Source organism: Lathamus discolor, chromosome 5, assembly GCF_037157495.1.
Source record: "Lathamus discolor isolate bLatDis1 chromosome 5, bLatDis1.hap1, whole genome shotgun sequence".
NCBI lineage: Eukaryota > Metazoa > Chordata > Aves > Psittaciformes > Psittacidae > Lathamus > Lathamus discolor.
Genome location: NC_088888.1, coordinates 52,296,767 through 52,368,855, shown reverse-complemented (window position 1 = coordinate 52,368,855; position 72,089 = coordinate 52,296,767). Strand labels below are relative to the sequence as shown.

The 72,089-nt window shown below is 38.9% G+C and overlaps 1 protein-coding gene and 1 long non-coding RNA gene across 4 annotated transcripts in view; one reads left to right on the top strand and one right to left on the bottom strand.

Annotated features, from left to right (window-relative positions):
• The window catches only part of LOC136014327 (uncharacterized), a 6,838-nt gene extending 6,062 nt beyond the window's left edge, over nt 1-776 (top strand). Inside the window, exons 2-3 of the long non-coding RNA XR_010612639.1 lie at nt 28-147; nt 553-776. This is a non-coding gene — a long non-coding RNA (uncharacterized LOC136014327). The remainder of the gene's footprint in view (nt 1-27; nt 148-552) is intronic.
• A 31,237-nt stretch (nt 777-32,013) lies between these two features.
• On the bottom strand, nt 32,014-70,746 carry MED23 (mediator complex subunit 23). Of its 3 annotated transcripts, XM_065680861.1 has the most exons (30): nt 70,575-70,741; nt 67,218-67,249; nt 67,015-67,102; nt 66,136-66,260; nt 65,876-65,987; nt 65,040-65,138; nt 64,377-64,478; nt 63,306-63,375; nt 61,387-61,499; nt 60,050-60,145; nt 59,460-59,477; nt 53,129-53,329; nt 51,450-51,593; nt 50,173-50,318; nt 49,357-49,602; nt 49,019-49,161; nt 48,297-48,471; nt 46,413-46,576; nt 45,191-45,315; nt 44,491-44,696; nt 43,360-43,540; nt 42,526-42,696; nt 41,045-41,261; nt 40,001-40,237; nt 38,698-38,863; nt 37,588-37,660; nt 36,324-36,538; nt 35,363-35,483; nt 33,822-33,953; nt 32,014-33,099 (listed from the first exon to the last, which is right to left on the bottom strand). In XM_065680861.1, exons 1-30 carry the CDS (start codon nt 70,632-70,634, stop codon nt 32,926-32,928), a joined length of 4,152 nt encoding a protein of 1,383 aa, XP_065536933.1. In that variant the 5' UTR covers nt 70,635-70,741; the 3' UTR covers nt 32,014-32,925. The 3 variants fall into 3 exon arrangements, with proteins under 3 accessions (XP_065536933.1, XP_065536934.1, XP_065536936.1); XM_065680862.1 differs by lacking the exon at nt 59,460-59,477; XM_065680864.1 differs by lacking the exon at nt 32,014-33,099 and having other exon boundaries at nt 33,841-33,953; nt 35,363-35,454; nt 70,575-70,746.
• Nucleotides 70,747-72,089: the final 1,343 nt, after the last annotated feature.

Sequence of the window (72,089 nt, the reverse complement as noted above, 5' to 3'; positions counted from 1 at the left end):
GAGGTTTTCTATTTATATGTTGTTCAGGGTGTGCCTGTGGAGGTCTTGGTAGCAGATGTGAAGTAAAGGAGGACACTCACTTCCAGATGTCCAGGAGCCCTTCCTATTGCCAAGGTCCTCAGAACATCAACCCCTTCAGAGTGCATGGTAAGTGTGTTGGACACACACATGCCTACCCACACAGTGACAGGACAGCTTGGTAGACACATGCACATCCTTCAGCCTTCCATCCTTCATTCAGCCTTCTGTACATCAGCCTTCACCGTTCTGGGGCAAGGAGAGAAATAGGAGATGAAAGTCAGGGTCCTGTGGGCAAGATGCATGCTCCTGTTTTGCTGCAGGAACTGTAGGTGGTCTTGGTCCAGCCCACAGCAAAGGCTCTGCCTGAAGGTGCACCCAGCTGGCAGTATACACACTAAGAAAACACTTTCAATGGTCAGTCTTCTGAGATGGTTTATGGTGTCTCGTTTGTGACCATCTACACAAAAAGACAAGGGAGGGGAAGGGAAAAAGGGGGAAACATTTTAATGCTGCTGCTTTTTGTCCATACAGATGAACATCAGCCTTTACTGGGCTTTGAGATTAGGATCAAAAAAAGTATTACTGGTTGCTTGAGTTGTCCTGCTGGAAAGACCAGAACCTCGAAGTGCACAGGAAGCCCTCCCCCAGCTGCTGGCTTGGCAGGAGACAGGAAGAACAACAACCACACAACAGCATAAATACATTTTTGAAAAGGCTCTCTATTAAAAAGAAAGAGATTGTATATTTCAACCCCATGACACCAACACATTCAGATTTGTATTATATGACACATACTTTGAATATGTACAAGACTGATAAGCATATTAATGAGCTAAGCTTTGACAGGAAAATATATTTCAAAGCTTGGATTTCTTTGACATAGAGCTCTTCTGTGCTGGAGATAATTAGTGCTGCCTGCTTTCCCCTTGTTCACAGAAGAATTTTTTCCCATAGTATAAAGATTAGTCAGAGCTCTTAAAAATCCTGTTGAGTTAAATCCAACTGGTAAAGAATGGCACAGCAAATGTCAAATAAGAGACACAGAGAAAATCAAAATAAAAAGTGATTAATTTAAGGAATTTGAAAATCAGCTCTGCATTTTGTTTTGAGTATGAAATAACTCATAATGAATACTGATTTTGATAACTGTTTTTACTATTTTTGCTAGACTCAGAACTGTATCCAACATTCACCTCTGAATAAGGATGAGCAAACCTGCTTAGAAAAATACGTGTTTGCTGCTTCAAGCATTCTCTGAATCCTTTCTCATTTACTGGATGAAACCCAGACTGACAGTCTGAATTTCAGCATCTATGTGAGTTTCTGGTTTGGAACCCATATAAACTAGATCCACATCTCTTCTTGCGTGGTGGCCTTTTCACTAAGAGCGTGTTATGCTACAATAAAGGTGGGCCCACTGTTTGTAATCTAGTTGGTACTGCAGGGCGTGATAAGTGTGTAATGAGTGTCTATATCTTTAGAGATTAAGATATGATTGTTCCAGCATCAACTATCTCATCTGTAATGGTGATGGAGGCATCCCACCTTCAGCATGATTTTTCTCTTTTGCTTTATTGTTGTGCAGCACATCAAAGACAGAAGAGTTCAAATATATCATTCTACCATTACTTTTGCAAAGCAATCACTCCTAAATTATCATCATAGGCTTTCTGGCTTGTCTCCTTCAGTGCAGACTCAGGGGAGCACACACTTGCATTGTGCAAACTTCAGACAGGTTGTGACAGAAGACAAGCACACATTAGAAACATTCCTGCAGGTCCAGCTGGGATTAGGTGATGCTGGAAGAAATTCTGTAGCAGAAATCAGCAGTAAACTGGGGAATCCCTTCTTTCAAACCTCCTTTCCTGCCAAGGGCTTGCTGCTGGCTTGTGTTGAGCTCACTGCCACCAGGACACTAGGGCCTTCCTCATAGAACTGCTTCCCAGCCAGCCTGTCCCTAGCCTACACCATTGTCAAGGGTTCTTCCTTTCTAGGTGCAGAACTTCGCATTTTTCCTTGATGAATTTCTTGAAGGTTCCTATCAGCTCAGCTATTCCTTCTGCCTGTCTATGTGTCTCTGAGTGACAGTCCTCCCCTTGTGGGTGTTGGTGGTGCCCGCAGTCTGAGTTCATTTGCAAATTTCATGACAGTGCACTCCATTACATCTTCCAGCTGTTAAACAGGACAGGTCCCAGGATAGATTTCTGCAATTTCTCCAGGTATATCTTACCTGCCTCCAGATAAAATATAACCTGGTACCTCCTGTTGCTTAAGCACAGTCATCCAACTATGTTTTTACTCAGTTAGTTGCCTGCTCATCCAGACATTCATAGACTTGGATGCAAGGCCACTGTGGGAGACAGTGGAAAGTCTTGCTAAAGTCAGTGTAAATGACATTCATGGCTGTTGTCTTATATGCAAAGCAATCAGGTTGCTCAGGCATGATTTATCACTCAAAGCTCAGCAAGCTGGCTTTTCCCAGTTATCTTCTCCTTCATGTGCCCATAAATGTGTACCAAACTTAAATAAGCTTACAATATAACAAGTAACATTTCTTTCCACAACAAGCAAATGCCTCTTTGTCTCTTCAATAAAGAGAATCCACCCTAGGAATCCACCCTGTCCTTCGGGTGCTATTAGGTAGCCCTTCTAGCAGCTGGAGCCACATTCTGACCATTGAGCTTAATCTTCCATCTTGGTGTTAAGTTGCAACTTTTCTGACTCTTTGAATCTCACCCCTCCGATTGTCTCCAGACAGAGCAAGAGATGCATACTTTAACGTGCCTTCAGCGTTTCTGCAAAATCCAAATCAAGGACTTGGCAGGAACAGCTGCTGTCAGGTTTACTTCTGGTGGGAACCAAGGTTCGGTTATGCCAGGTGGAGGCTGGAGCATGTCCAGTTCTTGCTTCAGGACAGGTCAGGAATAAGGATAGTCAAACTGAGTGCCAGGACATGGGCACTCGCCCTTTGGACCCTTTGAAGTCCACCAGCTTAGATGTAGGTCCTGTAAAGCCAGATAGTTGAGATAAGTCTGTACTGGTGCCTGAGTGGGAGGGACATATCAGAACAGCACTGCACCCCAAAAGAAAACCAGCAGCTCCACATCTGTGGAGATATCAAGTCCATGCACAATGCATATACAGTTTGTTTCCTGAGGACTGACTGTAAAATGTTGGAAGACCCAATCGTCATATGTTCTTACATAGTCCTTTTCAGGTAAGAAAGTAGGAAGTTTTAGCTAAATGAAGTAAACAAAATCTGACTTGGCTTAGGCACAGGGGTTAATATTCAAATCTTGACAAAACTTGGAGCAAGCAGTGTTGGCACAAGGAGTAGAAGAGCTGTAGACTTTAATCATCTCTGAAGTATGGCACCTAAAGCATCAGAAGCATGAGCTGTAGCTTCGGGAGAAGGGAAGAGCACCATCTACTGAATGATGAAGGTAGGTTTTGCTTTCTTAATCTTTCAGGAAAGGTTGTTCATTCACAGACAAACCAGCAGTTCCTGGGCACTTATGGGTCACTGGGGAAGTTGCTTAACCTGCAGTAAGAATTAAGAATCAGGGAGAGGAAAAGATTATATCCCTCTCAAACCTTTAAGACCTTCCTGGAACATTGATAGTCACAGTAGCCATAAACAATGTCAGGACCCTTTCTTCACACTACTGCTTATTTAAGTACATGTTTATCTGGCTAATGTAAACCATTAAACTTTAAAAATAGTTTAAAATAAAAACAAAGGCAAAAGAAGATTTAGGTAAAGATTAATAAATGATCCTATTAATGTAACAGACTCTGAGTCAACCAGGAAATCACTCATTTGGGTTGACCTTCTTTCCTACTATTGTAATAACGTGTTCTTCCTCCATCCCCAGTCTTTGTCTCTCCACTTAGGCATGCTCTTAGAATAAAATAAGCCTCAGATTTATATTTCTAGACTTTTTTTGGTCATGATTTTATTGATGTTATTTCTTATGTTGGCTTTTTAAAGCACTTGCTAAATTTGCTTGTAATATGAAGCTGCAGTGATCCACCATCCTCCTACACTGCAGTCTGTTCTAGCCTACACCACATAAAGACTCCTTTGCTGTCACAGGGTGGGAACTGTGCACTGAAGCTCCTAAAATAGATTTAAAGGGGAAAAAAAAGACCTGCCTAGAAAAATGGGAAGACACGGAGAGCTTGTTTCTGCTCTCAGGACACACTGCATGTTCACATCACCGTGTCTTTTGACAAAATTGCCTCTTTTGAAGGAAAGTTGAGGTCATCTCACCATTTTGATTCAATTTTTGAAAGATCAAACCTTCTTGACAATTAATTTCTAGACCCTACCCAGCTCACCAAATGCAGCTTTATCAGCTCTGGGAAAAGGAATAACAGCTCTTGAACCAGAGATGTGGTCATTCTATTTAAAAAATCTGGCCTGTATGTATTACTTGCACGGTGGGAAGTGCCAATGTCCACAACAAAACCATTACCAAAGACAGTATAATCAAAATGAAAGCTCCACCTCCATGCTTCTTTAGCTCATGGTACTTCACTAAATATTTTACCAAATTACATCATGACTTCTGATTCGCTCATGCTGTTGTCCAAAAGAAATCAATACATGCCGTGAAAACTTCATTTTTCTTCTTTTAGTTGGAAGTAATTTTTAAATGACACTAAAGAATCCCCAAATGGGTGGTTTTGTTATCACTGCAAACACAAAACATACCAGGAAGAAGCAGTAGGATTTCATTAAAGTTCTACCTTTTAGAAGTAAAATTGATGCAATTTTTAAAAAGTACAGGAACACAACAGGGTAAGTTTTACAGACAAACCAGGAACAAAGCCTGGGCAGCTGCTCAGTTCAAGGGTGGTTAGTAAATGGAGCTCCCATTTCACAAAGATTGCCATGAAATCAGAAGACAAGTCTGACCAGATATAGAACAAACTTGAAGCAATCAAAATTTCCCAATAAACTGATTTTAAAACCTCCTAAGGTTATCAGCGATTTTGTTTTTAACAAATATTCCATTTTTATTTTGTCTAACAAGTACACAACATTTTAAAACCTGTAACAAAAACTAATTTTGAACATTAAAAACAAACTGATGGTGAATCATTTCTCTATTTTATTTTTGTTTGTATGTTTGTTTGTTTGTTGAAATCAATGCAGTGCAAAATACTTTTGAGAAATTATTGACTTCTGACAGAGAAGCAACCGTCTTCAGAGCTTTCTGATTGCAACTGGCTGTGGTATCCCTGCTTATGTCCTGCTTACCATGTGTTTCCACAGCCCATCTCATACACAGCAACTCTACTTTCAAGGTGATGGCAAATGTGCACTATGAGAGAAAGTCGCTGCATGGACAGGCTCTCTGGGGTGATAAACAAAACCCATCCTTACTTACAAAGTGCTGCTGACGGTTGTAGTGTCATGTTTTTCTCCAGACCAGATTGACATAACTAATTTCTACAGCATGGCACATTGTCTGCAGGACCTCTGGACACAGAGAGCACCTGCAGTTGTAGGTGACTTTGGGCACTGGTACCATCTGGTGTCTCTGGCTTTCAGCTTAACACACACTATTTTATTTTTGAAAGACTGAAAAATCAGGTCATGCCTCCGAGCTCACTGGAGGGAAATGGACTGATCTTTACAGGTTGTGATCTGCAGAAAGTCATGATGCAGATGTAGACACATCCCCCCCAACATCACTTTCTGTAAAACTGATGAACTACACTAAGAGCAGTTCCCCACAGAAATATCTAATGTGACAGTGGAGAGTTTGGTTGGTTGTTTTGGGTTTTTTTCTGTGGTAGGGGGAAGTTCAGAAAGCAAATATGGAGGCAGAAGAATGTATAACTTATACAACTCTTGACGCTCTGTGCTCAGGTTTCATGGCAGTAGATATGCAGACTTTGGTAGAAAGAGTGGATATCAGCCTGCATTTGCTTGCATGTTAATCTCCAGGGAACAGTAGCATGCACAAGCCACTGAACTCACAAATGGTGGGTGTCAGATTGGCAATTTTATAGTATTTTTGTCTGAATCTACTTGTGGTTCTGTTTTCTTCCCTAATTTTGCACCATTGCATGTCTGAATGCCTTGAACTGGGTCCACAGGAGCTGCAATAAACATGGAGAAGAACAACAAGGAAATTGTGTCTCAGATTAATGCTTCAAAGGTGTTAAAATAACAGTAGGTGGCTCTAGCAAGGCTAGGACAGAATACACTACCCAAGGATTAAAGGAGACCTAAAACTTCTCAAAGCTGAGGGGTCAGCAAGGATGAATCAATAAAAACACTGACAGATGGAGGAAGATCAGCACAGGGGAAAGGGAGCACCCTGTAGCAGTGGAGTCTGTTCCTTGCAGATGAGCAGGAGCACCTGAGCTGTTGTGAAGTTACACTTAAGGAGATATAGCTAACTTTATATGAGGCCCCTATATGTCTTGGACTCCTGGAAGAGCATTGTATTCTGTTAGAAAGACCTCTGACCATTTCCTTAGCCATGCTGAACTCTTGTTGGTATTACTGGTTAAGCTTGTGGCTAGAAATGACATCCAGCTCGTGACTTGGGACTTGGGAAGTAGCTCCGTTCCACCTCAGAGAAGGTAAAGGCCAAGGCCTTGGTGGTTTGACTCAGAGAAAAGGAATAGACACTTGTGATATTCTGGTTTCCACAGTATGGGAAAGGAGGATTATTAACTTTGTCCTGTTGAAGCTGACCTTTCTGTGTTTCCATCTGCACCAACTTTCTTCACTTATGGAAAGCTAAGAAGACCTTCCCATGCAAATTCAGTTGTTTCATAGTCTTACAGATACTTGCAAGGTGCCCCCACGCTCTCCACCGTCACAGGAAACTTTGGGTGAGTAAAACTGCTGATTACATAATGGGATAGAGGTAGCAACTCCAGCACAGGGAGACTGAAACACAGTGGAGTACAAAAGGAGAATAGAAATGAACTCTAAAAGTTGGAATGCTTTTCAGAAACCCAAAGCCAAGTGCAATTTAACAAATGACAAATTCTACGCAATGAAGCAGTTGCCCAAGTACAAAGGAGAGGACATTTGTTAGCAACCGCCCTGCAGAAAACACATCATAGAGGTGACCACAGCCTGAAGGCAAGTTAAAAAGTAATCATCATACTTAGAAAAAAAAGAACATTATCCCAGAGTGCAAAAGCAGGAGTGTTGATTATACTATGGTGATACATAATTCCTTTGGTACACTCAGTACTGGTGAAACCCAACTGAAGAACAAAGTCCAGTTTTGGTACTTCAGGAGAGCCACTGTGCAGTAGAAGAAAGTGCACCAAGGAGCAACATGAGTTACCAATGGTGTAGAAGGCACAACCTACGAAGAAAGTTGGAAGGAACCAAATTTGTTTGGCTTGGATAACAAAACAAGCAGAAAGGGTATGACACAAATCCTCATGTGCACAGAAGTGTAGGTGCTAGGAGAAAGACAATAATTTGCTCGCAGCATTCACTGCAGAGAAAGCAAGTAGTAAATTGTGTCAAGGAGACAAAACATCAATTTTCAACCAAAATGAGGGCGCAAAATCCTCAAATGAGGATTGTGAAGCTCTGAAATTGATATGGTAATATTTCTTACTCATACCTCTATCTATATACTCTTATTTACAGGCACAGCTGCTTTCTGTTGGAATTTCTTCTGCAAGATTACTTCCCATGCGTTCCACTGACAGATGCACTGAAGGGTTGATCATAAAGCCAAAGGAAATGGTCATTTGTTTCTGAGGAGTTAGTGCTTCCCTTCGCTATGTAGAAAAGATCTCTGCTGATATATAGTGTGGAACACACATGAACCCTGAAGATACAGAGAAAAAGAAATCGTGATTCTATTCCTGCTCTCTGCACAAATCCCTGTTAATGTTTCTCAGGTGTTTTTACAGACCAAAAGCCTTTTGTATTACACAGGGGTGTGACAGAGCTGTAACTTGAGTTAGTTCTCACAAATATGCCTTTTAAAAGTGCTTTCTTGTAAAATTGAAATAACTTATTGAATTGAATTATATATTTCAAAACAAGATTGTGTACAACTGAAGTTGGTAGCACAGTTACCCAGGGACCTGACCTTAATCTGTTTTCTTATGCCATCAATACAGCGTTTTGCAGATCTATGAATATTTATGAAACATTATTATGGGTGAGCTGAATGTTATTATTCAATGTAGAGTAGAATCATAGAGTCGTACTTGGCTGAAGTTTTGATTTCTTCTTCTTGTGCTTGCATTGAGCATAAAACTCAAGCTGTTTCTCAAGAACAAAAGTCCTGAAGAAACTGAAGGATTTGCTGCTTTGTATTTCCACTGACATCAGCAAAATTCCACCTTTTTTCAGCAAAACCATCACCTTCCAGGATATGGCTCTTAGCAGGTCTTCATTTCCCTTTCCTTTAATCCCTGTAACAAAGGCACTGAATCCTAAATTATAGGTGCAAAAATCCATTGCAGAACAGTTTTCGAACACCAGCTCTTTCACACAAACCATTAACAGACAAGAGCGATCTGATAAGAATTTTCACTGAGCAGCGGAAATAGCAGAGCTGCAACTGAACTCATGACCTCTGAACAAGCTTCCACAGTTAAGCCATCACCAAATCATTAGCCAAACATTCCCACTTTCCCTCCACATCAGGAACATGATGTGTTTCTTCCACATCAGGAGCTCCTGATGGAGCAATGATCATAATTTTGGTAGCAGCTGTGACAATTACAGAAAATGGAGGCATCATTGTTAATTCCACTGCAGTGCCTGCACTCTCAGCCAAAGATTTCCCTTCATTTAGGAAGCTGAGCATCACCCAGTAGCTAACGAATAATTACAGCCTCACTGCTATTCCCTACCTGGTGAAATGATTTAAACTGAAATCCCTGTGATCACTGTTTCATATAAGGCTTTTGACCAAATGTCATCTGAAAGGGCTAGGCAAAAAGCCAGGTTTCTGAAGGTAGCATTTGGAGGAAGCAATATGTCATTGTGTACACAGAGAACTTCATTCAGATTGTCAGCGAAATGCGTTTTTAATAATGTCCTCAGAGCACTTAGAGTCAAGTTGCTTTTTGAAAACTCCCATTGCCATTCTACCAAATGAATTTTTTTGTCTTGGAAATGAGTCACATTTCTATTTATCTGGAAAAAAAAAATGTATCGGAGGCCAACATACTTGAATTAATGTGAGAGATTTCCACGTATTGACTCTGACCTCTAAAGTCCTTTTCATTCCTTTTGGTGCACCTGCCTAATCAGATTATTTTCAGTCACTGGCTTTTTGTCCAAACATCAGCTTGGCTGGATCTGGGTTGCTCCTACAGGTATCTCCATGGGCTTCTCGGAAAGCTCAGGTCACTTGTTCCTTTCAGAGCAGCACAAGTTAATGCAAAACATGTGCCTCTGGTTCATACAGCCTGTCTTGAGAGCTTTTCAACCACACTCTGCATCTCTGAGATTTCTTCTGAGAAATAAATGTTCCCCCTCTTCCATTCTCAGTGATCGTCATATTTTTGGAAAAAGCTCTGGAAAAGAAAACTCAGATCTCCATGCTATTTGCTGTGGCAGGAAAACGTGGCCCACATAATATAGTACCACTTCTGGGGAAAAGAAGTATCTGCATCCAGAATGGACCATTTTGAACCACTATCTCATCAGATATATTCTCAGCCAAAGAGCACTGGACCTGAAAACTCTGGAAAACCTTGAGGACTGTAGCTCTTTCTTTGAAAACTATTTAGACATTTACTACTAGTGCTTCAGCTAAATCCCTCTGGTCTTGACTCCACTCTTTCTCACCACTACACAGATGCCCATCCATACATAAGCTCCGATTTTGGCAAAAAAACCGCACTCTGTTTATACAACCAACCATGTGGAAATGCTCATGTCACATCCAGGGACTCATCTCTTGGGCAGGGCAAGAATACCCCAGTGAAATCTCAGCAGATTGGAGATCAGAAGCCCAGCTCATACTAACATGACTCCACGTGTTCCTCTCATTTCCTGTAAGATGCCTATGAATGGTGTCCATGCTGCACTGAGAATAGCCCAAAAACCCAACCATACTTGAGGCTATGCTGCCCAGAATTGTCTGGGTTTTGGTTTTGGTTTTTGTACCTAGAAAACAACATCCAAGAGTCATAAAAGGTGCTGCAGAATCTGAGGAAGCTTGTGGTGGCTGCAGTCGACATTAGAGGTAGGAGATGTTTCAGCTGATGCCAAGGGATATGAATGTAGTGTCCGAGCAGGGAGAATAGGCTGCAGGGTGGGGAAGACTGACACCCTCACTTAAGTAGCATTGCAGTAATGTACCATGTAGGTAGATCTGCTGCTGGTCTTGGAGCTGTGAACACTCTTGCCAAAAGACCTGTAGGCAAAGAGTGGTGGTGGAGGCCTTGAGAGGCCTGGGATGTGTCATAGCAGAGGGCCCCAGGATGTAAATATAAATCAATAAAATAAGTACATGTCATGGAAGGGATACAGCCTTGAGAGCCGAAAAGTATCAAAAGGGTGTATGAAAGCATCTCTCTGTGGTGTGAGCACAAAGGAAATAACAAAGAGGGACTAAAAAATGTGAACAAAGAACAGAAAGAGAGGAATGACTTCAGTATTGTCATCCTTGTTACGGACTCCATTCCTCACCAATGCCACTACATACCTGAAGCCAGTCACCTTCTCCTTCAGTAGAGTCAATGCTGGTTTTTAAATTGCCACTCACCATATTTTGTACTCTATATCGGCAATTCATATGTGAAATTATATTTGTACTCTGCACTTAGGTTGAGTAAATAAGAATTTTAATTCTAATTTAATTCTAAAGTACCCTTCAGATAACAGCAAACTTTACAAGAGTAACACCCCATTTAGCACCATATATCAAACACAACCATCTAAAAATAAATCTCATTAAGTTTTCATGTACTTCAGGCAGCTGTAGGGCCTCAGTCTGTAGGAGGGATTTGTCTCTGCGCAAAGAGGAAACTGATGTATTTGTCTCACGTCAGTACCTTCCTAATGGCCAAGTCCACAGTCCACTGAATCCAACAGCCTGAGGGTTACTGCATCTGGTGGTCCCTGGATTTGGCCTCTAACTGCTGAAGTCTGAGTAATCTGTTGGAAGAAAGAATATCCAAGCCACCTAAAAGCTGCTTTAATAGAATCTTTTTCAAATCAAACCATCATACATACCACTTTCTACTTTGCGTTTGACATCTGCACTTCTCATCACCATGACAACATAGTGGTGTGACCCATCATAGATTCTTATAAAATTTATAAGCCAAGTTTCTCATAAAGAAGGCAAAAGATTCTTATAAAATTTATAGCAAAGTATTTTATCAGCTTGTTAATTCTGAACTATGCCTTTCTGAAGAAAGAGAACAGCAAGGTTCCTGTTTGCCAAACTGAAGCGCAAATGCACAGGGTTCCCAGGGTTCCCGGCAACCAGAAGTCTGCAGCACTTCCAGAAAAAATGATAATCATTTTGAACTACTTTCCTGTTCAGAGAGAGAAGTGTTGAGATGTTTTTATGCTCTCTTTCTCTTTCACACTCTAAAATCATCGCTTTTTGTACTTAAGGATTTTTCCTTGTATCAAAAATCTAAAGAAGTACTACCTGACAACATGTTGTAAAATATCCATCAGTTTAAATACAAACATGTAATTAAATGATTAATGGATTTTAAATATGATTTAACTAAATTCACACAAGTTTTAAAGACTGAGAAACCTATTATTGTTTTCTCCCCTGAAGCCTTTCTGTGCACAGGAGCAAACCACCATCACACAGTGGAATATAGGATGAGAATAGCTGGAAGAGCTTTTCTGTGCTTGTCTCAATATGCCAGCAACTAGATTACAAGTCATGATTCCCTTAAAATAGTATTTCTGAAAGAGACAGGGTACCTGGTACAAACAGAGGAGAAAAGTGGGTAGAAATGAGTAATGTCGCAGTCTGGGTACCAACAACATACTAGGGAGCAGTGCAGAGCCAGAAGCTATAGAAGCTGAAAGCACTGTGCTTTTGTTTATATGCCTGTGAATAACAGAAGGCTCAAAGGAGATGTTATGACTGTCTGCAGCTCCTTGATTGGAGGATCTGAGAAGACAGAAGACATGAGAAATTACAGTTAAATATTAGTGAAACCCTTTTTGCATGAAGGTGGTCCAGTACTAGGACAGGCCCAGGAAGGATGGGGAACCTCCATCCTTAGACATCTGATTGGACACAGCCCTGTGTGTCCAGGCCTGCTCTGAGCAGGAGGTCTGAGTAGATGGGTCCTCAGGAGGTCTCTTCCCATCTAACTTATTCTGTGATGTCCTAAATCAATGATTCAGACACACAGACCATGGCAGTGATGGGCCTTCAATCTTCGCTCATTGTTATGATCCCTCTCTAGATATGTTGTGTGGGATGGTTTAGTGAGAGGTGTCCCTGTCCATGGCAGGGGGGTTGGAACTAGATGATCTTGAGGTCCTTTCCAACCCTAACCATTCTATGATTCTATGAATGTGAAAGTCACACGTACAAATGTACAATCTAGACAAACTCATCCTTTTATTTCTTTCAAACATGTGCAGTGGAATTAACCAGGAAAATCTGTATTTCTGAAATTCCGTACAGTGCTGCTGCACAGAATCTCAGGATTTCAGTGCAGACTTTTTTGAGGGCGGGAAATTCCCTTTGCCAGACGCAGACTTGGAGCCTGATACAGATTCCCATCCTTAATTTCAGTGGCGCCTTGCCTGAGGACCTTCTGGAGGTATTTGCAACACAGATGTACTCAAAATGGTGGTGAGAGGTCATTACATTATGAATGAACTCCTGGTTATACTCCAACGTCCACTCCCATTTACATGCAGAGGTGTAGGCTTTTGCCTCTTTTCTGTTACTTGTAGGGTTTTATTAGGAGCCCATCGAACATAAATTATTCTGAACATGATTAGACAGTCAGACTGCTGAGGTCTGCTGATTGTCTGTATGTGCATGCTGCAAAAAGCTGATACAGAATTAGTCAGCAATACAGAGAAGGCTGATACTCACTTCTCCCACTGCCTGTACCATGAAGGAACCTCTGCCCCTGAAAGTGGCCAGGTCCTTGTTCACTGGGGTCTCTCTTCAGGGTTATGAACTACACCTGAGCTGACGCAGACACACAAAGATTCATGTTCTTATCTGTTCCAATCCAAAATTAATAAAACCTTAATTATAGGAGCAGGAGATGTAACTATTTTTGAACAAATTAAAATACTCTTATCATGTGCGTTGTGATTTTTTTCTAAGCAATTGGTTTTTTTCCCTTCCTCATTAATGCTTTTCTCTGAGGATGCTAATGACTCACTCAGTAATGATGCCACTTCTTTTAGTTAATCAGTGCGTTAGCTGTCACTGTTGGTGTCAAAATGAAACCAACCTCTTTTCTCCCATTGAGTATAATTCACACAGTGAATGTTAAGCAGTGAAAGCATTCACAAAAAAAGGTATGTCATAAGGTAGCTTTTACCCAGAAACCTTTCTGTTGCAACCATCACACCAAATTAATCATGAACTATTAATATTTGTTCTCCATAAATAATAAATTCCTCTGCATTTTCTACTCATCTGCAGAGGGGAACAGTTGCACAATTAGAAAGATGTCTAGCCCTCTATAAAATGGAAAGAAAAAGGTCTCAGTTGAATAATTTATCTGAAGATTATATAGGGCATGCAAGAAAATAGGCTACAGCAGAAACTTTTGAGGAATTATCAATGTCACATATCAGTATGGTCAAACTTCGACAGCTGGAACTAGAGATCCTGATCTTCATACTCTTAGGTTTTTAGTACAGTTTAGGTATCCGTTTTTGGAATAATTTATCTTTTGTAAAGATACGTAGAATATTGGTTTCAGATTGCAGGAGGCCTGGACAGCCCTCCTGTCAATTTTGAAGTTTTCTTCCTCTGGCAGAATGCTGGGGGGACAACTGGCAGGTATTGACACCTTGTCTTACTGTCAAGGTAGACAAAGGATGTGAAAAAAATACATGAATCAGTGAAGAGCTGACTGAAATTTTACCATTTGGTTGGTTTGTTCTTATTTCTATAGGCAGATTGACAAGAAATTACTGATATCAGGGGATATGTGAGGGGACTTATATTCAACACTGAAAGCACAAAGACTCCATGCATCAAGGAGAGCATGAAAAGAAGTGGTAGTCATAGCACTGGTGTTCCTCAGGCTCTGTGCTGTGCCCTTCAAGGAAAAGGAGTAGCTGGAGGAGAAGGAATAGGGAGGCTTGGGAGGCTCAGGAGGTTCAGGGAAGGAATCATTGCATTTGCAACCCCAGATCTGATATGTGTCTAGGAGGAAGGACTTTAAGTTGCTGTTCCTATGGAAGAAGGGCATAAACACAATAAATACGCTCATCTTTTTTTTTGTTGTAAGGCATGCACGAGCATTTCAAGAGAAGTGCATTTCATTCACGAAGCACACCAGGTACAGATGACAACTATTGTTGTGCTTTCCTTTTCTTGTGTTTTCCGAGTAATTTTAAATCAAACCTAAAGTAAGAAAAGTAATTCTAGATTGAAAAGTAAATCCTGCATTTTATAACAGGCTGGATTAGTTTCACACTCTTTACTTTGTCCCCATAAATTTTCCACTCTGACTTCTGCTCTTTCCTGTTTCCTTATTTCAGATTGTATTTTTGGCTTTACCCTCTGCTGCTGTATTTTGGACACTTTGTGCTGGACTTCTCAGACCTGCCTTCTCCCATTGTAATCTCCTTCTTTTGACGCCAGGCTGAGGCAGCAAGACATACTGCCCATGAGTAAGGACATTAGGATGGAGGATACAGAAACTTTTGAGGATGTTGTTCTTAATTTCTATCAATCTCCTGTCAGAGTTAGTGGAAAGACTCCCATGAACTTTATTAGTTGTCAGACTGGGCCTTTACTGAGCATTGACCATGACAATGATAAAGACAAAAACTCTCTATTTAGCTAACACAAGGGTAAAAGAAATGTAGTGGAAATAGATCAAGTTCAGCACTGCTGGATGTTACTCCTGCAGGGAATGAAAAAAGTAGTTAAGCCTCTTAGCTGAGGAAGAATGTCCGGACATCAACTAGGATTCCTGCTTTCATTATTTTTGGTTGGCTTGGAGTAGAAGGTGCAAGGAAAGATTTTAGGAAGGCCCCCTTCAATTCGCTAGCACAATTAGCTAAAGTTAGAATTTTTGCTCAGTTTAACTTATAGTCCTTATGCAGTATCTGATCAAACATGCAAAGCACCCCCTCTGAAAACACCCTTGTATGACACAAGACCACAGCTTCAGAGTAAACAATGCAAGCTCTCTCTTCTGAGTTTTGATCTAGTACCTTAAAGAGGATTCACATCCTGCAATTGGTAGCACAAAAGCTTTCACAGAGAAGCTGTTGTCTTCCTGTTGGACTTGATGCCGTTTAGACAAACATCACTGACAAAGCATGTAATAGTCTTACCACCCAGTTATTGAAGGAGAACCTTAGCATTTTATGCGTGCAAGGTTAATGCAATAGAAGTTCTCAATTTCAGTAATATTTTCAAGAGAAGGCAGTAGAAAATTAAAGTTCTTCAGGAAAGAAGACAATTTACACCTGGTCTCACAGATCTCAAGGGCAGTGAGTAAATAAATAAATGTAGCTATTGTTTGTAGGAAGGTGTAAATCACTTTTTATCACTCAGTTCTACCTCATTTTTCCATAGAAAATGTTTTTCATAACTAGCTTTCAATCTTACTGAATCTTTCAAAATAAGAACAAAAAACAACACTGAGAGGCTCGTTGACAGAGCAGCCTCAACAGTCTTTAAAAATACCTATGTATACCTCCTGCAGCAAAGCGAGTTTTATATGTTATTGGGTCACTTTAGAATAGTTAAAAATATCTATTTAGAAAGAAGATCCATTATGAGGATTGTAGGGAATACATTCCTCATCAATTCATTTTTCTTATTCAGATGCAGTATTTATGGGAGAATCTGGGTCACTAAGGATTTATTTGCACAGCATGTTGCTTTCATGCTCACAGCTCCAGCATCATCTGCCTTTGCTGGACCTGATGAACAAATAGGTAGAATTCTGCCCCTTTGCACCCATGTTCATGAAATGATTGGGTTTTCCAGCTCAATAAAGGACATTTGCTGTCAATTCCCAAGCAGTGATAAAAGACTCATAGCTTTTCTTCACCACCAGACTGTGGAACAGTCAGTCATTCAACCTCTCTCTCTCATTTAAGGCAAAAGCTGTTGAGTATTAGGACAATAACATAAAAGGCTTATTCTTTGGCTTATAGTGATATGAGCGCCGATGAATTCAAACTAGGAAATTCATAGCAAATTAACTCACTAGGTAGCTGCTTGTTGACATAATTTGCTCTGTTTGTAATCTAAATTATTCAAGCATAAAAATAAGGCAGTTTCCTCCTTACATTTTTTTGGAGCTGAATTGGTACCAGTGCTTTTGTTGTCCTAATCCTCCTTGCCAAAAGCCAAACAAAGGCCCCTAATGTTGTGTCACAGAGAACATTGTGTGGTAAAATGACCTCCGCACACAGGTTTAAGAGGGGTTGACCTTGCTCAGATGAGGGAAATACACAGAAACCATCACTAAAGAATGAGTTTTGTGCAAAGAAACTTGTTAAAATAAACTCTTGAATGTGCTCTCAAGCTGCCAGCTAGTAACTGCTGGTTAGCCCAAGGATACTTACCATGTTTGTAATTGCCACTAGCCAAAGGTGAGGGCTGTGGGAGCACACAGTGAGACCCAGGACTCATGGGAAGCATAGCAGAGTCAAAGTGAAGGGAGGGACCACAGGAAGGTATTGGGATCCATAGGGCCAGGAAACAAAAATTAGGCATTTTTAAAGAGTTTCAGGAGGGGCACAGAGTGAAAGTGGTTCAGGTGTATAGAGGCAGAGGTTTAGGTCCACAGGTGAACAGTAGGAACTAACTACCTACTTCTCCATCCTTGGAAACAGCTTTAATTAAGCCAAAACAAATACTATCCTCTCAGATGAAAACAGCGTAAACAATCTGAGGATTCATCCAGCTAAAACAAAATAAGTTGTGTGTAATTAAACTCCTTTCAATTTTGTTTTCTAACTTTGCTTCCTTTCTATACCAAAACCTGTTGTTTTGAGTGCAACATAATGTTGGATATTCTGGTCCATCAGCATTGACATGGAGCACTTCGACATTTTCAAACCAAAACTTTGTTTCCATGTCCCTTTGTTTTTTACTGTTTGGGCATTTTACAGATCTAAATTTATATTTAAATTTAACATTTAATACTTAAATAGGATTTCGGTTCTACCAGGATTATAATTTTTCCTCCCCCTGATAGAAGCCTATATTAAAAACTCTTACTTTGCTCCATCTGTTAGTGGGGGATAAACAACCATTCTGGAGATGGCTTTTGCTATTCTGGTACTGTCTTGTGGCCTGCTATATCACCACAAGATCTTAAAAAAAACCCAGAAATTTCTCTTGCTCTCCAAAAGCTTTTGTGTAATCTGCCTTCCACAGGTTTTCTGTTGGCAGGGAATTGAAGTTCCAGAAATGGGAAACGTAGCAGTGGGCTGTAGCAGAAAAGGCTCCTGGTCAAGCCATATTGCATTTGTCAGAGCAAAAGTTTCTGATTCATACAGGGGATATTGCAGTGGAGATGTGCTAGGTTAACCTCATACGGTATAGGCTGAGCACAGCACTATGGCTACACTGCTTGGCAGGATGAGGCACACCGAAGCGTATTTAGTCACAGGGACATTAATATCACTCACTGCCTCTGCATTTGCTGCGGTGCAGCCTTGCCTGTCCTGCACTACCATGCATGACACCATGTTTCAGCCTGGCTCTCCGAGGCAGTTGGATTTGCAAGGCAGGTTGGAACAGCAACAAACTCAGCTCTTTTTAACCCTTCCTGGGATGGCCCCTCACCCTAGGTCCCCTGTTGCCATCTCACTGTGCCTGCCTTAGGCTGGGAGACCGGTATGCACTGCCTATCCCTCTGCCTGCGTCACCTGAAAACGTTTTCTGCAAACCAACCGCCCATTGGGCCTGAGAAATCAGGCTGTGCAGACCAGACGTTGTTCGGGTGAGCTTCAGACTAATCCACAGCATCTCTGCAACTCACCTTGCTCTCCTCACTCCCAGCCTGTGCAGGGAAGGTCTCTGCACAGCAGGAGAACACTGGAGTGCCTCTTACCTTCTTCCTTCCTGATCCATTTTAAACCACACTTACAAAAAGCCACTTTCTGCCTGGGTTTGATTTTTTTTTTAATTTCCTTGCTATTTTATGTCCTAATCAAAGTGCTTGTGAATCCCCCACTGTGCTATCGCAGCATTTTAGGAGTTGGAAAAATTATAACAGTCTTTCCCTAGCTAACAAATAATGAGGGAACATCACAGATCTTTATTGCTAAAATAAACCCAAGAAAAACAACTGATGGGTATAAAATCTTGCATGTGATACACTTTCTTATCTTTAATGTAGGATTTCTATTTGTGTCACAATTTGGTATACAACATATGCGTCTGACTTACTTTCCGACTTTGTAATCTGGGCGCTTGAGCAAACTCCAGGTTTGCATTTGTTACTCTTGTGGGAGTTTTTTATTCTCTCATTTACTCTAATACACAAAATTACTATTCTGCATATTATTGAATACCTTACAACAGTTCTGCTTTGCTAAAACCAATGGAACACTATCACATCAAGGTTTATTATGGCTACAGCACTACTTGGTGTAAAGGTGAACACCCAAGCTTGGATGAGTCCCATCTATAATCTGCAGGGAATTTATATGACAAGGGTACAACGCTTTGAAAGAGCATGCATTCTGAAATGGAGCATGTACCCAGTTTCAGTCTTTTAAGATAACCTTAGCAAGGCAAAATCCAGTTCACCTGGAAGTCAGAAATCTTTACTGAAGTAGTGACATTGTGTTACGATGAAAGCTGTAATACTGCATTTAGTCCCCCCTCCTCAGAAAGATATTCTTCTAAAATGCAATTTATTGATCTGGTTTCAAGCATCTCAGCCAAAACTATGAACAGCAGAGGACTATTTCACAGCATTCCCAGCAGGACAAGCAAAGCTCTTGAGAGGTGCTGTGTAGAAATCTTAAGGAAAAGCAAATGTCAGAATCTGCAGATTTCTGCATCTTTGGGGAACTGGGGCTTCAGAGCACCTGATGCAGCATAGCTGTGCCTGAAAGCCCTGCTGAGGGGAGTTAAAGCTTTGTTTTTTAAGTTACTGAGAACAGATGCAATAAGAGAGTTTCTGTCCCAGGGAACTTCAGACCTCGTATGTGATGAGCCACAATAGACAAACATGCCAAATACGGAGGGAATCGGGCCAATATAAGATGATCACATTTAGTATGAGCCAACGTAAAATGATCATGTTTAGTATGAGTTGAAGTTGAAACATAGTTTAATATCTCACTTGAAAACTGAGGGGAATAGCGAAGCCGAGTGCAATTTTTCTGTGTGGCTACTGGGATTTCTAAAGCCTTAATACATTATTTGTCTTCCTTCACGCACTCCTGAACCTCCGCACAAAGTTTGCATGACACCACTCAAACCTTTTTTCCCTTCACTGCCCGCAGGTACAAGCAGCTGCTGGTTTGGAAGCAGTAACTTTTGCAAGGCTCTGCTGCACTCAGCAAATGAGCTCTTCTTCTGAATGTTCAGAAAAATAATGGAAACGTCTTTGTTATGAGAGGAGGACAAGAGCTAACACGATAGAAGAGAAAGTTTCTCTGTACCAGAGTTTCTCACAACAAATTCCCATCGATACCCATTTCTGAACAACGGGTAGCAATAAGATGAGAAGGCAATTTGCAAACACTGGAGAAATCAAGTCCCAGCTCTTCATCTGATCAGAAGAGAAGTTTTTCAGGTCATTGTGGTCTTGCCTATTTGCATGTGGAAAAAACACAAGCTCCAGCTGCCTGAAGGGTTGGAAATTTGCTGTCAGTGGTATGACTGTTGCTTCTGGTTCTTGCCTTTGGTTGCATAAACTCAATATATCTGAAGTGCTGAAGGCAATGAGATTAGCTGTAGTGCATTGATAGGCACACTATTGCAAGCTTAGAGCCTGTGTGTATAAATCCATGGTAATTGGATTTACATACACTTGTGAGTGAAAGCTCAGGTTCTGCACTTCTCAGTAGGGCTCTGTTTTCAGCACTTTTGGGACCTAGCAGGGCTTGAGAAACATCTCAGCTTTCATTCATTTTATTCCACAAAACCCTTCTTGTGACCATAAAAGTGAGGGCTGTATTCCTGCTGTCACCTATTCAGCTGGGTTGCCTTGTCCTCAGAACATCAGGCTCCTGAAAGAAGAGCTGAGGGCACTCCCATTGTGGGGGCAGTGGACATGGTGGCCCTGTCCTACCCTGCTCCTTGCACACTATTGGACTTGCTGGAGCCATGATGGCAACATGGAGGGGTGTCCCAAAATTCAGTGCATCGAGTGCAAGCAGCACTGCAGCAGCCGTCCTTGGCTGTACTGCAACCAGGATGGAGTGATCGGTGCACAGCCGACACACCATATAGGCAGTGAGGAGGGGGAAGAAGAAGAGGAAGGGAAGAGTTCCCATTCCACACATCACTTGGAGGTGTAACCAAATGCCCAAGTTTGCCTTCTGTACTTCCAGGGCTCAACTGGGAAATACTTGTTGGGGAAAAAAACACTGGTTTGAGAAACAGGGATAGTGCAACCCGAAGAGTGACCTCCTCCACCTCTTCGGGTGGAAGAATCCTCCCCTGCATAGCTTCTTCCACATCATACATTTAAGATGAGAAAGCAAGATAGACTATTATTATCCATAAAAGTGTATTTTCATGTTGAAAGAAAATTAGATGTCCACATTGCCCAGTTGTGCATGGAGCAGCCAGAGCCATCATACCATCCCCACACCTAATGCCAGGCAGGGCTTATGGAGCGGTGCTGAGTCACAGACTGCCAGAGATCACTGTTCATATCTGCTTACTTGTCTAACCTATTCACTGGATTCCTGGTAGTAACACAAGGGTGCTGTTTACAGGAAAACCAGCTTGATATACAGCTGAGAAAATGAGAGTCGATTTTTTCCTGATTTACAGCTGTGATGTTGTTTCACCCCTTTGTAAACAAGGAGGTGAAAGAAGCTTAAGAATGCCTTAGCACAATACATGGAAGGATAAGCACAGAAACCTCACAGTGAGGTGGAAGAGCTTAATGAGGGGCACCACATGTCAGCCACTATAAACACTATGGAGCTGCACCACTACCACTCAAGCCTAGCTGAAAAATACAAGCTCTGCTACAAACAAGGTCTTAGCTCTCTTCTGAACTGATACCTGCTGACAGCTTCAAATTGAGCGGCTCAGGTACAGGGATAAATTTAATTGTTTGGTTGCAGGGGCTTGTCAACAGTCTCCCCACACCTTCACTAATGTTTGTTTTGTCCTCTCTCTGTCACCTGTCTGCAGGATGAAGAAGTCCAAAGAAAAAGAGCTACTCCTCTTGCTGAGGGATGCTCCTTGTCATGACCTGAGTCCAGAGAGGGTGGCAAGTATCCTGGGGTGATAACTAGGATTGTGGACAGTGATTTCGGCAGGAAATGTCACCCACACAGGCAAACAAGGGGTGTGCAGAACAGCTCATGAAACGAAAATCTATAGGGTAAACATGAACCTGTCCCTGAATGCTTATGCCTCTGTCTGAAACTTCCTTTTGTACTCTCCTCTCTCTGGGGAAAAAAGATGCCTTTTATATTAAGATATACCTCTATCTTGACAATAATTCTATATTTTGACCTGGGATTCCTAAATTGTGCTAGATTTGGTATGGTGTGCAGAAGCTATTAATTCGAATCCTACAGATGCTGACCAAATAACTGAAGATTTTCTGTGACACACAGAAACTGGGGGAGCAGGTGACAACAGTGACAGCACAGGAGCACAAGTTTGGGGACCTCTGCAAAAGGCAAAGCAGAGACTACCACATTCAAGGGAAAGGATGCTTTTAGTACTTCAGTTCATGATTTTTCCTCTTATTTCCCTACGGCCACCACATGGTCCTGATTATCACTGTGTATATATGAGTACTCTACAGTCTCCATGGCTCAACGGGGAGGCAGGGAAGCCATTTGCCATAGTTCACTGATAGACAATAAAGGCACAGTGAATCTCAAAGCTTTGACTAAGGTGTCGTAGTTTAAGCCCAGCAACTCAGCCACGCAGCTGCTTGCTCCCCAACCCCCCGTTCCTCCCCCTTCTCCCGGAGGGATGAGGGGAGAATCAAAAGAATGTAACTTCCATGGATTGAGATAAGAGCAGTCCAGTAACTAAGGTATAACACAAACCACTGCTGCTACCACCAGTGATAATAATAAGGGAAATAACAAGGGAAGAGAATACAACTGCTCACCACCCGCTGACTGACACCCAGCCCGACTAAGCAGTGATCTACCCCTTCTGGGAAACTGCCCCCAGTTCTACATCCTGGGCATGACGTGCAGTGCTATGGAATACCTCTTTGGTCAGTTTGGGTCAGGTGTTCTGTTCCTGCTTCCCCTCCTCCCTGGCAGAGCACGAGGCTCACAAAGTCCTTGGTCAGAGTAAACATTACTGAGCAGCAACTAAAACCATCGGTGTTATCAGTGCTGTTCCCAGGCTGAAAGTCAAAACCACAGCACTGCACCAGCTACTAAGAAGGAGAAAAATGGCTGCTACTGCTGAACCCAGGGCACTAAGGTCACTTGGGAAGACTGTGTCAGAGAAGAAATTAATCTACATTCTGGCAGTCCCTTCCTGCACCTTAACCATGAGCCCATCATTCCTTAGCGGTTTGTCAGCATTTTATACTTTAATTTTCAAATACTCCCACTTTGCAATGTTTCATTCTAATGCCTTTTTAACGATGTCCTACTTTTCTGTCTTTTAGCTTGTCTAATTTTAGGGAGAAAGACAGAGAACTGATGCCAAGGAAACGTATAAATCACTTTATATAATTTGTAACACTACTGAAAAATCTGTTTGGGATTTATGTCACTGCAAATGAAATATGCCATTTGCAAGCTGTGTTTTATAATTTATTAAGCAAGTTGAAAATGTTCTTTAAAACAAGATTTGTCAGCTTGTCATCTAGTGGGGCAGAAGAAATAGTTTGCTTATGGATCACAGAAATTGGATTTTCATGGTGCTCCATCCATTTCAAAGGGCTTTATTTTCTCCGACGGTTGACACAAGATGGCACTTCAGAAGCATTGCATGTGCTCCAGAGGGCCATCTCTGTTTTTAATTCATTTGACTATCCGTCCTGCATTTTCCTCAGCTGAACACCATATATTCCAACATCTCAATTGGAAAGAACAGTTATATACACACAAGTTAAATGTTTAGGGCTGATGCGATGTCCATTTGAAAAGCTTTAAATGGAGCATTTGTAACATAACCTGCTTTGGACCATCACTTGCTACAGAACAAGCCCACTGGTGGAACCTGGTGGCTGGGGTGTGTGTGCCAGTCCCAGATCCAAATCCCAGTGAAGTGATGACAAGATTTCCCCGAGGTTCACTGAGATTTGAAAGAGGACCTGAAGGAACATGTCTAGCAATCTCTGTTTTATAAAGCTTTCTTACATGAATCAAAAAACTGCAAAAGTGCCTAGAGCAGGGACTATCATAAGGGCTGTACCGGTATTTTGGGATAAAACACTAGGAAAACCTCCAGTGCATGACAGCTTGAATATACTACATTCAGTTTCTAACGTAAATAAGGCCCAGACAAGGCATGTGTATATAAAAATCTGTTTCACAGCTTGCAGTACTGCAGGATCTGCTTGCACACTGACTGGCTGGAAATGTTACCAAGCCAGCATCTTCTTAGTGTTGATTTCATGCACCAAGAGAAAAAGAGAATACAATTATAGCACCCTGTTATTTTCATTTAGGCTAGAGTGTTCATTTTGAAGAGAAGAAAGCAGTGGCCCCAACTGCCTCCGAGAGGTAAGAGCACCATCAACAAGCTCAATAAAACTCTTTGCAGGCTGGGAGGCTGGAGAATTGCCACAGCTGATGTGATAGCCTTTCTCTCAGAATGCTATGGAAAAGAAAATTACATAGTGACATTCCTTTGCAGGTGGCAAATGTTTAATCATACTCACATGTTAGGGTGACTGAGAGAAAAAACACCAAAGCCCTAAATGAGTATTTTTCTATCAACACTGAGTGGCAAATACGGTTCATTGCATTTTCCAGAATGCTCAAAGGCATTTTTAGATTTCCTCTGAAAATAATAATGAGAAATCACAGCGAATCACAGTGTTTCTTAGTTTCTTGATTATTATAGTTTCTCTTGCTCTTTTAAAGACAAAAAGACCTGTGCCTTCACCAAATGGCTACTTCTGCTTGTGATATGCATGCTCAGCTCTTGGCTGCTTCATAAGCTCATAGGGGTGAGGAGCTCAGAACAGCAGAAGGTTGAATCCCGTGGAAGCTGTGGCCAGTGAGGTTCTGCAGAGGAAAGCTCTGATGACAGCAGTGAGAGTTGGAGCATGGAATGGCGATAGAAATGGCGTAATGCCAGCATGGAGACTGTGGAAAACCAAGATTTTGCAGTGGTTCCTGGTCTGGTCTGTCATCTCTCCATCTGCTCTCTGGGTGAGAGAGGAGAAAGCTCAGGGGTGCAGAAGCTGAATGCAGTGGAACCCAGGAAGGCACAGCCCTCCCCTCATGTGCCTGCCCAGTTGTACCCTGCATCTGCAGTAGACTTTCTCTCAAGCACTGAAGCATGGGAACTTTTCTCTGAAATGTGGCGATGCCATGTGGGGAATCACACAAAACCTCTGGCCTCCATTTGTCCGCCTTTTCCTGCAGAAAATGCTGAGTAAAAACATGGATGGCAGAAAAAAATCCAAAGAAATCTCACAGGGAATTTGAAATGGTTGCCAGAGTGCAAAGGTGACAGTTATTATTGGTCAAGGGTTATTCATCCTTTTAAAGCAAATGCCTTTGTCTACAGTAAAATGAAATAAAAAGAATTGACCTAAATTATAAATAGCAACATGAGACAGAATGTATTCTGTGAAAGCTTTGTCCTTCAAAGATACTCAAGAGGTGCTGCCCAGCATTGTACATCATGGAAACACATCCTTAAAAACTGCTAAGGTGGCATTTCAGTCAGAGGAAAGACTGCAACTTATCAGTCTAAGAAAACAGTAAACAATTGCAGCTTTGCAAGAGGTTTAAGGACAGGAAAGCAGTAACTGCTGTTGCTGGGTTTGTACAGTTTTTTTTCCCCTGTGCATGGAAAGAAAACCAGATTCCTCCAACTCCTCCCTACAGGAACTTCACTTCTGTTGCAGGTGTCATGAGTGTCAAGTTGAAGCCATAAGCCGGAATAATTGGAGCTCCTCTTTCAAAAGGGTAGGTAAACAGCATCTCTGGCTTTTGTCGCACCAATCTAGAAACACTTTTGGTTGGAGCGTGTGAGCCTGCAAATGATGAAGTTGCCACTGACTGTGACCTTTCTTCAAGGCTGTTCATTCCTTTTGTGTGAAAAAAGGAGCTTTGTAGAAAATATGGAAAACTCTTAGCCATGTTTTTTCTCCTGGGAAGGAAGTTTTCACAAACATTGCTTGCAGGACTGACATTTGTCATCTTTGTTTTGACCTTAACACAGAATTTGTTTGGGGAAAATCAGAAGTTACTTTTGCCCAGCGTTCACAGCAATTGGGTTCCTCAGCAGTGTCTCACCTCACCCCTCTCTTTTGGCCTATTTCTTCAAACAGAGCTCAAAACCAGCTATTCAACTGTGTAAAACTGACTCTGAATATTAAAAGCAGAGCATCATAGCTCTTCACCTGAGATCACAGGAAGGAAAGAGACTGCAAGGGCAAGGGCCCTGCTTCCAGCTGCTCTAAGCATTTGCACTCAGTGCCTCCAAAAAAGGCATTTCTCTGGAAAAAAATGATTCTCCAGATGACCTCTCATAAGGACAGTGGACACAAAGCCACCAAAGAGGTGACATGGCTGCTGTGTGACCCGCACTTCCACAGTGTGGGCACATCCAGGCCTAGGGACCAATTATGGGCATGGGCATCCAGCAACAACAGTCTGTGCTACGGTTTAGTTAGATGAGCGCTGCACCCCAAATCTTTCTTTCTAACCTCTCAGCGCTTCCCCCATCATTGACCTACTTCTAAAGCTACTCACTAGTCCAAACATACCCGTTCAACACTTATGACTTCATTTCATGCTGACAGTCCTGTATTAGCATGTTCACACAAGCTGCATCAGCTACCTGCAGCATGGAGGCTGGGAGATATTCACGATGCCAAACTTTCCCCAGGCCCTGGTGCCCGCTCAGCCTCTCCCATACCAGCTCCCAGTGAGGATCCCATCCCGCAGGAGAAAAGTCATTGTTATTTTCACAGTTCTACAGTTAGGTAGGAGGGGAGTCAGTGGGGGCAGGAAAGAACAGAATAGGTGAGAAAGGAGAAGTGGAAGCCAGTATTGCTGCTGAACTCTTATGTATTTTTAACATGGCTTTTGCTCCAGGAGCAATGCTGATTCTGAAGTGGTAGATGGGATATATGCTCTCTGTCTTTCCCCTTTTTATCCATAGTCAGAGCACTGCTCTTGATAAAAAGAGGTGACGTGCCAGCTGAAGGCAGATGCCTCCACTCCTTTAACTATACCATCTATCTTTTTAAAGAAAGCAAGTATAAAAAGAAGGGATTTACTCCTGTGAGGGCTGGGGCTTGACAATACAAAAAAAAAGGCAACAGAAAAGATACTGATGTGATAAGCTACGGCCAGATCTTCTGCTAGGTTATGTCTTAGCAGTAACAGCATCAAGGAAGGAAGGAGCCTACGGGGATTTTAAGAGAATTCAACTTCACAACCCTTCCGAGAACATTAACGCTTTCCATTCCCATCTGTTTATCTCATCCTCACCTCTTGAGGCCCTTCTCCATTTGCCAAATACCACCATAAAGTAACCCAAAGATATCACACACACCCCCTGATTTTGCAGCACTTGCAGGAAAACTGGTATGCTAACAAGAAAACGCAAGAAGTTGTTTTTTTTCTCAACAGTACAATTATTCTGTTTCTGCACACCCTCATTTATAGGTTGTAAGTTCTTTAGTGCAAGACGCTGGCTCATTAAGGACCTCTGTTTTGTGCTCTTTACTTTGACAGTAGTTAATAAATAATGGCATGCCTGAGTTATAGCTGCAATGGGAATCAACACTGAATTTCTAAACTCCAGTGCAATCACACAGATAATGCCATGCTGTCATTTCACACTGAACATGCTAATTGTATTTTATGCAGCTTTCAGTATAACTTTGCTAAATTTAAATGTACCTGCCATTTCGAGAGTAGCATTGGGGAAATGTGCTTCATAAAAAAGGAAATAAGGAAATGCCATGACAGATATATTCATCATGTTAGCCTGGAACAGGCCCCTTCAAGTCCGGTATCTCAGAACAAGTGTTACACAGGACTGTCAGACTGTTCTCTCTCTACTCTTCACTCTTTGTAGCCATCAGTTATCCATTTGTAATGATGTGAATCATGAAACTCACTGACACTTGTACGTCCTTTTCTTGCTTGTTTTGCTTTATTCAACGTGTTCTAGAGATTACTAGGTGTTGCATCCTAGCAGCACTAGATTGGATGGTATCCAGCCAATCTCCCTTGACTTGATGAGCAGTAAATGGAAAGTGGCAGGAACCTTCCCTGAGGCCAGTTCAGAGCAAGAACCAAACTGCAGAGGCTCGCAGTCATCTCTCCTCAGGCTCTAGCTAGCCCTCAACATAACCTTCCTGATTGTCTCTTTAGTCAAATGCAGCTCAGTCTTTTGCTTCAAAAATTTGCTATGCAGCACTGAGCTGGGGGCAATTAGGTGTAGAGGCATTTCAGCTTTTTAAATTAAAAGTTAAACTATGAAGCAGCCTGGACCTGCTCAGTATCAAAACAGGGTTAGGGCAGAACTATTGACCCTCTGCCTTCAATGGCTGATAGGGAACCACTGTGTTCCTCTCACCAGACACAGGCAGGATCCCCTCACATTTTAGGAGAAAAACATTAGAAGGCACCTACTTGTCTTTACAACAGCTCACTCCTATTAAATCTGACATCAGACACACCACAAAGTCACACAGCAATCTGTGTGAAACACGAGGTGAAAGACCAGACCCAAACAGCATTTTAGCTCATAAGAGCTTATACAGAACATACAGAGGAGTGAAGGAAAAAAAAAACCACCCAGAAACCAAACCACCAAAACCCAAAAAACAACCCCAAAACAAAGACCTTTCTTTCTATTGAAATTACTACGTTTAGGATTGCTCAAAGAATCACCATCAAAAGTATTAGCAAGAATAGTTTTAATATGAATTTATAAAAGGGTGACTAAAAGTTTGATGGCAAGGTTGACTCACTATATGAATGTAATGTACAAACGAAAATAGAATTGAGCTAAAATGATTCAGGCTGAAGATGCAGAAGAGTAAGGGAAACCCTCCCACTGAGTAACAAGGTTGAGAGTGGACCCGCTTGCTTTCCAGACTACTGACAGAGCTTGTATGTGGCTAGGTCCAATCTTAGCCTCAGACTTGGGCATTGGTTAAAAGTTCCCCTCCCCGTTCACTTCAAATTTCCCCATCGGTGAGGGCTGAGTGTTAAGGAATGGGGAGTCTTCAGCCCACACAGCATCACCAGCTTTCAGCATCTGTCCTCTGAACCTTGCAAACTTGAGAGTTCATGAGCTCTGAGAGACTCAGAGCTCAGAAACGAGCTCTGTCCACTTGGAGGGACATGCTTGGTCACAGGCCAGCATGGTCCAGGAGAGCTCAAAGGGCCTCACTTATGATCACTGTATACAAGACTGCAAGATGGTTGGCTTTAGCCTTCAGTCAGTTTCAATCCTCAACACAATCTGAGTTTGTACTTATTAGAATTTTCAAAATTCCAGTAACAATGGTATTGTTCTGCTCAGGCCACGACCAAGGTGAGGAATGTTCCAAAGTTGTCAGGGAGTGACTGATTATTCCAGCTCTCACTTCCCACCTTGGCCAGGCAATGGGAGTTCATGGTATGGTCACTGCTGCTCCCACCTTAGCCATGCAAGAGTTCCTGGTACAGTCAAGGGACGCTTCACCACCCAACTCATTATACACAGGCAAATGCCCAACAGAACTCTTCAGATGGAAGAGCAGCCCAGAGGGTGGATATGCACCACAGGCTAACAGCAGACGCATAAATGAAGAAACAGGGGGGCTGGGTGGGAACATCTCTATGTTGGGTTTCTGGATCACAAACCAGGAAAAGAAGCTTGTACCTTAGAGAACTGATTTGCTGAAGGAAAAAAGGCACAATGGAAACCAAAACCACTCACCACCTCTTGGAGCTGCAGAGGGTACCACAAGTTAAATATTGTGTGATCGTTTTATTCAACTGCTCATTCACTATTGTAAAATTATTTCAGCAGTAGGCATGGTGGGAGTACATTCATTCTGTGGAGAGTCACAGGAATGTGAAATCAACAGTCAAAGCAGCCATTTAAAATGATACTATCCTCATTTTGTACACCTTCAGAAAAGACTGCATGACTTCAGGTATAGTCTGCCTAGCCACAAGTATTCATTTACGTCCTAAAATAGTCTTAGCGCTAAAAATCAAAGTGAAATACACTGTTCTTATCTATTGCTTATTTTTTGTTGCGATTAAATACAAAAATCTCTCATCAACTCTGGTAACTGTTGCATGCGTCAAGTGACTGGCTGCTCTTAAAAAAAGGTAAAAATTTGTGATAATTTTGAAATATTAAAAATCTTGATATTCGTTTGGAAGATTTTGTAAATCCCATAGTTCTAGGGAGTCCTCCAGCAAACTTGTTTATGAGGAAGAGAAATATCAAAGCACATTTTAAACATCGAGTATCAAGCATATCAGTGTAAGCTGCTAAATCTTGCATCAAAATGTTGGTAGATCCAAGGAAGATCTAAGTGTTCAAAACGTTGCATTATACATGCGATCAGCTGAAGAGCAGATTAGATCTTTTGAAGAACTCTCCCTCTGGTGGTTAAAGAGGGAATTCAAGCTTTTTCTAGCCATCTGTTGACTCTCCCAGCCATGAAATAATAGACTGTTCAAGTCTTACTAAATAAATATTCTCTATAGAAGTCAGATGAGGTGGAAAAAGCCTCGTACTATTGTGAGCTCCACATGCTGCCTACCTGTAATCTGGAATATAAAAAACCCCAACCAAATCCAAAAGCCAAAGCCAAACCCTCAGATATCAGTCTCTCCTCACTACTCACAACTAGTGTGAGCTCCCACAGACAGCCAAACACAGTATTTTGGATTTTAAAAACCAGCCATATCACAGCCATAATCAGCTACAAACGTAGGGCTGAAATTACCCTGGAATTTTGTCTTGCTGTGCTAGTACTTTAGAAAGTGAATTTGGTTAGCTGAGTTTTAAAGTGCAGTTTATTTAATTCAAACCATCATTAAAAATTGATTTTTAGATCAATACTGCTGAAGAGACAAGTGCAGATTTTAGCTGAAGAGATACCATATTCCAACTAGTGAGAGCTTAACACTTTCAGAAACCTGGTGAGTTCTGCAGGGCATAAGAGTGCACACTCAGGGGAAGACAGTCTTCCCTTTGCATTTTGTAATACATAAACCACGTAAATCACTAATACTACTAGGTAAGCAAGAGCTCAGGGTCCTGATTTGTAGCACTGTTAGTGGGATACACAGCTTTAAGTTCTAAGTAAAAAGTTTGAATACAGTCCAGTACTGATGAAACTGCAAGTTTTTTAACGATTTGCTCATGCCAGCCCAGCTGTGGCAAATCACGTCCTCATGTGCAAGGCCAACATATTGCAATCAACCTCTTAACATAACTGCATGTCTCGTAGACACAAATCTGAGCGAGGAAGCTGTTTCTGTATACCACTGCTGCCTGCCACAGCACTAAGAATTCAATTTTTCAGATGTACAAAAAATGAAAAACCCAAACCAAAACTAGAAACACCCAAAGTTTTAAAGAATTCCAACAGCTCTCATGATTTGTTTCTGAAGACAGTTATGCAACTTCCTCAATACAATCTCTGAAACCCCAGTGACTGAAAACAGGTGCTACTTTAAATACTAAAAGGGACACTCTGGGTACCACATCAAGCACCAAAACTACTTTAGTATGAAATAAGACAATTCAGAGTGATGCCTGAGATGTTAGCATCAGCTCAGTTAGAACACATATGCAGAATAGCCATGAAACATGCTGTTTCTACCAACTATTCTCTTTCTTTATCCCAAAAACTGTTTAGGAAGAGAAGTCTTAACACAGTTTCACTGCTGACAGAATTTTGCAAACTCATGACCAGAATTTTGCTTCTCAGGTCTGCCCCAGAAAGCCTATGGGAATGCCTGTACAGAATGGTCCACTGGATTCTTGGAGACCAACTATGTTCATCTTGTTATCAAATCCAGCCCGATGGCATTAAGTCATGTGACCCTGGAATGGAATACAAGACCTTTTAAACCAAACACACAGTATATATGCCAGACAGTCTATTTTCTATCAGACTACAAATTCATTGAAGAGGACTCACAGTCCCCTGTTACTCAGATTACACTTGACAGAATTTAGGATCCAAGTACAACACAAATGACAGCAGTTTCCAGCAATCCAGGTTTGCTGTCCTTCAAAAACAAACAGACCAAAAAGCCTTCCATCCACTGAATCAAGAAGTCCTTTTCATACCTGTTACATTTTTAAAGAAATATAAATCAGACCTGACCTTACTAATTTGGGCCCTACTTGTAACAGGTTAAAACTGTCACCATTGTAAGACGACAGACTTGGGACATGGAGATATACTTGCTGTGGTCAATCCTTAATGTAAAAGTAATGGGTACAGAAAATAAATAAGCTTAACAATACTGAATACAGTCTTTTTAAAGTGGGTTTTTTAATTAAAAAAAATTGTCAAACATGATGAGTATTTACAAAGTATTGAGCCTTTCAATTCTGTTATCAAAACCTGCTGAACACAGTACACAAAACTTGAAGTAGGATATTATATAAATCTGAAATATAATAAAATTTATGTGATTGACTTAATAAAAAACTACACCATCTCCAAAACAGGAAAGATAAAATATAAACCAGCACAGCTTGAACTGAATATGCAAAATTCTAATAGATTCATTAGAGACAGCCTTTCGGTAGTAATCTAACAATCTAGTAACTGATGCTAGGTCAAATCCATTGCTCACCTGTTGAATGTAAACTGTACATACAAGATTTACAAGTATTTTCAAAGGCTCATTCTTAGTCTTTGGAAAGATGTTATAATTAGCTCAATGCAACTGGTACAATCTCTCTGTCTAGGAATGTTTCTGCATCAGGACTTTAACAGCCTGCCCAAAAGAAATATAACTCTCCTGCAACATTAACAGAAATTTTTAACAAGGCAGAACCCAAATTCAAAAAGGCCATTTTCTACCAGGCTACATTGAATGCTCTTTTGCATCACAGACAGATGGAAAGTAAAAATCTAGAGGACTCAAACCGGAATAGGGAGCAGAATATTGTAAACGCTTCAGAAATCCATGCATTTGCTTGCAGAGAACCTTTACTCAGTGCTCTCAAAGACAAAATACACCTCATCTAGCATCTGATATCAATAGCTAAGACAACTGGCATGCACAGAGTAAAGACAGCTTCATTATGCAAAAGAAAATGAAGCAGAAGTCTGCATGTGTACACAGCATACCAGATTTCAGATCAGATAATGTTTCACCTTGATCAGTAACAGAAAGAAGCCTTCATCTCAAGGCCAGAACAATGCTTCATTTCACTGTGTTACTGGCAAAGCAACATTAACAGGCACTTGGCTAGGCTGCTGTGCGGGTGACCCATTATTGAGAGGTTGTTGTGCAACAGCAGCTGATTCCATTTTGCTGATGTGTGTTATGAAGCGTAACCGAAGTTTCAAAGCTGGTCTTAAATTACAAATTATTTTCTCAACCTGTTAACAAAAAAAAAAAAAAAAAGGAAAAAAAGACAGACATGCATTGAGTAAAACAGGAGTATTTTGACATAATGTCAGTACTATACACAAACGTCACATTAGCACAATGCAAAAAGGAAAAAGATATAGTAAATAGCGGTATTTGTGTTAATATTTTATTTATCACATTAACTTTTTTGGTTAACTAACCTTAAAAATCTTTCCCTAGTGTAACAGTTGGAACCAAACCTTTGCAAAACAACTCACACAACTGGCACTTATAAAAGTGCATACTCTTATAAACTGAACTTAAATCATGTGAATGATTTTTCACTGAACACAGATACATTCTTGCTTTTGTCACATGTTAAGTTATATGAATGAATCAGAAATCAGGTAAAAACTTGAAAGATATATAGATTGGTATAAGGAAAAGGTATGAAATATCCAGTAGCTTTACTTCTAGTGACTGCTTTAATAATACTTCTTAAGGGACTATCAAACTGTAGCTTAAATCTCAGGCTACAGAAATCAACCTTGAAATCTGAGATACTCAGTCCACTGCATCTAAAGCTTTCTTTTAAATGTGCAGAAGTGCAGAAATTTCCTAATTTGTATAGAGACTAGTCAACTGTTAAGCATTTTGTTGTAATGCTATCTATGAATATAATTCATAAAAAGATTAAATTTCTATATGGGAAGCAAGATAATTAAAGTATTGATAGCTACTGCTCACTTACTTGGTCTTTCACACTGTCACCTGTAAACATATACTTCATATGATACAAGAAGTCACATATAGGATCCATGTAGTTCAGGTGGGAGCTGTACCGATCTGCATTCAGAAGCATTTCATAGAACGCCACTCCAATCTGTTTCCACAGACACAAAAAGCACCCCAAATGAAAACAGGTTTTAAAATGCTTTAGAGTAGAAATACACCTAAGCAGTGTTAATAAAAATATGTACTGCTTTTTAAGTATCTGTGATTCCTAACCATTTACTTTCTTACACGGACAAATGGGCAAGTCTAACTCAACCCACTGTGTTTAACTAAATGATCTCATTTTCCCAATTTAACTTCCAGCAAGTGCAGTGATGGTGTTTTGGTACATGGTGCATAATTAAGTGCTTAAACACCACTGACTGCAATATGGTTTGAGTAAGTGCCAGAAAATTTGCAAAAGCATTGCATTAATCTATAAAATGATACTGATCCATGTATGAACTGTACTTTCTGTTGCTCTCCAGTACTTTTGTTTAGGCACTGCTTTATGAAACAACTTTTTAGAGTTATGTTTATTGTAGCTTCAAGACAAAAAAAAAAAAAAAAAGGGCAAAACAGAAAAAAAAAAGAGAAAAAAGACATTTGTAAAGAACTGTACATGTATTTTTTGTTTCATACTTCCAAAGTATACTTGAAAAGAACCAGAAAAAGCTGTAAGCCAGGAGTAAAACTGAAGGAAGTATGTAAACTAGTATACAGAGCCATTGGCATGTGATTAGTTATCTACCTGATACAGTTTCTTACAGTATCCTGTGCTCATGATATATCCAAAAACACAGGAACAAAAGTTAAAGATCTTCTCCCACTGTGTATACATCCCTGCACTTTCTGACTTCTTCACAAATCAATGTTTGCAAACTAAGTATTTTAGAATGAACTGGGGGTGATGGGCAGAGTTGCTGCACAGAAACTAATGGGAGTCAAGATGCACACTTGACATACATTCTTTGTGTATACTTGGTGACAGCACAGGTATTTAAAGACAGGCTTCCCAAGATAAGTTCTTTCTAGAAGGATCTTTGCTACCTGCTGTTTTTCAGCTTATCTACCTACTGGCTGGCTCCAGTTCTTTTCTCCTCCTCTACCCTTATCCACACTGATAGGAATGCTCCTCCAACCTCACAATTCAGCTTTTGTGTACTTCCCTCCCCTGCCTATAAGCTTTTAAAACAGGCAGTAAGTCTGATGCATATTTTGCATGCAGTTTAGGGGCCAAAGAAAGCATGTACTGCTTCCTATTTTGGGGCTGTGTTTCTTTTCTGGGTTTAGAAAAAGTGCTAGGTGTTTTATCCAGAACCAAGGTGACAAGATTTCAGTTAACTGGGTAGCTGAGGACCACCTCAGCAATTCAGATCCTTGAAAGTACTGTTTACTCTGTAGAGAATTTAATTCTGAATGTTTATGAAAAGTCTCCGGTCAGATACTTCTTTGTAATATAACTGCAAAGCTAAAATAACATACACTTTATAAAGGAGACCAAGAGCTACACTTTACCTCTATCATGCATCGTGTCCTCTCCTGCTGGAACCGTTGTAGAAAAGGACCAACAAGATGGTAAACGTAGAGTAACTGGAACTCTGTTTTCACTATGGGTATCAATACATCTGTGAGGAATCTGCAGTATTTCAAGACACTTAGTACTTCAAGTGGATTTTTTTTTTCTTTCCCCTATCCCAGATTCTAGCCAAAAAGGATGGGCCCCACAGATTTAGGCCTTTATTATAGAAAACACAGAGGAACTCTGAAAATATTAGATTTAAAAATAATAGTTATTTCAGTGAAGCTATAGAACATTTCCGGGCATCATTACTGGACTATAACAGCCAACAACTCTAAGCTCAGCAGAATGCTACACACAGTCAAAAAGCTGTCCTCTGATATTTTAATGCTAGCCTTAAACCAAAGATCAGGACTGAGGGAAATACCTCATACCACCTTAACTTTGTTCGGTATTTTAAGACTTTGTAAGTGAAGAGCATTAATTCTCTCATTAATGTGGCCCTGGGGAAAGTCTAATCAACTTTTTATTGAAGTAGTTATTTTTCACTTGCTTTAATGATTAAGTGGACCACTATCACATCCTTCAGTCAGCAAAGCATCTCAACTTGTGGTAGAGGGTATTTGCTAGAATTAAGGATAGATTTAGTGATTACAGTTGATACTTTATGCTACAGTCAAAGGTTTAATAAAAGTTATAAATATATATAAATATATATATATATAAAGCATGAAAGCTAATAAAGATAAAAAAGGCTCATTAAAGATACTCTAAATGAAAGCCCCAAAGCTTACGGGTAACAAAGAGTGCTAGAAAAAAGCCTGTTATCTATCTGGTGAGTTTTGAAGCTCCCCTGTACATATTTGCTGATTTAAGTGCTGGAGGTACGGTTCTGTTACCTACAATATGGGTGGAATTTAAAAGACGAATTAAATCATCAAATACCATAACACTTACTTAGGAATGAGAGAAAGCTGTCCAATGCTAGAATGATGCCAGACAGCATGTGCCAAAGCCAAAGTGTAGCTACAACTCATCTCAGAATATGACTGGTGACATGCTGTGAAGTCAAACAGCTGGAACGGGTAACCAACCCACTCTGTCTCTGACGTCAAGCTGGGACTGTTGATAACACTCACAATGCGATCATGGAGAACAATCCAGTATGGCTCCTGGAAAAAAACGAAAGGTTAAACTGCTTCCGCGAAGAACACTATCAGAGACAATGCCTCCTCAACATTTTCTGCTATTAGTGCATTTCTAAAATGTTTTTGACCACATGGTAGTTTGTAACCCTGTCTGACAAACACGGAAATTAAGAAGCACAATACTGCATCCATGTGAAGGGATGAGGTATACTCGAGGTTATGACATTATCAAGACACATTTCGTTCATTTAATTATTTAGTTAGCTAATATAAAGGTCTAAAAACAAAGCAGCACTGAGGCAAAAAGCCTTAATGGAAGGAAGGAGAATTTTCTGAGGCTTCTAACTGCCAGGACAAAACAGACTGAAAATCCAAAGATGAAACAAGGAAAAAAAAAAGTACAAAAGTTAAAGAATATAGATGAAGATGCAAGGAGAGGGAACAGGAAGAATAATAAGAAACATAAAAATAATAAAGATTATATCCATGACGGCTTTCTTCCACGAAGAAGAACCATACTGTTGGGGAAGAAAAGCCGCAAGGAAAGGATAACTGCTGCAGATACAAGCAACAGATAAGCAAGATCAAAATTATTCAGGGAGTCCTGGTCAGGTACAAGAGACATTATATTCAGAAGATCAAAGTTTCTACTGATACACGAACCCTGATACTGCACACATTTGCTCTTGCAGTTTTAGGCATGTCTCATTTACATGGTTTAAGGACGTGCAAGTACAAGGATTAACACAAAATTAGCATCAGAAGCCTTACAGATCTTATTCCATAGCTCCAGTTCTCAATTCTATACACACAGCATTTAAACATGTTTTCAAATAGGAGTGATTTACCACTTTTCAACCTAGCCTCAAAACTAAATGGAAATTCAGAAAACGCTGTCAATTTTTCCATGCTGGAGGAGTAGATGTTTCTCAAACACACAAGCAGTCTTCTGAACAGCATTCTGCAGAATCTACATGCTGGCTCTAATTTCTTAGAACATACTCTGGAAAGATGATAAACCTTACATGGAAGAAGAGGGATTTTTTATTTTAAAATACAACATACTGACTCACTGGTAAGGCTGTGATGATTAATCCAATTGCATTCATCCAAGCTGTGATATTCTCTCTTGGCACCAGGGGCTGACTGGAGAAACAAAGAAAACTAAAGCTCTGAATTTCACAATTGCAATTTGTGCTTCTAGTGCGCCTAAAGAAAAAATGTACTCGTGCAAAGAACATTGCTCAAGTTGAGGGAGCTATAAAAACATATACAAGTATTTAGGAGAGCAAACAGTATAAATGCTACTGTGATGTTGCTTGCAAAACTTTGTTCTGGCATGATTTTGCGTTAGCAGCATGTTTTCCTCAAAGGCTCTTATCACACTGTTCTTTATACCGAATAGGCATCCGCGTTTAAGGCGAGCTTGTCCCTCTATTGACTCCAAAATAGAGCTAAGGATAATATATTACTAAGCTGAATAGGCTGAAATCAAACTACTTCAGTTTGTCATTGATCAGAGATGGCATCTGAATCCCTGTGATAATACCAGGTTCTTCCTTTCACTTCAGGTATTTTCATAGTGACTGAGCAAGAAACAGAGCTGCAGGTCAAACTTAATGCACTAAGACAAAAGGTTAGCCTCGGCACACCACTCTGTTTCAAGTACCTCTGATTTTACACTAGTATCAGGAGGATTCAGAGTCCTGCCAATGCTCCCTGCTCATTTCTTTGCATTCAAAGATGCTGTGATATTAACTGATGAAATCTCCTCCCAGCACAGCTGAAAGAACAACAGACTTTTTTGAGCCTCTCTCCACTGAACCCACAGGGTTAAGTTCTTTGGCTGTGCGAGGTTTTCCCTCTGTCTTTTAAAGGGTATCACACACAAAGTCCACTACAGCACAGAAATCTAATACTTAAATTTTCTGTTTCACCTCCACAGCCACCTTCTCAAAACCATCAAAGAATCATAGAATGTTTTGTGTTAGAGACCTTAGAGATTCTAGTACCAACCCCCATGCCACAGGTATGGACATCTTCATATATAAATCTTTTAAGTATTTATACTTAATTAAAAACTTATAAAAACCTAAGAAAATGAGTATCACAGACTACCTTAACAATGTATCTGTAACTATGTGGTGCATATTGCAGAAAACAGTTTCAGAAAGCCAACATACCTCTTCAGCACAACATTCAGTAATTCATTGCCCACATCTTTCCCTGGAACAGTCAGAGCCATGAGCTCAACACAGGTAACATGGAGAGCATGGGCAGCTGGGTTAGGAAACTCATTGAATCTCCAGTCACAATTTGGAAATGGACCTGGTGATTTGCCTGCCATAGGTGACAATGATTAAGGAAAAAAAAGGTGCCCCAATACAGACTAGTGTAAGCAGCACACTGCCTCATACAAAACTGAACCGGAAGGTAATTCACTGAGAACAAATAAACCAACTGCATTTCATAAACACAAGACATGTGGACAAAAGCATGAATATGAGGCAATGATACTCCACTTTCCCAACCAAGACTTAACTCATTTGAGCTATACACAGAAAAGATCTCTGAACATACTGTTAACATTTGCATAAAAGCAGGGGCTTATATGATTTTAGCTTTCTTTAGAGCAACCTAATAAACTGATTTTAAGTTACACATAAAAGAAAAGCAAGCTCAGGAAGAGGACTGAAAGACACATAACATGCAGAAAACTGGTCAATTCCAATAAAGCTGACACAGACAGAAGACAATGTCCAGGGAGATTACACTGGTACTAATCTCTAGAATACAGATACACAGATTCATTAGCTATCTCCACAGAAATTTAAATCAGCAGTAGTCTTAACCATAAAAACTAATAAAAGGCAACAATTAAGAACATGTAGGTTTGTGTTAAAAATATAACTTCTATTTTTACTTCCTGAAAAAGAGATTCTCAGCTGTTGCTAACATCACATATACTGATCTTCAACTAGACACAGTTAGTTATATACCATCTTACACGTGGCACTGCTTACAATATTTTATTCTTAGTAATAATGATAATGGCATTAGGGAAAAAAAAGTAGCCTCATTTTCTACATTTTTTTGTTAAATGTAGAAATACTCATTTCTACATTTATGTACTCATGCTTTATATCAAGCTGATTTTATGTGGCAATTAGAATTCAATTTGGAATACATAAACATCAGTATTTGTATTTATAAGTGATGCATTAAACAGTGAAACATTCATAGAGCTGCACTGTTGTTTTCACGATATCTTTCAAGATGTTTTACAGCACAGTTCCTGTGTAGAATAATTTTTAAACAAGTACACTGCAATAATCCAATATGAATTTTGACTGATATAAGCAGCTAAATAACGATTCCAAGCTTTATTTCGTATCTGAATAGACGGAAATTAAACTTTGTATTTTGATGAAAAGAAGCTGTAAGACATTGGTACAGCTTATTTAATGTAAACTTTAAGAAGGATATTGTCTACTAGTCTTCCAATGAGCTTGCAATAATAAGTGTCATCAGGAATCCATGGATTTTCTTCTCGGGCATTCATAGCACATTTGAGATAAGTATCACTTAGACACCAGCCTAGTGGGCGATTATCTTTGAGAGACCCAATAATGGCATGAACGAGTTTTCTTTTGAGGTTTGTGCGCTCTCTGAGATGCATCTCATAATAGTGAAGAGTGTTGTACAGGTAAGTCACCGGACGGTCTGCCAAGAAGAAAAGGAAAACAACAAAGATCAGAAACAACTTCTAGCATCGCTATTATCTTTATGGTGGCAAACATGAAATTAAAATCAAGAGCTCTACAAGAGTATGTTGTATGTATTTTAAAAAAGCATATATGGAATTGATTCACATTCTTCACTATACAACAGTAATTTTCCTTATTTTTACATACACTTTAGTGTGTGTGCAGAAAGGCAGAAGTTGAGCAAAGACAGTCAGTATTACTAACAGTTCGTTTCTTAATTATAAAACTAATATATTTGTAACTAAACTGTCCCAATCATCTCTTTGTATAAAGGTATTAATATATATCTAAAAGAATTTAGGTATAAAGACACAGTAAAGAGAATACTGTAAATTGTCTGGGCATAACATAGCAATGACATCTACACAAAAAACTCATCATAAAGGAGCTGCTATAAAAGTGTTAAAAAAAAAAATCAGATATTTGAATCTTTAGTAAGGACAGATGAAGGAACCGCTTTTTAGCTGTTTAAGTCTTGGTAACAGAAAGTTTGTTAGAACACAGGTCCAAGTACTTGCAACCAGAAGATAATGAAAGGGGAAGTTGTAGAGGAAGCATGAATTAGCAAGAGCTACCTGAATAAAAGTTCACTGTCATTAGGCTGAAATTTGTTAAATAGGGATTTTACTTCTCTGTGGAAATGTACATGGGGCTTACAGGATGGGAAAGGCTTCAAACGCTGTCGTAGTAAATGAAAATTACGAATGTAGGAGAACAGAATGATGGCAACAGGAACAAAAGTCTATATTCACAGGTAACTTACCATGGAATTTGTATAAACCTCCCAGATGATCCAATAAAGTTTCTAGTGATTTGGACACTGGAAGCAATTCCAGAAATCTATGTATTACAATGTCAAACACTGGCAGAAAGCGCAGGCATACATTTCCAAAATAAATTGGTAGGTACTGGGGCTGGATCTGAACTGGGGGATTGACTTGCTCTGCTAAGCCTTCAAAATACAGCTTTTCAGGATATTTCTGTAGGGAAAGAATTCCAACAAAATCAAAAGCTCTTTCCTTAAAAGCAATGCGTTAAGTATCCAGCATCTACATTGCTTTAAAAAGACAATTCATAGCCCTCATACTATCTTGTATGACTGCAGTGAGATGATCTTACTGTAAGGCTTAAGAAGAAAGTTGAAGAAAATTCAACTCTAAGTGAAATTATTTAGTTACTAGACTAGTAAATAACAACTTCTTCAGAAAAAAAAAAAAAAAAGCCAACAAAACAAAGTTTTACCACCACTTAAAGTGGGCATAAGAGAACATTAAGCAAAGCTGAAAGCAGCCAGCACTTATGTGTCCCTTACCAAATATTTAAGAGAAACCCTAAGGGAAAATCAGCACTGCTGAAAGCTTCTGTATCATATACTAAATCAGAACACTAGAAATAGTATCTCCCAGGGAAAGAATTAAGAGTGCACTCAAATACCAGGTAAGTACAGCTCAAGGCTGTGCTTATAGTGTTTTATTTGTGACTGAAATTTCTACATGTCAGATGGGGTCTACAACTGTGCAGCCATGTCAGAGCACTTCCCAAGCTAAGATAATTTGCTTCCCTGCTACCCTTACACTTTTAGGCACTGTTAAGACACTGCACGGCTAAAGCAGAGGGCTAATACAGACCAAATAGCTTCTGGATCAGAACTAGACTGAATGTGTTTAGCTACACAACTTTGCTTGTATCTGCTTAATCTCAGTGTTGATTTGTCTTTTGATAGAATGCTGCACTGGTTCATCTTCTTCTAGTTAGCAGAAGCCACTATGTTACAGCAGCCTTCAAATCCCAGCAGTTCTCTTCCCTGACATAACAGGATATCATGTTCTTGCCACACAGGAGATGGCAGCTTCAACAATTAGGAGAAAATGTAGGTTTAGCTACTGCTATACTCATAAAACACCAGAAGGAAATATCTTTTCTCTGATGCACAAAGACTGTTCTAAATGAGTATCAGTATCAGTTTTAAAAACAACTGGATTTAGATGAGCAAGAATGAACCTCCAACTGACTCTTCAGCTGTTTCTATCTTTGAATATCACTACACAATAATTTTAACATCATTACATAATCACAGTCTGGTTTTTTTTTTTGCATATAGTTTTTATTCTGGCCCAGATAAATTACAACTGACTAACTCTAAAACTTGATAGAGCTGTCCTGTCATTCACAGCACAAAAGACTCTGGATGATCTCCACTCCACAAGAAGTTTTATAACAACAGAATTTCATTAGCTTTGATACCTTGTGATAACTCATATGTTTAGTATGCCAGTCATTCTGCATCCAGTGCTCCGGAGAATTCTCCTTTACAAAATCACTCACTCTGTTTCTGAAATCATTAGGCTTCAGTAAGAGTAACTGAATTATGAAGTAACAGACTTGAGCTTCATTTCCCTCATGACTACGCATAGCCTTGAAAAAAAAAGGATCATAAAACATAGAATTACAGTTGATGTTGCTGTCTGCTTTATAACCCCAAAACACTGGCTAGCAAATGTGGCTACACATCAGGTACATCTGCACACAAATTCACACTGAACATATGGACTTTCAACTCTATTTTTCAATTGAAGACACAGGACAGAAGCAGTTTCAATCACCTCCTGTGAAAGTACCCATCACATTTTTTTATTACATAAGCAGAGAGTCTTACAAACTCCCCAATGACAGCATGCTCTCCCAGAACTCTAGCTCTCTTTTAGATGTCAACACACTTACTGAAAATAATCAATTAATGAAGTTAAAAGTGCTTCAAATTTCAATTTGGAAACCAAACTAAAATTCAAATGAGCTTTAAGTAAAAATCACATCTTAAAATATAAGAACAATTACTGAAGGAAATTTTCATTCTTGCTAGATGAGTTCTGCCTTAATTTGTAAGATAACCTGAAAGACAGAGAAAGCTGTTTCTCTCTTACTTTTCTTATCAAACAGGCTGAATTCTAAGCAAAGAAAGCATACTCTAATGGGTACAAGACTTTCCATTTGCTTCTGAATCATGTAATGTTCCTACAAAAGTAACTCAAAGCAGACTGCACAAAGAACTGTCATTTTACCTTCTAAGACAACACTTACCAAACACAGTATCAACCTATCCAGTGTTACAATGTTGTATTTCCACACCATGTCATTGAGAATCTCAATACATTTATTGAGCTGCTGGCCTCCTGCAGAGGTAGAGAATTCATACACCAAAAAATCTGCAAATGTCCGGACGTGTGCCACCAGAGCTCTGGCTCCAATTCTATCTAATACTCTAGCAGGGAAGAAAGGAAGAAAAAAAAAAGGCAGCAAGCAATTGTCACTGGTTTTAATATTTTTAACTGGTCTATTTTATAACAGTTAGTGTGGTTTAATACAATTGTCTTAAAAAAAAAAGAGTCAAAAACCTCCCTTTATTAAATGAACACCCCAAAGCAAAGAAAAAAAAAATTATAGCAACGGAATTCCAAAGTATAAATACTAATCAGAAAAAAATGCTTCAAGTTCACCAGTTCCTGTGTATAGTATTCTGCCCAGAACCCACACTTTAGTTATGTATTTTTAGTTACACACCTCTTAGAACAATTCTCTGCAACTCCTTTAATTCCCTGTAGTATGCATTTCAATATAACCATAACATTAAAATACTGGTATTTCACCATCACACAGAAGAGAAATACACAAGATCAAAACATTAATTGTTGCAACAGACCTAATAATGACTGGAAAGAAAGAATCCTTTTTCACAGCTACAGCTGATGATGCTACTGAAGAGAAGAAGTAAAAAAAAGAAATTGTAGGACTACTACTTACGTAGAAAATTTTCATCTTAATCCAACATTTCTTTTTTGAAAAAATATTTGGCCTTTACTCATGTTTAAAGGTTAAGTAGATAAATGTTTCACATTTTCTGGTTGCTGTTTCAGATTGCCTGAAATACTGTCTTTACAGTTAACTGTGACACCTCACATCCTTGTTTCTTACCAGGAAGAATATGCATTGCAGCCTACTGTGTGGTGTAACCAGTCTTTTAACAGTGCACAATTATTATGATATGCTTGCTAACACCTAGCTCCGCTCCTTTTTTCCATGCTCTGCATGCTCTGAATTAATAAAAGAAAAGCAAAAATCAAGCTGTTAATCCTGTTAATGCACAAGACCTATATCCTCAGAACTGAGAACACTGCTGTAATAACTTTGAAATAGCATATCTTTTAAGCTCACCTGTAGCCAATTTGATTAATGTGATCAGTATCTAACAACATCTTCCATAGGAGACAAAGGAAAAGCGGAGGTGAACCCTGCACAGAAAAGTGTGTTATTATGTCATTCTCCTTGGTCATAGACTTCCACTTTCGGTATTCTTCTTCCACATTCTTCTTCAAGTTAAAACGGCTTTCCTGAGGTACATTATTCTGTTTGAAGAACACCTGAAATAAGATAGGCTTTGCTGTCACTGAGAGCCTACAATAAAAAAAGTTGAACAGACAAACTTTTACCTGACTTAGCATCTTATGAGTTCCTACTTCCTTGTACAATATAAACCTACCAGGTAGGGCTGTGCTTCACCATGACACCACAGCTACTGTTTTGTCACTGACAAAGCTACATGACAAGCTGCCCACAAGAAAAAAGATTTTTTCCAACTTCTCTTTTTATTCCTTTTTTTTTTTTTTTAATGGATCTGATTTACCTTCCACTGGAAGTATCACTTGGCCAGACTCGGCCTTATAATAATCCATCAGAAGCTAATGCATTTCTGAAGAAATAGTAATGTTACAATCATGCTGCATTCTTTAGACTTGAGATTAATGTAGTCTGGACAGGGAAAGAATCGCATCAACTAGCAAAAGACAAAGCATCTTGTTAACAGAGTAAATTCTATGCAATTTTAACTACAAAATCATGAGTTTGAAACTATTACCTGCAGAGGAGCTGGAAAACAGCTTAGTGTATGCGATGCCCAGTTATGTGGAGTAAAACTCATTATAGTCTGCAGTATGTCCTTGCACCAAGTTCCCTGAATGGAATCAGAGCCTGTGAAAAAGTCTAGAAAATGGATTGATGGTATTAGAATTTCACACACGCACAAAAAAAAATTCTTACTGGTATTCCTTTTGTAGTCACATGCATTAATTCATTTCCTTTTTGGTCAACTTCTCCCATACCTGCTCGCTATAGAACAAGCTGGACACTATATTTTTTATTATATAAACAAAATTATTTTTAGGGTTTCAACTACATATAACACAATCACAATTTTCAGATTTTATATTTAATTTCCTGTAATGACAGTACAAGCTTTTGCTGATTAACTAATTAGACTTAAAAAAAATCCTGAGGAAGGTAATTATCATGAAACTGCCAGATGCCATTTTATGTTGCTTTAAAAACTCCACTCAGCTTTCCCAATGAAGCTGTAGAAATAAAACACAAGCCTCATCCCCCCAAACCCAGTGTTAACATTAAAGGCTGAGGAAAGGTTAAAAAAAAAAAATTAAACAAAAGCCCTAATACAAAGAAGCCCTTTCCCTTTCAAATCACCTTTTTGTGAAATCACCTGGTTTAACTCTCCAGCAAGTCTCCAGACAAGAACCATAAAAAAAGAGAGAAATATCCCTCTCAAAGCTAACTAAAGCCTGATCCATGTCATTGTAGTACACTCTTAAAACATTAAAACACACAATAAAAGCTTCCCCCTTTCCATTCCCCAAGAAAGCAAATCCAAAACGCACACTACTTTTTCTTAGAGGCAAGCTGTAGAGGGCATGGGTTCCACATAAGCAACATATTTGCTGTGAATATTCCATGTTCATTTTTATTTTTAATGACATGTACCAGTAAGCAATCCAAACTTTTAAATTTAAAATCATTACACTGAAAATAAGACAGTAAGAGAAATTCGTCACACTATGTCTGTATAAAAATGAAGTTTTAAATGAAGTTCCATTTCACTGCTGCTTTAATAATAGCTTTTTGCCTGAAAACAATTAGTTGGAAATTAATGATACTTTTTTCAAAACCAGAATTGTCTGGGATATGGTATATAACTGGGTCATTTCTCTGATACTCTATTAAATGGTATTTTAAAGAAATGGCTTGACTACAGCTTTCACTTAAGATGTTATTTCCACTACTGCCATTACCTGTCACATGTGTTGCCCTTGCTAGAGTTAAGATCAAAGCTCTGTTGAGTTCTTCTGATTCTGCTGAAAGAACTGTTTTGGGATCACTGAGGAATCGTGTAAACTGTGGCTGGACTTCTGAGCTGCCCAAAGCTGTGATTAGCCTTAGAGCAGTACTCTCAACACTGAAAGAAGGAAACAGTTCAGTTAGCAAACAATGCTTATAATGCTAGGATTCCAAAAATACCTATTTTTCCTCTATCTTCTGCTTCAAATAATACAAAAACGTTTTAAAAATTATGTTCTTAACCTATCAGAGGTTTGCTTTTTCCACTGTTTAATAAATCTATTAGCAACTATTTAAGTACTTGATTTTCAAATAAACCTCTCAAAAGTTGATTTAGTGAAAATCCCAAGTGCAGAGCCCCTGCAAAAGATTCTCAAGTCTCTCCAATTTAGAGCATCCCCTCCTTTGTTATCTTTGTAGCATCTTCATCTAAACAATAATATATAGATAAATGTATGCAAAAACAGAATAAAAAGGCATGAATAATGCATAGGAAGTTTCAAAGCTAACTATCACTTTGAAGCAGACAGCACTAAACTGTTCTTATTAAAGAAATGATTGAAAGCACTTTATTTTCCAGTGCTCTAGTTGGAAGTGCTTTTCATACCAGGTAGCTTTAAGTAATTTAAAAGACTTTTATAACATTGTGTCTTTGAAATGCCAAAACCATAGGTTAGTTTACTCCAATCTAGTTGCATGCTGTGCTTATCAAAAGTGACTGGTTAATATCCATATTTCACAGACTAAGATGACAAAACAAGATTTAGGTGAATAAAAAGAGCAAGACCTTGAATTTAAGGAGAAACTTGTCTTATCATAGAATGGCTTGGGAAGGGACCTTAAAGATTGCCTAGTTGCAAACACCTGACATGGGGAGGGACACATTCCACTAGACCAGGTTGCTTAAAGCCACATCCAACATGACCTTGAACACCGCTCTCTTTATTCTTGGTAAAGGATAAGCAACAGAGCAATTTGAATCTGGGATAAGAAATTAGTGTGCAATTAGACTTCCTTTATATGAACTGATAATAATTAGGTTGTTCTGTGCCCCTCAAACACCCCCGCAAAGAAGTATTCTACTCTAAGTGTGAATGGACACTTTCCCTCAACTCTTCTAGAACAAACCCCAGATTCTACATATAAACCGAACCTCACACCCTTACCTGTTTTATCAACCCTTTACCTGTATATCAACTCTACAGCTTCTTTAACCAGCTTCTTCACCTTTCTTGCATCCAAATTAGCCATTATTTTATGCATGGTTTACACCAATGTAAGACACAAACCATAAAATGGAAATGACGCTTTCTTCTCTACTCAAGTTCATGTACAGCCACCATAACTTTGCACGAACTCCTTTACAGCTGCAGGCTCGAACAGATCATTTCTCTGATCTGACTGAAAATTAACTTCACAAAAGAATTAAGTTGAACCAACTTAACTCTTGCAATGAAATTAAACATCCTCTGCAGGAGTAAGCAAGCACAGTCCCGCTGGCAGACAAGCCAATGACTGTGACTAAAAGTAGAGGGCATTGCCCTTTATCTCTAGTTTTCCAGCAGATGTTGACCGGACATTTTGGTGCACATCCGTGTGTTCCGACCTGTGACATTGTTGCCATGTCTGTGCAAGAGACTGCCTCATGCAACTCTGTGGAGTACTACCACTAACATCTATCTGTATTTCTGAAACATGACCTGCTGGGATACCATAATTTAGCCACAGAAGTAAGATCAGTAAGTACTTATGTCCCTTTCAAACATAGTTCTCAAACAGCTTTCCACATATGATGGAGAAATCTGAGATTAAGACTAAATATGGTAGCCATCACTCACCACAGATGAAGCTGGTTCTGATTAGTCTGTGGCACAGCAGCCAAGGAGTGAAGATGGCTGAGCAGCTGCACTCTGTAATGAGGCTGGATGTGATGCATCCGATAGCTAAACATTTCTAGTAGAGTGTGCAGAATTCCCCATGCGTGAGATCTGAACACTGTTGGCAGAAGCTGACCTTATGAAAAAGAGTTTGTAAGATAAGTTTTCCAAGTGATTACACTTTAAAATACAACTCCAGAGTACACTGTGGAGAGAGGTTGTATTAGGCTGCAAGTCAGGTATTTGATTTGAAAATGGTATTACCCACAAGGAGTGGGTGTGCAAGAGCTGTCTGAAGATGCTGTAAATGTGTAGAGCTCAATCTTTTGAATGAACATACGCAGCAGACATGCAAATAATTTTAACAAGAGCAATGAAGTATCATTCGTGCCCAATTAAGTAACTTTGCTTATGCTTTTCCACTAAGCATATTTTTGCACAGTGCAGCGTAACTAGTGAGGTCCTGACCATACAAGTCATGGCATAATGGGAAAGCAGCACGTTCATCTGAAATTTACTGCAGCACTAGCATAAGTATTACAGTTCCTTTTATATTAAAATAATTTATACATGTATTCAACATGCTGCATCATTATTTTAATTTTTACTATGTTCTCTAGTTGCCATTAAAAGGAAATGCTACTGAACAAAACAAAGAGGGAAGAAAAAAAAGGTTTTCTTACTGATAAAGCCTTTGATACCCAAGGATTCTATTTCCATATAAACCAGCAGGCGACTATAGGTTTCCACAAGAGCAGGAGCCAAGGCCACACTAGATTTTGCATGAGCCAACTTAATTACCCTTGTAGCTATGCTATGAATCAGACTGAGGAAAGAGAGAAAAGTATTTTTCAGTCAAAAACAAGATCTTGAAAGTTAAGAAATGTACTAAGTAAATAAACAGATCTACACTTACGTCCAGACACAGGAAAGCTTTCCTGATAATAGAGTTAAACACAGATTTACAAGAGAAAAAAGTTAAAAACCCCACAAACAAACAAAACCTAGCTGCATACTGTACCTCATTTTGGCATGAACTGTGAGTGAGTCCAAGAGGTTCATTGGCAACGGGGTAATAGATCCCGATGCCATGCAATTAGTCCCTGGAAGAGGTATCCTCATGTTGCCATTGCCATAAATTGTTTCTACTAGCACTCCCATTGGCAAAGTGAAACACTCTGAATTAGTTGAATAAGCATTGCATAACAAGGCAATCTTGTAGTCATTCATCTGTAAGTTCTTATTTCTTAAACTCTGTTGCAAAAACCTGTGTGCCAAAGATATTAAACACTGAGTAGAAAGTAACAAACAGAACACCACACATTCATTCCAAGAGTACAGCCATACTGACCTCAACCAAAAATCCACTGTGAAACAGCAGAAACCCCAAAATAATTATTAACTGCACCACATCAAAATGACTACACTGTATGCCAGTTTCACTGTGTGCAATTTTCTTGTATCAGAGAAACAACTCAGGAGAAAAATACACTTTAAAAATCGCTTTTCCAGACAAAACCTAACATGCTGCTTATTCAGTTTCCAAACTACAGCATAATAAACCCTGTCAATTTGCTTTCAAATTCTCCATTAGTAAAAAAGATTTATTAATTTGAGGTGCAATATATCATTTCCATTAGCTGTACAATAAAGAGTATTTCACTTTTCATGAAATATTTTGACTTTAAGCTCTTGCTTTTTGAATGACTGAGCTCATTCGTTCGATAACCCTTATACAGCACCCCATCACACAATACATTCTGAATACAGACTTAAAGCTTCCTATTCCATTATGTCTAAAGACAAATCACAACATAACAAAACCCTCAAAACTCACTCATGGTGCAGTTTAAGAGAATGAGGAATGGGAATCTGTAACTTGGAGTTGTCACTATGGGCCTTCCGGTTCAGATGTATCCAAATACAGGTCATTGCAAAAGCATGAGTTGACTGGGGTTTGTTAATATCAGGTACAGGAATATACTAAAGAAAAAACACACGAATGTGACATATTGCACATATTAATGAACAGAAAACCAACTTAGACAGCCAGCATTCACAAGGTCAAGTTTTGTTTTTTTTCGGACTTGCAATACCATACACAACATTTTCAGAGAACATGTTCTACCCTCATCTGTGTTTGCAATTTTAAACATCAAGAGGTCCGGAAAAGACCTGGACCTCAAATAAACAAATAACCTAAGACCTCAGCAAACAGACGCTCATGCTTTGAGTATATAAATTGAAATCATATATAGTTATGATGCATATACTTTTACTCTCAGCTTCACACTTATACATTATTCAGAAACCTATTATGGCTCAGTGGTTCACCAGCATTTTCTGAAAAATCTAATTTGTCTAGCATCACCATTACACCTAAAGATTAATACACTTCCTAGGAAAAGGAAGAGATACACCCCAGAATTCAAAAGGTTTTGGCTACAGACTCAGGTATATTACTGGCATTGGAAAAGGCAGTCTGGCTCTCTCCTTTGCCAACATTCTCATTTCTTTCTCTTTGGTACAGTTTCCACCACACAAGCACTCCTAGTAGAACAAGTGAAACAATAGCAACACATAATAAATAAGAGCAAGTAACCAGGACTTCATGCTGACAGTGCTGTCATGATGGCAGTTAAAGAATTTTCCAAAACTCCCCCTCAGGAACCTTATTTCTAGAGGAATGCACAAACGTAAAAGCATAACTAGGATTATTTGCTATGGAATAAATTTAATGTGTCTTGTTCAGTTCTTTGCTGAAAGCATCTCTCAGTACATTATTCTGTTACAGCACAGATAGAACAGTCAAATTCCACACTATTCCTTAACAGTATCCTCAGTGCTTTAACAAACTCCTTAGGAACTTAGTTAAACCAAAGTCAAGGAAGAGAGGAGTTAACAGAGTCTTTTTCACCCCTAAAAGCACTGCACAAATGTGGCTACTGGAAAAAAAAACAGCTCTGAAATCCTGAAAATTTTCATTTAATTATGAAACATCTCTCTCTAACTACACAGCACACTGCTGTATCAGTGACTCAAGAACGATATTGACATATGAAGGTCTCAAGTTGAATTAAAACCAAAACTTTTAATTTCAGAGAGAAGACTTACTTCTTTCTCAGGATACAGGAGGTCAAAAAGCTTCATAACGGGGAGGAAGTCAGCCAATGCATTCTTCTGGATGCTGCCAGAGATGAACTGGAGTAGCACCCACATCAGATGGTCTCTTCCTTTAATGAGGCCACGGCCTGCCAACTGTCAAACACACTCAGTAACAGACAAATACTGCACGTAGAAGAAAAATCATTGCAAAGATTCCTATAAAAGGGCAGACTAAAACAATTCCAGCAACGATTACTTGGAATTTTATAGCACGATTTAAGCCAAAATATGTCATGTTTTCAGAAAGATGGCAAACAGGTAGTAGTAGTTGTAACACAGTAGTAGTAGTTGTTGTAGTAGTTGTAACACAGAAACAGACTCTGGGAGAGCCATAACAATTAATGGTAAGATTTAAAAAATTATTTAGCTCATGAGGATCACCATTTTGAAAAAAATAGCAACTCATAAATGTTGGATTTAAGTTGTCACCTTGTAGCCCCATAGCCAAGTACAGCATTGCCTCTGCTAGCAGCAGGCCACAGGTTTTATATTAACTTTATCTACAAAGAAAGCCTCTGAACCAAAACAAACTGGGCTTGCTTCATAAGGACCCATTTGCATTTATTTTTTTGTTATTCAACTTCTCCATCTGTTAACAGCAGCTTTCTAATGACCAGTACTATACACTTAACCTCTACTCTTACCTAGCTTGCTTTAGTTTTAGATTAGATGTGTGCAGCTGTGTTGCATAGCATCTGTTGTTTCAATGGTTCATTAAGAGTAATTAAAGAAAAGTAACCCTAGTAAAACTAATTTCAGGGATACCAAAGAAAACAGAGAGCTAGACTCCATCACAACTAAAACATAACATACGCAGTAAATTTTGATGTAACATGGAACTGGGAGCAAATGAAGATGGAGCAATGTGTTGTGCATGTTAGAAACTATCTAAATTGCCACAAACTAATCACTTGCACAGAGAGGAGAAAGAACACCTCTTTCCTACCATCGACATGGCACTTTCGCTCAGCAAAGTGCTCAGGATGTTGCTGGCTTACTGTAGCCCCTACTCTCCTTTCTTATGAAGGACTGACAAAACTACCCCCTTAGAATTCAGAGAGGCACTGAGACCATAGAAAAGTGTAAATACTAGACAGTGTATCAGTCTTACCAGAATTATTATTAGGAAGTAATAATAACTTTTCACTGTGATTGCCAATATCACTGTAATTGGAAAAATGATCCTTAATTAGATAGCTCTGATTAGACTGATTAGACAAATTACAAGTTCTTGCATCCATTTATGTGGCATGTTTCTTTAGCTCACAACTGAACTGGGAGTTTGCTCTATTTGAAGCTTGGTTGTAAATTGGATGCAAGAGCACAGTATTTTTATCTTATCAATTACACCAGTTTATGTCCTTATTCTAGTTACCAGCGCATTTTGAATCCAAATATAGTGCAACATCCTGTAACTGAATACACTAGAAACAGACCCAGCTCACAGGGAATTTCACTTGTGAATTTGACAGAGTGCAGTGATCAAAAATTTAATTCTTACATATCAGGAACTTCTCGCAGGTGTTCGGGTTTTTGTTGGTTTGAGTTCTTTTCCCCCCTCAAAAAAAACCACCTCGTTTTGCTTTTAAAATCTCTCTTACCACGTGGGAGCGATACAAACAATTTACCTTTTGATGGAGTGACAGGACCATATGAGGAAAACTTGCAAACTGAAAGAGCACAAAGAAAATGAGCTGGCTGGAGAGATGCTGCCACAGAAGCTGACTGGTTCCACCATCATCAAACTTCTCTTCAGTCTCAGATCGTTCCATGGCATACACCACAAGATCCACCAGCTGGTCCTCCAGCACAGGGCAGCGCTGCTTGTGCTGTAAGGCAGAGATCAGATACAGTATTCCAAAAGCCTTTCCATTAACTTCAGAACTTGTATAGCTGCAGTTACAGTACAGTATTTTGACAGAAGGCTGGGAAGCATGAAATGAAGTCTGAACTTAAGGATAATCCAGTGTATTAAAGCTGCACTATGTTACAGGTCACAGTGATTTTTACATTTTATCACATTACATAATTCCAAACCACAGGTTATCAATGCACAAATAACATCTGGGGTTTTTGTGGTTTTTAATAAATTCATACAGAATGTTATTTCTCTGATCTTGCATTAATGGAAAACAAAGTCTATTCTTTTCATATGCTGGTGGGAGTACTTGTGTTTGGTTGGGGGGGTTGGTGTTGGGGTTTCTGTGTGTATGTATTTCCCCCTCTCTTCTTTTCTCCTTTAAGTCCATTTCAAAAATAGGGATCACCATAAAGAAAAAGACATATCAATTATACCACCAAGCCCAAAGGGAACACCCCAATACACAATAAAGATATTTAATGACTATTCTATTTTTCACTCATTTTGGACTCATCTATAACTAGTAGCAGAATTAACATCTGATTAATACACATATAATTAGGTGCTGTCCTATTGATGCAGTACCACCTGGTACAAGACAAGGTCAAAAAGACTTGAAAATTAATCTGATAAAAGTGGTACGTTCTACATACTGTGAATAGAACAGAAATCAGGTATGGCGATGAGCTCTTCAGATGTTAGATTTAGACTGGCATGGTCTCCACAGTTAAGCTACGCAAGCACAGAAATAATTTAAAATACACACCTTCCTTGATGACTTTTAATAATGATTAAGGAATGCATTATATAGCCAAACACATATGTTAGTACAGACGTAGGTACAGCAGGCCCACTACCAGCGATTTAGAACTCAGATTATAAATCTTCAATTTAAGACCATCAAGTAAAATGTCACACATCATACATTCTTCCATGCAAAAACATTTTACCACTTGTGTTTGTATGGTTACTCTCATACTATTATTAAGGACAAAAAGCTGTGTGGAATTTAACTTACTTCAAACAGTGCTAGCTAGCATTTTTGAAACAAACCTCTGTTTGTTTCATTACCACCTCTATTCAGGAATGGTAAGGAATGTTTTGTTTTGGGTTTTTTTACAGCTGATGCCTGTAATATAATGCAGCCTTAAAGAAAACACTATTACTTTAATGATACAAAAGAAAAGGAACTGAGCTGCCCCAACACTAACCATGAAAATGCAGTATCCTTTTCTAGAGGCAAAAAGGTGTGTGTGTAAAGAAGTTTAAAAAGATCACCCAAGTACTCAAAATATTTTAGGGATGCCTTAAATGTGTTCTTTGACTTACTAGCCAGGCAGCCTAAAAAACCCCTTTTAATTAATAAAGAAAGAAATAATAAAAGTAAAGAGAGATGCTGAAAGGAGATGCTTGTTCTACCTTCATCGATGGTAGTCTTTTGCTATGAAAAAAAAAAGAGATTCTCTTCAATTAAAAATAAAATGCAAGAATGGGAAAAGTTGACAAAGTAGTGAACAGCATCCCCTGTTGCATGCTCTTCGCCAGCTCAAAACTGCAGAAAGCTACAATTCCAGCTGCGCTTTCTTAAAGCATGCTTAATGCAAACCTCCAACTAGAACAGAAAGCATCGATTACAGTTTCACCTTCTCTTCCAGTACGCAATGCCATTATCACAGATCAACCACATTACAGGTTTACAGAAAGCAATATTAACACCACCGGTTGAGAATACTTCAGGGTTTTTGTGGTTTGTTTTTCCCCCTCCCAAAGCAACTAATTATGAAGCAGAGCAGGGTGCAACAGACAACACTACAGACTAGTTTATAATCCAGCATGCAAAACTACTACGTACAGGGCTTGAAATTTAATAGTTTGCTAAGCACCGGGTTAATGTCCAAACGCCTAATCATGTTAGGCTATATTAATTTAGAATAATGTTATTCAAAGAATACAACAGGAAAATATTACTGTTAAAAAGAAAGCCAGAATTTCCAGTAGGAATTTTCACTATTCTGAATAATCCTAAAATTAGGAAAAGTTTATTATCCAGGAAATTAAAAAAACAAGTTCATTATTTTACTCTGAAAATCATGCTTTTATTGTTTTAAGAACAATTTTCATAAAGAAATATAGCAGTACTTCACATTCTATCTTCATTAATTTAATCTTCTGGCATTTTTTTTTTTCTTTTTCTGTATTTTCAGTGAATATACATTTTTGCACAAATTTGCACCAGCCCTCTGATGGAACACTGGTATTTTTTTAAGCAGATCAAAGCTTCAGTTGGGTTTGTTTTGATTTGGGTTTTTTTCTGGTTGGTTAGGCTTTGTCTTTTAGGGGGTGGAATGGGAGGTGGGGCAGTGTAGTATACAAAGTGTTCCCTAAAAGAAGGCTATTTTGAGAAGTCAGTAAGGCCAGCTGCAAGCTATTATAGTTTAATATTTTTAGCAAACAACATCTAGCTCAAAAATATTTAATAAACATTTGCACTTAAGAAATGGATTCAGAAGACCAAACTGCAGAGCCCCAGATGCCTGCAAGTGTAAATGGTGTCTCCAGAAGTCTAACTCAAGACTGTGCAAGTTAAATGCTTGAAGTAGTTAATACAAGACAGAACTACAGCCACAGCCACTTCCATTTTCCAAAACTGTATGCTACCAAGCCACAAACCCTTAAGGCTTCATCTTCATATTATGCCTGATTCTATTTCTACCAAGTTCAGTGGGCATTCTCAAGTTTTCCTCATTAAAAAAGAATTAAGGTTCAACAAGCAAATTGCACTCCAATGTTCTCAAAGCACACTCTCACAATCAGAAATATATGAAAATATTCACACCCCTTAAATTAAGTACTTTGCCATAGTAACACTAGTACTATTGGATAGTAAGTTCCCAGCATCAACCTACAATATTTTAAAAATAAAAGGGAAAGGTAAGTCAATTTTTGAGTATTTCATCAAGTCATTCCTTTCACTTAATTATTCTCCTTACACAACGCATGGACAAACATGAAATAACATCTTCCACAAGCAAATTATCCTGGTTTGTAGCTAGGAGAAAAGACAACTACACATTCACCTGAATGGAGTATGGCATAGAAAACTTCTTAGTCAAAAGCTGGAGATCACCGCTGCTGGTTTAAAAGGTGACCAGCCAAATATACTATTTAAAGAGCAAAATCATTAATACAATAGCTGCTAATTAAAAGTTTGTATAACATCACAGAACCAAGACACCATAAAATTATCTCCTCTTTCAAATATTCTCCAACCCAAAGAAATCAATAACAACGTTTTTCATTGTTTAAAGGACTGCAATACAAACCTGACTGCACGCAAAAATGGTATTTTATTCTTCATGCAAGTCTGTACATACAGACAAGGTAAAGATAGAAACCAAAACATCTGAAGTAACTTCATGTCCTTAAAACATTACTGAAGCTCAACTGTAGAATTTCTAAACTTTAATTTGGCATCAATGTATTAAGACACTTTGAATTGCTAATAATTTTTCAAAACGCAGGCTGTTACATACCTCAGCAAATTCCTTAAAAGATAATTAAGAACTGGGGAGCATCACCCAGCTAATAGCAGAATAGAAACTGATGAAGAATCATAGATTCATTTAAGTTGCAAAAGACCTTTAAGAACATCGAGTCCAACTGTAAACCATGATAACACACATAATAAAACACAATTTAAATCTCTACTTCCTACAGACCAGTGCAAACAGGTATGCAAGAGAAGACGTAAACAGTAGCAAAATATAAAAATCACCAAACTTCACCTGAAGGAACATTTTGAAGTCCGTACTTTTACACCTGGACTTGAAGCTACATACTTGACAAAGGTATTAGAAAACCTCATCCCACAACAAAATTCCACAGCAAAACTTAGAATCCTGAAAGGAACATATGAATCTATAAACTTATCAGATTTTACCTTCATTTTTCTCTCTGCAAGGTTAGAGGACAGCTGGATTTGTACTGTTTTTTGTTTGGGTTATTTGTTTTTTGGTTTTGTTTTTTTAATACATCTCCGAGATGGCTTGAGTGACCAGTTTTCTAACATAGAACTACTTAGTTAAAATTGAACTGGAAAATTTCATTGTCCATCTTCAAAAGATTTGGGAACTAGGACAGATTTGGCTGAACCATACATAGTTTATGATGCCAAAAGATTCAAAGGGTCCAACTGCATCTGTATAAATAGTTGACAGGGCATACCAGAAGCTTCACATAAATAATTAACGATCATAAATAAATAATGATCATTGTTTTGAGGTGTTTCTGAACTTACTTTGAAACAACCTTGGCAATACTTGCATTTCTAAGTGTCTTATATTACAATTTACTTCTGCAGGTTAGTTCAGTTCTATTAACAAAATAAAAAATTATCAGCCATTTCACTGAAAGCTTGATACAGTTACACAACTTCTGAAAAGCATGCTACTATTTTTTGTCAAATGGTTACATTAACAAATCCAGCTATAACACGAAATGAATTTGTAACTAAAAGCAAGTCAAATTTTAATGTTTTCCACAGTTTTAAACAGAGCATATTAACATTTAAATGGAAAATTATGTCTTGTTCTGTATCACTACACCACTCTATCTTTGTATTTTTAACTCACAAATTTTCAACAGCTCAAACATCTTTACGCTGATGTAACTGTAGTAGCACAGCTATAGTTCATGTTCTGTCAGCATTTCCTTTATAAGCTACATTCTTCAAGTTTGTTCCTCGGCCATAAAAATTCACGCCAGGTTGAAACTTTGTGTAGGTATTCCTATACTAGTAAACAAAATTTAAGAAATAAAGTTCAATATATTTCATTACTTCATTTAAAGTATTTTTTAAGGAGAGTAAAGTAGGAGTTAAAACCCAGCATTTTTAATATCAATGTTTTTTTGACCTGAAGGCACAGACCATCCAGAATTATAAGAACAAAATGGATTCAATATTTTTGTCTAGATCTTGTATTATTTACCAGCTATAAGATGTATAGAGGCATAGTTTGATTAACTGAATGTAGACACAGAAATAGACACAGAATACAAATATTACTTATTTCAACACTAAACCTAGCAGCTCATTTCCAAGGGTTATCATTTCAGCTGCTTTAAGTTTCAAATACAAAAGATTGTCATATACAACACAGAGTACTGTTTGCCAAGATATAGGAATCTGCGCATTCAAAACCATTGTCCCAGTCCAGAAAAATCACTGGTGTATTTCACTTACAATGGGAAATGTACACAAGGTTTCAGGATCATGTAAATTTTATAGGCAAGTTACAAATCTGAAAAAAGTTTCTTAAATGGAAACACTGACACAACCTTCACTATAGTATTGCAAACAGCAACGCTATTTTAATAAATCTTAAATAATGGGTTGGTTTTTTTTTAAATAGATGGGGAATTTATTATTGTAACAAGGGACCAACTGTAAATCTAATACCCATAATTCCAAGTTTCAAGCAGAAGTCCACTTGGTTGATTTACTCTGACATTCATTTATTTATTTAAACAAGTAGTCAAATTTTAAGAAACTACTTTTCAGATGGTATTCTGCACTACTTTTGTTTAACCTAGCTTGGAGAGTATAATAATTGCCTGTTGGGAAGTTTCTTACGGAGGCTTCCTAATGATAAGAAAATTCCACTAGTAAAGCTTTTTTGGTTTTGGTTTTTTTTTGTTTTTGCTTTTGGTTTGGGGGGTGTGTTACAATAATGTATTTACAGCTTTATAATTTTACAATCAAATGCAGCGGATGTTTTTCCACCTGCATAAGAAAAGAAATTTTGAACTAAGAATCTCTCCTCATCTGAAAATTCCAGCAAAGTAAAAGTTCTTAAGATTGGTAAGGGAAATTGTAGCAGTCCATTCCAATGAAAATTTTAGGATCAAAGGACCACCAACTGTCAGCTTTATGCTACATCTCTCGTATCTCTAGAAATTTGTAGTGAGAATTTGCCCTTAACTAATGGTCCTGCCAATTTCAAGCCCTGACTGTACATGTATTCTCTAACTGGAATCAGTGGCTACAAAGCGGCCAGCGTATCGTTAGTCACAATACAACAGTAAGGTTGTGAACATACCTGAGCAATGTTCAAGGTCTAGAGCATTGGAGGATGGGCAGGACAAGACAGGACAGAACAAAAATAAAGGAAGAAAAAAAGAAAAGACAAAACAGTGACTATGAGGCCAGCCTCAAGGATCCCCAAGTCAGACTAAGCCCTCCCATTCTACGGTATAAAAAGGAAAAATACAACAAAACAAAACCCAGCTTTTCAATGTCCTAGTACCATAACATGCTAATACAAGAGAGCATAACACTTTAAAACCTAATGAACAATAACCATTTTTATTGTTTGAGCTAGCAGTCTCCTACTGTCTGTCAAAGGTGTACTTGAGGCTGGCCTTATAGGAAAAAAAAGCAATGCAAAAAAAAAAATCATATTTTAAATCTCTACTTTTCAATTTAACATTTGGAAAGCAATATATAAATGATAGGAACAACAGTGTCCAATTAACCTAATATGATCTATAAAAAAAAAATAAAATAAATAAAAAATTCAGTCTCTGGACCTAAACTGTTTTGCTTAGTTAGCTATAGCAAAGAAAAGAGAAAAAGAATAGTGCAGATTCTATGCAGAATTAAAACACACGTTATAGCATAGTACAGTACCTGCTTATTCAGACCTAGCATATTGCAGACCATATCCCTTGAATACGGTTGTTCCAGCACATATCTCAACAAAGCAGTCTGTGGCTCAAACAGATCCTTAAAAAAAAAAAAAAAAAAAAAAAAAAAGCAATCACATGCAAACATATACTGCCTCAAGATTATGCTTAATACTGAGTTTCGGTTTAACTGAGTTCATGTAAGAATGAATATTTAATTTATGCAGATAGGTACTATCTGGCAAATCTTTTTGCTCTCTAATACCCAAAATCAAGAAGGAAATAGTCACAGCTCCTAGGAAATGACAGGTTTATCTATTTGGTCCCCGTAAAACATTACTCATCCAGTAAAAGGATGGCATACTTCTTGAAACAGCCTTGAAACACTGGAAGACCATCAAGACCTCGAAGGAACTCAGGTTAAGACAAATGAGGAAGCACAGGACCAAGATATATAAAAAACATAAGTAGTGTAAAGAAATCAGGTATGGAACAACTGCTCGCTGTATCTTCCAATAGCTGAATTACTTCAAAGACAAATGTTATCTCAAGCTAGACTCAAAACAAACAGGAGCTGATTCCTCATGCAACATGAAGTTCAAATGTGAACTACCTGTCAAAGGGATGTTAAGGATGCTAAAAGCTTACAGGGGCTCAAGAGGAGACTGAACAAATATTTGGAAGAGGGGGGTGTACTAAATAATACAGAAAAAACACATGTATCAGGAAATACCCAAAATGATAATGACTGTAAAGTGTGAACATTATACATGTCATTAGATACTCTACCCTTATATCCTTCCTTAGATATTTAGGATACGGGGAACGGGAGGCTGGACAATGTGGATTTTTGCTCTGATCTTTTAGGTTTTTAAATTCTTTCAGTACACCACTATTTCACACTCAATTTTAAGTTTAAATAAGCTAACTTAGAAATCTGAACTGTAAAATTATCTTTCATATGGAAAAACAAAGAGCACAGAAAGAAGATACTACACTCCTATTCTCTTCCATCTCTCCACTGACAAACTAATTTTCCAATCTATTCTGTGCTCTCATTTGCTCTCTCACACACACCCCCCACCCCCCACAAAGCACATCAAACATCTCATGTTCTTCAGCATCCTGGACAGCATTTATACCACACACTACTCTAAAGGTCCTTTGCATATAGCTTGAGATCATCAAAATACGTAACACCATGAAGAAACCTATGTTTTCAAAGTTACCCTAGCTGGAACAATCAGATATTCACAATTGAAATTATTCCCCCCACCGCCCCGATATAAAAGCTCTATATTTATTGAATATGACATTTGTAAGAAGCTTAATAAGGCATACCTTATCATACGGTAAGAGACCTTTCAAAGGAAAACGAAGGGTTGTAGGATCCAGCTTCCATGAGTTACACATGGCACCTGAGTTATTTACCACAGGAAGAAGACTACAGCGACCTACATGCAATGAAAGATAAATTCTAAGACAGTGAAACTGGCCTATCAGTTAATCATTCTGATGCAAAACCTGGCCTCACCCACTTTTGTGTTCCCCTTAAATTTCCACTGTTCAAAGCTTTTCACCATAAGATTGCTTCAGGCTGATTTTAGTTTTAGAACTGATTTTCACCTAATAAAAAAATCTAAGGAGTAAAATCACCATTTATTCAGATTGAGTACCCTGAAAAAGAGAAGTATTGCAAATATTAATCTAAAAGTGTCCTTTTAGGTTACTAGAAGACTGTTCCATCATCATTGCTTGATCTAGGGATTTAATTTTGGCACGCTGACCCTTTCCACAAAGAAAAAGGTATTTCTAAAATAAGGGTATAATCTAGTCTTCCAGTTTTCACCCTGTAAGACAAACACTAGGCAGGATTCTGTTAACTAGTAAACTGCCAATTTTGTAAAAGGTCAGTAAACCAGTCAAAAACAAGCATCTGTACTCCAATGGAGTATATGTAGCCAATGAAGATGTATCTAGTCAATTCAGTCAGCGTAGGTCAATATGATTTAGCCATCATACACAACGTTTTTGTACTGTAAATTTAGACTTGTTAGTATAGATTAGACACCTGAGATTTCTTCCAGTTGCTTACACATAGGCATCTGAACTGAACCCCCTAGCACACCTGTGTACCAGCATCTAAGATTAGGTGCTTCAACTTTGACCTAAACCGCACTGTCAGTTCAAAGCCCATGACTTCTGTTGTCCAGATTGGCCATATCACTATCAGATAAAACAAGTAAAGAAACATTTCTTTCTTCCCTTCAACCACATCTATGCAGGACATTTACACATATAAGTCTTGTAAAAATTTGTGTGTGATCCCTGCAAGTCACATGCATAAAACCTATGCCACATTTTCAATACACGAATCACAGAATCACAGAATCCCAAGGGTTGGAAGGGACCTCAAAAGATCATCTAGTCCAACCCCCCCACAAGAGCAGGGTAACCTACAGTACATCACACAGGAACTTGTCCAGGCGGGCCTTGAATATCTCCAGTGTAGGAGACTCCACAACCCCCCTGGGCAATAACTACATGCTTCTGAAGTACGTAATGCTTTGAAGCATTAGAATGAATTTACATTCTTAATCTCTGCACTGTGGAAGCTCAGTTGCAATAGACCTTGTTGAGACCTAACACATAATGCAGCTCCTAATAAGCTACCTAATTCTCAAAGAAAACAGACTTTTATCTTCTTGAAGAAAAATGCAACAGGCATCACAACCAAACCAGCTAAATTTTAACCTTCTGATTTCTAGCAATAAACAAAGGCGAGTGTTTCTGTCACAGAAAAGGAGAGCCAGTACTTATTTGGCCTACTAGGAAATGTTCACACAGAAGCCTGCAACAACAGCAAGGCTGAGCAGCTACAAAAGCTGCAATGGAAGCTGAAGTCATAAAATACTCCATGACTAATGTATCAGTAGATTTGTATTAACTCAAAATCCTGGAGCTCAGAAAACCTACAATTTTCTTAACTTCCACTGTAGTTAGAAACTACATGACCATGTAACAAGTAGTACATTTCCACTACCAGCTTGTAGTTAAAAAATATTTTGATCAATATAAATTTTCCCCTTCAGAGCAAAAACTGAAAGGTCTGTAACCAAACTGACAAGAATAAAGATACTTCATGAAACATAAGCTCTGAATAGTTTAGCTTAGATGAATATATGCCCCAAAAAGTTATAAGAAAAAAAAGAGTTAAAAATTAATTTAGTTTTAAGTCACTCATGAAATCATTCTCTTACCACAAATGGAATTTATTCTTGCAGTAGGTCTGAAGGTATCCACAAAATCCGATACTAAATTACCCAGTAACTAGGTGAGGCCAAAAAAAAATTAAAAGAAAGGTAAGGGTTTACATTCCAGATACCAGTAAGAGTATTTAAGACTTATAAATAGTTTGTATGTTTTTATAAAATACACAGTAATCGAGTAAATAACTGGCTTACTACACATTTCAACAAGTCAGAAAAGTAATCAAAAAGCTAAAACCACAAAAGGAAAAATCTGCTCTTATTAAGAAGGGTCAGGAGCACGCTTCTCAGTTTGCACTCATATAAGAGTTTATATAATAACTGAAATAATATAGTATGCGTAAGAGAAACAATGCACACCATTTAGTAACAGATGATTTAAGACAAGTTTAGAATTTCTGTTCATAACAAATCTGTCTGCCTTTAAATAACAATTCCACAAAGCAGCTACATTAATGTATTAATTAAATAATTAATTTATAAGCTAAATTAAATTAAATCTTGGGTCAAAAGAAGTCAGTAATATTTTCCCCATTAATCCAATGGAATAAGGACTTAATTCTTTTCCCAAAACTTGGTTATTTTTAACAGAATACAAAATTAAAACCTAGATAAATGTTACATTCTTTTTGGAAACATTGACCATTTCCAATGTATGAGAGCCCCAAATATTTTTGTATGACTGAATTTAAACAAAAAGAAAACACCGGTCAGCTATTTAAAGTGATTCCTCCTATCTTGAAGCCATAGAGAAAGCACAAACTGGTAGATTAAGCGGGACCTGCATTTCCAAATGCATTCAACAAAACCAAGTCAGTGCTTCTAGGGTTTTGAACATTAAACCAGAGGTCAGAACTACATCATCAATTTCATGCAAGAACACACAGAGCTGCTTACAATCACATCAAGTCTGTATAATTTAATTTACATGCCTGATCACAGACCTTACTGTTGAATAGAAGATTTTAAATCTTTGTTTCAATTTTGTTTATAAAAACATAACTCATTTTGGTTTATATGGAACAAAACCCCAGATTATATGCTTTGATATCATGTCATTACCCAATGGGGAAGTTTTCCTTCAGGATATAATTTTCTGATTTCTGTAACCGCAAAGTAGGCAGGTAACAAACACGCATTTCTTTCCAAAATGTAGGCTACCACCTATAAATAAGTAAAAAAAAAAAAAAAAAAATACATCAGTGTAAAAGACTTTGGATAAGGTAAACAAAGGTGTAGTCTGTCTACTGAAGCAGCCCATGAAAACAGATATACCAATTAAATACTTCTGAAGTCGTATTCTGACAGAACATTAGTTTAAAACCTGCTTTTAATTGTAAAAGTGTAAGACTGTTTAAGCCTGTGTAAATCTCTACCCCTCTGCCTGCCTAAGAAGTATTGAAAACAATTATTACTTTTATTCAATAAAAAAATTAAGAAATTAATCTCAATATTATAACTCCTATATCTTATCTTAGGCAAATCAAATATTGGGCCTGACCCTCCTGTTACAAATTTTAGTGCTTATCTACAACCCGCAAAAAGCTCTTTGTTTACTGCATAAAATACAATTACAGAAAAGAATTAGAGCACAAAAAGTAAGTTTTTGCTGTTGAACTGTGCCAACTCTCAGAGAGTCATCCCAGCTACTAGGAACTCACTAATAAGAAAAGAATGAAGCCTATCTTCCTCTATAGTGATAATGTACAGAATTCATATAGTTACCTCTCTTGCTGCTAAAAGCTGCTGTACAACAGCTGAGCTCACAGTGTTTGGAATTGTTAAGATTTTCTCTAGGATCACTTTCAATAGATCACGCACACCCTAAAAGAAAGCACACAAAATTAATTTTCCCAGATACTCTTTTATTTCTGGCAGAATGATTAGATAATCAATATGGTCAGACACTACTTGGACAGACACATTAGTTGCACTAATGACATTGAGCCTCTTTATGGAACTTCTTAATACCAGGATATCCCAGATGAGAAAGTAACTCTTGAAATTCTGATGTGCAGCCAGAGACATCCAACCTACAACGGGTTGTACAGGCTGAAAGAAGTACCATGTTGTGTTTTATGGCTTTTTGGTTCTAACACACTCACCAATGCTGGTGAGGTGATTCTCTGCAAGAGATGCAGTTTCCTACTCCTTCTGCTAAGAGCTGTACCCTGCCAAAGACTCAGCTTTTAAGACCTTTTCCCTACATAGCAACATGGGTCAGAGTAGATAACAGAACGTAAGCCCCCATGCTTGATAGTATTACTTTCCCACATCTACCACTTCTGCAAGTGCATTAGGGGTATTTACCTTGTAACTGAGAGAGGGATGAAAGATGACTGTGCAATAAAGAGTAAGAAGAGTTTAGTTGTCCACACAGAATTATCTATTAAGCTAAAGCTCAACTATGAAAAAGTATTAAAGGTGGTCTCACTGAATTATCTGTTTCTTTCATAATCAAAGCAGACTTTGAAATACTGCGTGTCTCTGGCATAGAATCATAAAAACAAAGCCAGAAAATGAAGCATCTTAGCACAAAGAAAGGAACGGGTGGAAGATACCTTGTAGTCTACACCTCCAATAATCTTGCGGACCAATTTAAATGTTAATGCCCACAGCTGGGTCCTTTCCCATTCAAGTGTATCGGAGTTTATCAGAGATTCACAAACCATCCTAGCAGAAGGAGACAACGCAAGAATAAGTGACAGGTAATAAGCATGTGTTCTCCAGCAGTAATTTTACTGCACCATCATAAAATAGCCTCCAATATTACAACTTCCACAAACTCTATTAATCGATTCATTCTGACATAGTTACTTACCTGGGTGGCAGAAGTCCAGTTTCTACTGCCATTGCTAAACAGTCATAAAGAAAAGAAATTCTTTTAGGACTATGCTGGCTATGAATGAATCTTACAATCCACTGGACACACTGTTCATGGGATTCCTGAAAAAGGAGTAGAGAGGAGAAAGAATGTATTTACAGGCAGTGAAACAAACTAGAATTCATATAGTACCCTACCACAAAGAGATGACAATAAAACAAGATTATAAATCGTATTTGTCCAGTTGTCTTGTTTTTCCTACAAGTCTTTCGATCTCATTTTGAAGCAGTCCAGCTGCTTGGTACTGGAAACACCTCATGGGTGAAACATTGATTTCTATAGTCAACTTTGGTTTTCACATGAAGTCAGAAGAGAACAGAATAAAACAAAATTCTTTTATATTATTCTTTCCCTTTTACAGTTACAATCAAATTCAGCCAAAACAAAGAAGACCAGGTCTCCGATCACAGAATAGAGCCTACAGGTATCTAACTTCTGGAAGGTAATTTTTGAACTCAAACAACAATTTTCCTTCCCCCGCCCCGTCCCCCCCCCCCCCCTTTTCACTTCTACTGGAAATCTTGTAACAAACTCCCTTTTTTATTTCTTTACTGTTATACTTTCATTTGCTTATCCCTATTTACACTGCACACCAACCTCTGCTGAACAACTATATATCATCTTATAAATGACAAAACTGATTTTTTTTTTTTCTCTTGCGAAGTCTTCCTGTATTCTTTACTGCAGCATATTCGAAACTAGATCCTGAATGACTGGACACAGATCTTACAGCTTAAGTGTTTGCCCACTAGACAACATATCACTATATTAAAAAAGTGTATCAAGTACTTGTAGGAAACAAAATTAAAAGTTAACCTGGGAAAGACTGCTCCAAAACTGTCTAAAAGCACCCAGGCAGCTGATCAGTTTGGTTCTCTCATCTTCAGGAGTGTCCATAAACATACTAATGCAAATAAAAAACATTAGTTATTAGCAGTGTCCATTGAAAGAACATAAGTAGAAGTAAAATACATTTATATATCAAAAGTCTTGCAAAAATAAACTAACATTGCACTCACCCAGGAAAAGCTTCTTCAATTACTTCTGTTTTCTGTAAAAGAAAAACTCTGAGTGAGCTATTCTGAGAAGGTTTCCTATGAGTATCACATCACCAGGATGAAGCCCAGAAGAGTAAGTTATACTGTTACAGGACTGTATCAGAGAAAAGTTTATTTCTTCTGCTACACTAGACTCTTACAAAGTTGAGATTGCTTTTTTTTTTTTTCCCCCCATAAAACCAATACACCTTGTGGATTCAAACTAAGGCTTTTTGGTTTGCTTTGGTGGATTTTGAGGTGGGATGGGTGAGGCTTTTTCCTTTTTCTTCTGAACCCCTAGATATTAATTTACTTTGTGAAGCTGGATAAATGTTTGATTCTGTTATTGCAGCTTTATTCATACTTTGAAAAAAAGTAGTATTTTTTAATTCCATTAAGTTTTTGTCTCCTTTATGTTGCATGACACTCAGTAACACAAGCCAATTATTGCAGTTACTTTCTCATCTTAGTTTAGATCCATTGCTTTTTAAATTCCATTGAATAATTATATGGCCTTCTAAGAGATGAAATATATAGTGTGTACATATATATATATACTAAATATATATAATAATATATAATATTATATATAATACATATATATATATTACCATAGACCCATAGAATGGTTTGGGTTGAATAGGTCCTTAAGATCATCTAGTTCCAACCCTACTGCTATGGGCAGGGACAACTTTGACTAGACCAGATTGCTCAAGACACTGTCCAAGCTGACCTTGAACACTGCCAGGGATGGATGGATTTATGAATATCCAATTTATTTGCTCTAAAACATTACTTTTTTGTGTGTGTTTGTTTGTCCTTACCTCCTCCCACTCTATATAGAAAAAACAACTCAAAACAAACCCCTCCATTTTGCTCAAAGGCTTCTACATCATTATTCTAATACATCAGAAAATAAGTTCTGGAAAATACTATTCTGCAACTATTTCTACCTTCTGTAAGAATTTCATACTATACACAGATGTGATGTGTAACTAACCACTACGTATTTTCATTTTATATTGCAGAAATAACAGCATGTAACCAAATAATCTTTCTGGTGAACCTTTTCAATCACACAGCCTAGAACCACCTCTCACTGATACAGCTTTCTCAAGACACAAAAAGGAAATTGATACTCATCTGTTCTACATAGAAACTTAAGGTTCGTTGCTATCTACCAAGTCACTAATAGCAGCAGTGAAAGCAACAACTTGCTATTTTCTCAGTTCTGGCTTCAAAAATGCAGTGAAGCTTTGTAAGGGCCTTTTTGCTTCTTCCATAAAAATTTTAGGCAAATAACATTGCTTAAAAAAAAGGCAATGTGACAATGCAGTCAAATTGCAATGTTAAACATGAGAAAACGTAATCTCAATGACAGTGCCCAAACAAGAAATCAGTTGGATACGGGCAATTAATACGCTATGAGTAACTTAACACCATTTAAAGAAGAGTACATTGTGCATTTTATAATACAAATGTAAAACAGGAAGCAAAACTCAACCTTCCCTCTACACAGATTCATCTTATAGACACCACTTTCAATTACAGCTCTCTATGGGACCTACATACTCTTTCCAGTCCAATTTGACCAACCTCCTGTCTTTGAAACATCAGTCAGGCACCTGTTCACAACCTTATCAGCTACTGTTACCCCAGTGTTTCCAGCCATGAAGTGCTCAAATCTACCAAGAAGCTCATTCATTTAAGCTTTAAAAATCAACAACTTTATGACCCAATGACTGGTTCACTAAGGGAAAGACCGATTTAACTAATTTGATATCTCTCTATGATAAGATCACCCACCTACTGGACCAAGGGAAGGCCATGGATGTGGGTTTTCCGGATTTTAGTAAGTCTTTTGATAGTGTCCCTCCAACACCCTTCTAGACAAGTTGTCCAACTGCGGGATAAACAGTGGGCTCACAGTGCGCTGGGTGAAGAATTGGCTGAAGGACAGAGGTCAAAGCTTGGTAGTGAATGGGGCTGCATCTGGCTTGCAACTGGTCACGAGAGCTGTTCCTCGGGGCTTCATTTTAGGGCCAGTTCCATTCAGTATATTTATCCACAATCAGAATGCAGAAGTTAAATGCACCATTAGCAAGTTCGATGACGGTATCAAACAGGGAGGTGCTGCTGACACTCTCAAAGGACAAGAGGCCTTGCAGAGGGACCCAGGTACACTGGAACACTGGCCTACGCTTAGTGGAATGAAATTTAACAATTTCAAACGCCAGATCCTGCACGTAGGACAGAGTAACACTGGGAACAAGTATAAACCGGAAGGAAAATGGCTGGAGAGCAGCCCTGCAGAAGGGGATTTGAGGGTGCTGGTCAACAGCACGCCCAACACGAGTCAGCAGTGTGCCCTGGCGGCCCAGAGGGCAAACTGCATCCTGGCGTGCATCACACAGAGCATAACCAGGTGGTCAAAAAGAGGTGACTATCCTGCTGTATTTAGTGTTGGTGCAACCTCACCCTAAATACTGTGTGTAGTTCTCAGCCCCAAAGTTTAAGAAGACTGTCAAGGTCCTTGAAGATGTTGGAAGGAAGCCAACAAAGCTGGTGAAAGGGCTGGAAGAAATGTCCTATGACAGAAGCAGCCAAAGGCTCTGGGCTTGTGTAGGAGAGGAGGCTGAGGGGCAACCTCAGTGCTATCTACAGCTTCCTGAGGAGGGGGACGTGAAGAAGGAGATGTTTATCTCTTCTCCCTGACATCCAGACAGGTTCAAAGCTACACCAGAAGAGGCTTAGACTGGACATTAATAAGTATTTCTTTACAGAGACAGCAGTTAACCACTGGAAGGGGGTCCCTAAAGAGGTGGTCAGTGCCCCAGCTCTGACAGTGTTTAAGATGCATTTGAGCAATGCTCTAGATAACATGCTTCAACACGCGATCAGCACTTAACTGGTCAGTTGCACTAGATGATTGTCATAGGCCCATTCCAACTGAAACAGTCTGTTCTAGCCTACTCTGATTACCGACCAAACCATGCTTCCTTTTGGAAGTACCACTGCGTGTCTGTATTTCCACAACTCACGCCATTATGGTGGCTTAAGAGAAATGTCTGCTGAAGACATTCATCTGCCCGCAGCCTCTTTCGAACGTTTCCTTAAAAACTGCTTACTCTGCAGTGAACTTGACACAATACAGCTTGGTTGTGAGTAAGCAACCCGCGTCAGGAAAATAAAAACGCTTATTCTCCCCGTTTGCTGCTCTTCTTCAGGATTCCCTCCCCCCCACCTCTCAGAGGGCGCACGGCGGGCCGCACGGCCCCGGCCCGGCCTACCCACAGCGCTCCCCCCGGCTCCCCGGCGGCGCTCCGGACACGGACTCACCACCACCTCCTCGAAGATGCTCTGTAACTGCGTCTCCATAGGCACCATGGGAATCGCCATGGTGCCAGCACCAGCGCCGGGGCCCCGCAGGGCCCTTTGTCAGGCGGACACGGCGGCGCGGAGAACCCCCCCGCGCCGGAAGCTCCGTCCCCGATTCCTGATCCCGCCCCTCCGCGGGAAGCGGGTGCTTGACCCGGCCGTTCCGGCGGCGCAGCGTTCCGCCCTGGCTGCGGGCTGGGAGCGCCCCCTGGCGGAGCGGCGGAAGGAGGCGGGGAGAGGGGGCGAAGAGGGGGAAGGAGCGGGCGTTTGCAGCCTGGGGGCTGACGTTTCGAGATTTGTTTGTTCGCTCTTTGTTGTTTCGTTTGCGCTTGTTCGGCTGGGTTTTTGGTTGTGGGATTTGGGGATTTTGTTTTTTATTTTTTGGGTTTTTTTTTTTTTGGAGGGGTGTTTGGGTTTTTTTTTGGTTTATTTTTTTTTTTGGGGGGGGGGGTGTGGTGGTGTTGCTTTTTTTTGTTTTGTTTTGTTTTGTTTTGTTTTTGTTTTGTTGTTTTTTTTTTTTTGTTGTTTTTAACCAGAATATTTGGTTAGGCTTCTTTGTTTCCTGAATAATCAGTTCTTAGAGTAATCTGACAAAATACATGTCCCATAGCAGGGGCGTTGGAATTAGCTGATCTCTAAAGTCCCTTCCAACCCAAACCATTCTGTGATTCTATGTTCCGGTTCTTTCCACTGTTCCTACGGGACTATGGTTTGCTGTAATTACTATAAAGTTGGAATTACTCATTCCTGTAAAAAGTCGTAGAATAAACTGAAAATGCATTTGTCTGCCAACATATGAGGACACATCATATATTGGCAGTGGTTTTGAAATTAAAAATAAATGTCAAGTGCCAGCTCAAGACAGTGTTAAAATTTTGTGGCTCTTTGACACTGTGTTTTCTGAGCTCCCTGAGGATGCTTGGCTGTGAACTTAAACTCAGCTAGATACAAACTTATGTCTACAGCAGAAGAATAAAGCCGATCATCTCAAATTCCAAGGTCCCAGAACAGCACAAAATTAACATTGCCAGGCCTGGAGCTGAGTGGAAAATAACCCATAGCGGGAAGACTCATGTGGAATTGAATAGAGGATGATCTGTTATAAACATAAATAGCTTTTGTATAAGCAAGCCTCTAAGAATACATAACATAAGCAATGAGAACAGTTATAAATAAATTTTAGATGTACGCCAGGAATTTGTGATATGCAGGGCACCAGCACTTGCCCAGCTAGCAGAGAGGCGTGCTGTAGCAAACAGGCAGTAGTACACATGGTTGAAGTCAGTGCAGTCTTGTCAGTAATGGGAAATGCCTGGTTGGAAAACAAATAACGCTTACCTGTATGGTACTTACACGCATGTAATGAATGATCACTGATAACAGAAAGGATACAATTGTACTTGCTTGTGTTTCTTTTACAGTTGGGTTGCCTTCAGTTTTAACAGAAAGCTATTTATTCTGTAATAAATATTCATT

What these genes read in the sequence shown, in the direction of transcription:
- MED23 (XM_065680861.1), bottom strand. Translation starts at nt 70,634, where the DNA reads ATGGCGATTCCCATGGTGCCTATGGAGACGCAGTTACAGAGCATCTTC. An exon ending in AGCTTTTAGCAGCAAGAGAG is followed by an intron (nt 64,479 to 65,039) that starts GTAACTATATGA and finishes ACTTATTTATAG; the next exon opens with GTGGTAGCCTACATTTTGGA. An exon ending in GTTTTCCAGCTCCTCTGCAG is followed by an intron (nt 44,697 to 45,190) that starts GTAATAGTTTCA and finishes ATCTTATTTCAG; the next exon opens with GTGTTCTTCAAACAGAATAA.